The 72,089-nt window shown below is 35.7% G+C and overlaps 1 protein-coding gene across 1 annotated transcript; it reads right to left on the minus strand.

Annotated features, from left to right (window-relative positions):
• Positions 1-15,963: 15,963 nt before the first annotated feature.
• Positions 15,964-17,799, minus strand: LOC136048314 (uncharacterized). Its single transcript, XM_065735930.1, has one exon. It carries the CDS (start codon positions 17,797-17,799, stop codon positions 15,964-15,966), a length of 1,836 nt encoding a protein of 611 aa, XP_065592002.1.
• Positions 17,800-72,089: the final 54,290 nt, after the last annotated feature.

Consider the following 72,089-nt stretch of genomic DNA (forward strand, 5'->3'; position numbering starts at 1 on the left):
TCAGTTCCACATGGTTTGTGGTGTTGTTAAATCCTTTGTTTCAAAAATGCTCCAGGGCTTAGCAGGGCAGCAAAGGTGAGAACAAAGAAAAGTGAGGCAAAGCAAGAGGTGAGGAGAGACAAAGAGAAAAGGCAAGAGGAGGAAAGAGGAAGGGAGGGGAAGGGAGTGGAAGTGGGGAGAAGAGGGGAAGGGAGGAGATATTTATAACCATAAACAGGAAATAAATGTATATAGTTGAAAACCGGTAGATTATCTGTTCACCTATACATAAAATTATTGACAGTACTATACTGGCAATTCATATCTAGTATAATTCTTTTTTCTCTATCAAATCTAACTAGTCATTTGTCAGTATAGTGCATTCCAGAAAAGGAAACTGAATAGTCATAAAGTCATTATCTAAAAGAATACAGTGTATTAGAAGATACATAACTTCTTCAATAAAATAATTGAAATAGTGTCCACCAACAGTAAGGACAGTGTCACATATAGAAAGTGAACAAAGAAAAATAAAAAATCTTGAACTTGTAAGAGAAAATATAATAATTTAAAAAATTCCCTGTGCCATGTGTTACAATTTCAGTAATTCCTGGAAGTTCTGAGTCCTGATCTTGAAGAAATATAAATGCGTCCTTAGAGAAGTCTCAGTAGTTTAGCCCAGTAGGACTGATGTAGCTGAATGAAAGCTTTTCTTTCATCATATAAAAGTAAACATGGATGCCTTAAGAAAAGACCATTGGTGCATTTTGATATTAATCAGTATATATCAGGTTTTCTAAAGGAAGAAGACATCTAGATTCAAGTTTAACTCAAGACTAGAAAGTACCTATGCTCCCCTTACAAGAAGAATTACGTGTCTTGAAATAGGTATGTAGAGCTAAGGCTGCTGAGCAAAAGGCAAAATATGGCTCTCCTAAGAGGAAAAGCCATAACAACAACAACAACAACAACAACAACAACAAAAAAAAAAAAAAACCTAATACTTTCATCTTTTCATGTCCTGGACCTACCTCAGCCTCAGAACGAAAACCCAAATCAGGACTGATTCCACTACAGAAATGATAAATTAAAAAAAAGCTGGATAAGAAGTGATTCTCATTCAGTTCTGTTGGTGATGGGAAATAACAGTTCAAAGGAGAGAGACCAGCGTTCCTCAGGCCCTCCATCCCATTGCAACTGTCACTGTCCTACACTTAGGTCCTGGTGAAAGACAAACCAAGTACAACAGTTGCGATCCTTTTATGACCATAGTAGTTGGTAGTAGGACAACATCTTATTACCTCTAGGACCCATTCAGACAGTATCCTCCAGGCATTCACTCAAAAGAGAGGGCCTGTTATATGTTAAAACTTAATTGAAACAAAAAATGTGTTGGTATTTCTGTCTACGATGGAAAATTAAATCTGTATCAGTTTACTGAAACCGTCATGGGCTTTCAGAATTCTCATTCAATGGCAAAAAGTTTAGCTATTTTTTTCATTACAAACTTGATACAGTTAACATTTCGTATGACTTTCGGGCTTGAATTTTATAGTAGTGCTGAATCAGTTTCAAGACATCTTTTTTTAGTAATTTTTTATTAGTTCTTAAATAGCAAGGACATTTTTCTTGTAACTCGCAAGGACAATAATAATGTAAATCTGTTGTTTTCTGTCCTATATTTCTTTCCATCTTCTATTGTTTTGGTTTTGTTTACTTGTTTATTGGAAGGGATTTTCTCTAGTATGTACAGGTACAGAGACATAAAATTCATTAAATTTACATTTAATCTTAATTTGACAAGTTGTTTCTTTTCTTCAAAGCAACAAGATTGTTATTGAGTGATTATAAATACATCAGATTATGCCACTGCTACTGCTTACTTTAGTTTTCAGGTGTTGTTTTTTTTTTTTGTTGTTGTTGTTGTTTTTTAAGGATGGGGGAACATGACTGAAATACAAACTAAAAACTGGAAGACCAAACACTTTCTTTCTCATTGTAGGTCTTTGACACTGTTCGTATGAAAGTGCGAGGGATTTTCTTAGATTTTCATTAAATGATCATTAAATCCTACTGTAGTAGAAATACTTTCTGACTCAGAAAGATTGAGACTCTAAACATATGCTTATTGAAATTTCCAGCAGCAACAATTTGTTCCAACAATTCTGTTGAAGATATGAAAAGTCAATTATTGTTTCATGGGTCTCTTCTATTCAAAATGTGATGAGGTAAGAGAAATACCTCTTAATTTTAAAAGATAAAACTTTCTTTACTAAAATGAACAGATAAGAATCCAAATATTCATGGTTACCTATTATGTTGATGATAAAGGAAACACTTCTAATATCTTTTTCAATTCATTCAGTTTTTTTAATTCATAAACAAACTAACAAAAAATACACCCAGGAAAATCCTTCCCACAAAGGAAATGTTGAGTTACATTTTTTAGGTAACTAATTTTAAAGATACATCATGGTTCAGGTTAATTGTGGTGTTTTCAAACATATATGTGTTTTTTTTTTAATTAAATTTATAATAGTTTATAAAAAATGTTGCAGTAAAATTGTAAAATTTTATTCACAGTTTTATGTCAGTCCTGCAGAACACATCTTAGATAGGAACTGGAAAACTGGACTGCATGTATTTTCTTGGTTTTTTATTTATTTTTAAACCTACATTAACCTTCAACAATAAAATCAGTCAAAATGCTCTGCAGTAGATAGAACTACTGTACTGCAAAACATGATGTTTTCACTGGTATGAAATCCCTTGCTTTGGATTTCACACAGACTTTTCTAATGCCCATTATCTCTTCATCTGAAGTGTGATTTTTTAGTATCAGAAAAAAAAGGATGGTTAAGAGAAACAAATGTGCCAGAATGAATAGATTGTGTTTCAAAGTACCAAGAGAAAGGAAGGGATTATAATTATTGTGGTTTTGAAAGATTATTAGATCATTGAGATTGACAAAGAAAATAATCATTTGCATAGGTTTCTGGCATATGTTTATGAATCACATGATTGTACAGCCTGTACAGCCTTGATGGGCTACAGTGATGAGCATGCTAGAAATACGACAGATGAATGTAGGGTACTGAGTGAGTTGAATGTGAATTGGGAAGTCAATATCAATTTGAAAATCAATCAGCAAGAATAAGACTGCTCAGTTTGTGTGCACAAAATACTGGGTTAGGTGCTGCCTGTAAAGGCTGGGTAGAAATTTCTGAGCCTTACAGAAAATATTTTCTCTTGCAATGTTCATAAGTCTGCTACAAAACATATGTGATTCAATTGTTTGTAGCTCAGGAAATGATAATTTTCTCTATGATAGAATACTCTTCCATTTCCAGTAGCCTGCTCTGCCTATCTCAGGTTTAGAGGAAACTTTCTTCCCTTTCAGAAACATGAGAAGTGCAGAGTGGCTGCAACTCCCTGACCTCTAGCTGAGAACCTTATGGTAAACTAATTCTTTAAATATCTGTTTTGGTGGAGACACTTGGCTGCTCTCATCTCTGTCTAAATTTGAAAGGGTTAGGATGAAAAAAACCCCTATTGTTCCTATTCGGAATGTCAAACAAACAAAGCTCTCTAAAAACTCTGCACCTATTTATACAAAAAACTACTTAAGGGCAGTCATTTTCTCTTACTGTTTTTATAATCTAGTACAACAGGACCTCATTCTTGATTGGGAGCTTTTAAGATTACATTTACAAGAATGCTCTAAAAATACATTGAAGATCATTAAGGCTAAATGCCAAACTTAGGAAATACCAGAATTAATACTGACCAACTTTAATTTAGGTTATACAACCTCCCTTTGGAAATGTCTTTTCAACCAACTATTTCTTACAGAATCCCAGCTTTAATCATTGCCCAGGAAGATTTATGCTCAGCAAATGAGCAGCAGTTCAGTACTTCATTCCATTCTCTTTTCAGGGTTTGGCACCATGTTTTGAATATTGCACACCATTCAATTTATCATCTCAATACAGAGTTAATATTCACATGAGTTTTTCTATAACACTTACTGCTATAGTATTTGAATGTGGCAGTGGAATAATTTAATGGTTGTCTTGGTATAGGATTCATATATATGTATTTCAGAAGGTTATAGTTGCTTTGGATGCCTAACCAAAGATGGCCTGATGTGCTAGAAAATTTCTTGCATCAGAACGCTGTCTATTCAGAGCACAGCTCACATGCAATTCAGGAGCAAATGAAGAAATACAGTATTTTTGAGATTTGTGGACTCCAGAAACAATATTCATTTAAAAATCAAGTTCTATGGGATTTATCTACCACAAGATTTGAACATTCACATGGAGATGAGGATATGTATATATGAATAGTATTCTTTCCTTTCCATTCACACTGTAAGTAGGGTCAGAGTTCCTAAAGCAAAGACCCCAATAATTTTAGCATATTTTAGTGAATACTGGGGGTACTTTGCCTCCAGAAAAACAGGAAGGAAAGAAAGAAGATGAAGGAATAAGGAAGGAAAAAAGAAAAATTGCAAATACTGTACTTCCCAGAGGATCTTCTAACTTTTGTATCCAACAAAAAGTATAATAAAAATGGAAATCATATGTTTATAAGATCCATTATAATCACTGTCATAAGATACAAATAAACATAACAGGAATGAGAAGCATGCAGAAAGAAGTTGCTTTCACAGACGCTGACAAACGTACAAGAATTCTGTCTACTATTACAAAAAACAAAAGGAAAACTTTTTTCATATTTTTAATGTGGAATATGTGCAACTTACCACTCTACTTGATTTGTACTGCTGGACCCTAACTTTTGGGATCTGATTTATGTGGTACAATTCAGAATGAACACGTATTATTTCACCAAATTTGTGCTGAGTAATTCTATCAAATATGATTTGAATCACCAAGCTTGGAAAAGACCTACAAGATCATCCAGTCCAACCATCCACCTGTCACCAACCTCTCTAAACCACGCACCTCAACACAACATCTAAATGTTGCTTGAACATCTCCAGGGTCAGTAACTCCACCACCTTCCTGGACAGCCCATTCTAGTGCCTGATCACTCTTTCATAAAAGAGTTATTTTCTAACATCCAGTCTGAATCTCCCTTGGTGCAATTTGAAGCCATTCCATCTAGTCCTATCACTAGTTTAAAAGAAAGAGTGGTCAGGCACTGGAATGGCCTGCCTAGGGAGGTGGTTGAGGCACCATCCCTAGCGCTGTTCAAGAAGCGTTTAGATGAGGTGCTAAAGGATTTAATTTAGTAGTTGGGTAGAGATAGTGATAGGAGGATGGTTGGACTAGATGATCTTATAGGTCCTTTCCAACCTTATGAACTTATGAACTTATGAACTAGTTACATGAGAAAAGTGGACAATCCCCCTGCTCACTACAACCTACTTTCTGGCAGTTATAGAGAAATAAGGTCTGCACTGAGCCTCCTCTTCTCCAGGCTGAAAAATACCATTGGAAATAACTTAATGAGATCATTGCATTTATATGGATGTTTTTCTACAATTTTAAATCAGATTGCCAACTTCTACAGTTTCTCATACTTGATTTTTTTAAAGTAAATACTAAAGCTTGAGCTAAGCAAAAACTTTCTTGAAGACTACAAAACAATATAGTTAATACTGTAAATCATTAAAGTGAGCTATGCTAAAACTGATAACATAGGTATTCAATCCATATTCCATTCTGGAGGGTCTTGATTGTCTGAGTATCTATGCCCCCAGTGAGCTTTTTCTAAATATTTTTTCCTAAAAATTCAGTGTATTCTGAAAACACAGCACTACATACTATGCCTGATATTCTTCAACACTGCCTAGAGGCATAAGTATGAGAGTTAGTTTGGATGTTCTTACACATTTCTTGTCAAAACAAAAAAAAAAAGTTTTGTTTTTTTTTTCTTTTTTTTTAATATTTTTACAGTGTATAGGGAACTTTGTAACAGTGAAATATTATGAAGCTTCTGCTCTCCCAAATTTGCAAATTACCTAACTCAAGAATGATGCTCACTAGCTGATATTATTAAAAGTCCCGTGTCAAATGATAAGTAGATACAAATCAAAGTATAAGCCTTTTAGCTTCCTTCCTCTAGGTTGTACTTCCTCAAACCATGTATAAATACTGTCTAGTCCAGTCCTGGAAAAGCATTGTAGCAGCTGTAATGAGGCAGAAGATGCCTTCTTGCTTTAATTAATGCATGTGCATAATTTCAGAGATGACTCAGTTGTTGTTTTTATTAGTCTTTTTTTTTTTTTTCCTCCTCTGGTCATAGTGAACAATCCATATGCAATTACAATTCAGTGTATGTAATTGAAGCTTTATCTACTGATCCACCAATTTGGTACAGAAAATGATCTGAAAGTTACAGCTTGATTACTTTTTCCTAAAGTTTATATACTCTGTTCTATCTTCACAAAACTATGTAGAAGAGCTTTCTTTATTGTTCAAACAAAATGTAAAACAATTACTTAACTGCTCATCTCAAAACAAAGCTTATTTTCTATCTTGAGAATACGTGCCTCAGATCAGCTTCTAAAATATACTTCAGAGGCAAGACCATGTTGTTCTTTTCCCTTCTGTTTCTCATTTGACATGATATTGACAAAAAGGATGAGTTAGTTTTACAAAAAAAAAAAAAAAAAAAAATCATAAATTCAGCTAATCAGTGCTATTCTTTACTGTTTATCAGTCCTAAGCAATAATGGAAATGATGTTATATAATTCACTGATGAGTAATTTAGGGATAGCAACACAATTAGCAACAGCCAAGATGGTTTTACATAAATTAGATCTAGTCAAATAAAGCCGTTTGATAACAAATTTGTCTAGAAAGGTAAATGTACAGATGTCATACACTCAGGCCATGATAGAGATATTACACATTGTGGTCCTGAACTCCAATTAGCATTACATAATACCAAATCATCAAATAAAAGAAATTAAGAACTAACCAGAAGATGAATCTCAAAGGGTTATTTGTCAACTGGGATTGAGCACCAAATCTGTCTTTGCAGCGGAGCTCCATAGAGATTAGTTTATTCAACTTGTGTCATGTTCTTATCAATGGTCCAGAAATAAACGAAACAAACAAACAAAACAAAAAATCACAGATAAATCTGATGAAGGATGTACCTTCTGGAACAATGCTTTCTAGAAGACGAAGACAAGGAAATAGGATTAATCTAGTATTTCTAAGTAAAATGGACCCACGTACTATCAGGTTCAACAGAATCAAATAAGAATTCAGATGTTCTGTATCAAGCAGTGCAGGAGATTTATACATAAGACAGAAACGTACAACAAAAATCAAGATTCTGGGGAGAATTTAAGAGCTTTATTAGACAAGTAACTTGATATTTCTTGTCAGTGAGGTGCCATGGCAAAAAGACTAATAGGAAAAATGGAAGCAAGATGAATGTTTCGCTCTTGTAAGATTTAGAGAGATACAATATTGGAATTGCCATTCACAATACTTATGCCTTCACTATTTAAAGAACAGCGATGGAAGATGTAATCATTTGCACAAAACTCAAGGAAGTTCCACAAACAGTCTTTGAATAATAATAATAATAAAAAAATTAAGCTTGCCTAATGGAGGCTTATGTGCATGTAATACAAGCCAGAGACAAGAATACAGTTACATTTTAAAGGGAAGCAAGCATTATGTATCAACAGTTTCCTTTATATAGTAGGTCAAAACTCTTGACTTTGTAGGAGTCATGGCATAAAAGCTGAAACCAGATGAAGTTAGAAACAAGCCAAAATATTTTGCAACTAGTATGAAAATAATTGTTACAGATGCATTCTACATGGTAATATTCTCACTACAGGCCATTTCTTGAGCCAGTTCTATCTAGTTTTCTTCCCTTTCTCCTTTATGGTTTAAATCACAAACTGAAGTGTTCTGTCTGAATCTTTGTTTTCATTTATATTAAACTAACAAGAAGTAATTATCTAGAAAGCTAAAGAAAACTAATTTTAAAATAAATTACTACAATTCAAGTGTAGACATTGGAGTTGATGACAAAATTTTAAAATGAATGGGCACTTTTCAATGTATTGCGAAATATCTGCATACAAACTCCATATAGAATAAAGCAAGAAGATGAATACTTTAGAGATTCTGAGGATAAGAAAAGGATAAAAACATATATATTTTTATTAATTTATGTTACAACGCAGAACTATTTCTACATCTTTGACTTTTTTAAAGGGCACTGGAGGAATCCCTCGTTCCTGCTCCATTTCAGATGCACTTTCAGGCTCACTCTCACTAACAAATCCTATTCCTAAACCTAACTCCATCCTCAGTATGAAACTTAAGCCTAAATGGAAAATGAGCATGGGGATGGCCTGCGGATCAGTAGTTCCTCACATAAACACCTCTACATCCTACAGTTCCTTTTAGGCGCTAGGTTTCTAGCTTAATCCCTTCTATGGATCTGAAATTCCTCTTTTTAAATGCTCATCCCAATCCAATGCTCAATCAAGTTGCCCAAAAGCAAAGTCGGTACAAAGTGACACATAGTAATTCCCGAATACTCCTCAGAATAAGCTAGATATTTTTGTAGTTCATAACCTTGGTTACAGACTTGGAAGACTTCTCAACATTGTAGTTCTGAGAACAATTCCAGTCACCCTTTGTTAGGGGGGGTGGGGGAGGATAAAAAACACTGTTTTATTTATTGTTGCATTACTTAGAGTATATAATCAAGATTTTAGACGCGCTGTGACAGTGCTCCATTCTTACAAGTGGCAGTTACAGAATTAGTTCATCTTCACATCCTATGATGATTTAAACCCAGATATATAAGATGAGAAGAGGTACATAATTTTCTCTGACCAGTTTTAGACCTATCTGTAAAAGGCATTGTCCATAAGCCAATAATAAAAACAAAAACCATACCCTCTTCCCAAAGGTAAGAGTTTGCTGAAAACTCCCAAAGAGAAGTGATCCCTGAATAGAGATATTTCCTTTTGACCTAATAGCCCTTAAATTAGGTTAGGGAGGAATGGACCCAGGGTCTACCTGTTCTGGTTTCACTAGTGAATTGTTTGCACCTGTGCTCCCAGGGATAGCAACACCTCTTCACAAGGTGTGTCCAGACACTGGCTCAGGTCATGACCAATCTGCTCTCAAACACCAGGCTAGAAATCCATACTGAAATGTTGATTATGATTTCATTCAAAAGAATAATCAGAATAAGCAACTATTCAGAACAATACCATCACATTTGCTAGCATACTAATTGTAATATCAGGGAGGTAATCTGCATTCTGATGTTTACTAGTTAAAATCCAGAAATCTTTTTATCTTTAGGAAGAAAACAGATTCTAGAAAATTCATACTGTGTTTCCTTGTTTAAAGATGTTATTAAAAATTGAATCTTCAGAAATTGATGACAAAAGAGATCAGGTTTTTTTGTTTGTTTGTCTGTTTGTTTGTTTTTGATAGCAAAGTCAGATCAGTGTTGGATAGAAGTTAGATAATCTTCTGATAACATATGTTCAAACTGAACATATGTTATTACCAAAGTATACCAGATTCAGTCTTCAAACTGAAAAGTTCCAACACATTTCATATGTAATTTCTGCTCAGAGTGAGTTCATTTATCTCAAAAACTGGGTGATGAGGGGAATAAGATGTTAGAGAAACTGAAGCTGCAGATCCTTGTCTGACCGATGAAGAGAAGGTACTTGCATTTGTTTGAATACTGGTAGTTATTCTGTAGTCCACTGTGCGTTCCCTGGCAATTGAATGAAGCATAAATATAAAGCATTCGATGTCCAGTCTTTAAAATAGAATTATCTTCTTTACAACATTTCCTGGAGAAGTAGGAACAAGAATGAGGGTAAATCTGAGCTTTTCTATTTTTTTCTATTTTTTATCTGCCTCAGGAAGAATTGTATAACTCTTCATGCCCTGACACACATAAAGACCAGAGGAACAATTCAACTGCCCGCTGAAATGACCTATAGTATTTGATATGGAGATGACAGAAATGACATAGGGTTTAGAAGAGTTTCAAGTCTCTATGGTGTAGGAGTAGGGTGCTTGCTTAGATACCCTACAAGTTCTCTGTTGATGTTAGCTTACTATGTTCTCTGTTCTCTGTTGATGTTAGCTAACAAGTTCTCTGTTGATGTTAGCTTACTATGTTTAAGAAACAGATCTGAGCCCTGTGTTTCCATTAATTCAATTAATTTAAGGCCAATCACTTATTGTATATGTGGATACTTACCAAAACCCACCTATGTTTAGAAGTCTTAATTTGGAAACAAATTCCAATTGAAATTGATATTGACAAGAAATATATAGATCGTTTGGTTCACTAATGTAAAAGTTGAAACATGCTTGAAAAATAAAATTTCACCAAGTCTGTAAATATTTTATGCAAGTGGTCGGAAGTTTGGCTAAAATATAAATATATACATAAATTCTTATCCAGATCTTTCAGTCCTGAGACTGATCTCTTGATGATAATGAAAATATCTTATAGTAAGTCTATTTCTTTCAAGACACTCAAGAGCACTAACAAATAGATATGTCAGAGGGAAAAGCCCTCCCTTGTATGAGAAGAACCTCAAAGGTATGCCTCGGTGTAAATACTCCCACAAACAAATGGCAAACCTTTGCTTCTAGAACTGTAGTAGAATGTTTAAGTGTTTTTTTTTTTCCTCAATCAACTATATTTCGCTTACTCCACTTTATTCTGAGTAATCATGGTTCTATTTATTTTTTTTTTTTCAGGAACAAACCAGTGTTAGACAGCCTACTTGGAAAATTTCAATCCTAGTCCAAATGAATGCTTAGAGTTTGTGGAAAACATTCTTTCTCTGACTTTGTTTTCATTCCAGAAAAGATCCAAGACTGAGTGCAGTGAAAAATATATTTCGAATTGATATTATATATATGGATAAGACAAATAAACTTTAATAACAACAAGAACAGCATAATATTAGAAGACTTCACTTTGGATTCAAATTTTATTTCCAAATTCATTGGAAAAAATTTGAACTTTGCTTTAATTGATGCTATAATTCAAGTTCACGATGAACTAAAATAAACATATCTCCTAACATTAAAAAATAGAAAGGGCAGAAGCTCTGAGATTTATGCCAGAGAAAAGGGAAAAAAAGCACCCAATGTAGTTCTTGAGAAAAATGTTGATATCAGAACTACTAGGCACAGTATTTACACAAAAGCAAGATGATTTGGGATGACACATTTGTGGAAGTAGCATTTATGAGATATCATTACTCATGTCAGCTGTGTTATTATTAAAATCCTAGCTTGAATGCTTTTGTGAAACTTTATTGAATAAAGTTAATATTCTGGCAGCTTTGGAAAAGAAAGAAAACACCTAATGTCTATTTTCTAGTAATTTAAGAATACCAGCGGAAGAAACAGATGGCAAAATAGCTCAATATCCTTCAGAAAATCTTCTTTTAGCATTAAAATATACACCTGCTGAAATGTGTGATCTTACTTTAAGCGTAGAAAAGCATTAATAGGAACTTACAGCAGTGTGGTTATATCTTAATTGGTATGCCCTAGGGGAAACAAACATGCTAATTAAGCATTCATCCTGATTATAAAAGTCTGATAGAAATATACACTGCTGGGAGACATTATTTCATATTATAGCAATTGCTTTAGAAATAATCATAGTAAGATTCTTGAAATATTTAAATTATATAAGAGTAAGTGACTCATTAGAAAGCATAGAGTGAGTGTAAGAGTATCACAGTAGAGAAATTTGTGAAACATAACAAAGTTTGCAACATTACTCCATATAGAATTGTGGACAACAAAAAATAGTCACTTTTCTTGAGAAGTTCTGCCATTTTTCTACTCAAACAGAAACTGACAACATTCAGTCTGTTTTGCTAACTTATTTTGTTTAAGGCTTCTCTTTAACGGAGGCACCAATTTACCTGCTGATTTCCAAATTCTTGTTCAATGCTCCTCCTTCAGCATTATTATTCTGGATTTTTTACTCCAAATTTTGACTTTTGCTCTTTGCAATATGACGTTCAGATAAATTTGCCTTGATGTTCAAGCATACTCCAGTCACACTGAAAAAATTTCTTCCATGTAAAAAGATCAGTGCTACCACAATCAAGGTAACTGGTGGGTAGCAGAATGAGAGCATCATTACAGACCCTTGCTTTTCCACACAGCAGATTCCAGCAAGAAGAGTGTTTGCATCTTTGACATCTGACCTACTTGTGACTCCAGAGAAAGAGAGAGAGAGAAAGAAGAAATTCCTTTGGACTGAGAGATTGGTGATAGAAGCCAAAATGCTAAGTATTTTTTCAAGGAAAGGGCTTTTTATGGAACTAAGGACACTTTTCTGCAGCCAAATCCATTGATAGAAGTCAAATACAAACAAATATATCTTAAGTAAAGTGTGTAGTTTGATCTGAACCACACAATGAACACATGACCAACATTTGTCTGTTTCTTTCAATAACATTTCTAGATATACTGAATAGATGGAAGAAGTCTGTCAGAAATTATGAATGCTGTCACATGAGCATATATCTTATACCAGAGGATAGAACTGAGGATTACTTCATATGATGTATTGGTGACTGTGTTTGGAGGTATGTTTATACTTAGAAGAAAAGTAAAAAGTAGCCAGAATGTATAATTATGGCTAATTTTTCAGTAAAAACCCATTAAACTCAATATCTTACTTAACGTTGATCATACTACCACAAATTCAATCAAACTCACATAGAACGTAGACTAGCAATATTAATCATCTGCTATAAAAAGAAAAGTCCAGGAGCTAGTGCAACATAACATTTCTGATAACTGTTTTATTCCTTTCTTGAAGTACAGTAATATAGGTACAGTTCTGCTTAGCTTCTTCTCTGTTAGGTGTTAACAAATAAAAAAGAATGTATTTATATTCAATTCCTTACAAAAACTTGGGGTTTGCATTTACGGTCACGAGTCATAGAATTTCTCATTAAATGCCATAAAATACACTCTTTATTATTTTTTTTCCAGGTTAAATGAACAGTAAAGCTCTAAGAATACAAACACTTTTATTTATCGGCTCAACTCAAGCCCCTCTCTAGCTTCATTCTGAGATTTATAACTGTGTGCCTTGGCCCACACCCTAATGTTTTGTTGAACTGTAGAGAATCCCCCAGTACAGTCTGAGCTTTAGTAGATCTGCTGGAAACTTCATTTTTGAAACTTCAGTTGTTATTTACCATAAAATAAGATCCAAGTATTTATGTTTCTATTAAATGCTGCTGGTATTTCTATTCAGTTTAAGAGAAATGGAAATAGATGAAAAGACAAACTAAAAAAAAGGGAAATTGAGTAGAGAATGTAAGGTACAGTAAGTATGAGACTGCAGGGATGTGGTATTACTTTCAACTTGAGTGAAAGAGTAAAAGACTTCTGAGAACCAAATATTTGTTGAATTCCCCAGAATTGAAGGGAGTTAGGTAATTAAAAGGCAAAACAGAAAACAAGTCTCCCCTCTACCCTTGTTTTGAAACTTTGTACAAGAGCTGAAAAGGTCCAGAATAACTTTGAAGTTCCTTTTGTGAACTTCAGCTCTACAGATCATCAAATTTTTGTATGTTTTTCCAGAACACTGGGTGATTGGATTCCATCAGTGATTGAAGTTATTGGAGTGGGTCCAGGGGATTATGAGGGCTAGAGCACCTCACCTGAAGGGCCAAGCTGAGACAGTTGGGGTTGTTCAGCCTAGAGAAGAGAAGGCTTCAAGGAGACCTTATAGCGGCCTTCTAGTTCCTGAAGGGGCCCTACAGGAAAGCTGGGGAAGGATTTTTTATAAGGGTCTGTAGCAATAGGATGAGCAGAAATGGTTTTAAACTGGAAGAGAGTAGATTTAGACTGAATATTAGGAAGAAATTCTTCACTGTGAAGGTGGTGAGAGACTGAAAGAAGTTGCCCAGAGAGGCTGTGGATGAGCACACCTGTCACGCTCCAATATAAAGGAGGGAGACGAGGTTCTTTATATGTATATGTATACCCGAGGGCGAGATTAAGACACAACGGGTCAAATGGTAGCCCAACCAGTTTATTACAAATACTAGTTGCTTAGGGATATGGGGAAGGGAAGGTGTGCAATAGAAAAGAGATGAAAAGCAAGGAAACTTGGCAGAAAGCAAGAGAGATATAATCACCACCGTGGATCCAGCGAGGTTCGTAGTGGGTCCGTTGATCTCAGGAACCTGTCAGGTCACCGCGGGGGATGGGAGATGGCAGCAAGCAGGCCTCGGGGTCCGTCCTAAGTCTCTTCGGGAGTTCTCCTCAAAGATCTTTTCTTTGGGAGTTCTTCTCCCAAGTTCTTTTCTGAAAGTTCTTCTCCCAAAATCCGTAGTTCAGTGAAGGCCTTTTATCCCCCATTTCACAGGAGTTTTTTTTGTAACATGTCAGGCCCAACAGATAAGCCAGCAGCAGATGTGGCCTTCATTGCCATGCAGGAGCATTGATTTGTGGTGGTCAGCTTCTCCAAGCCATACCCCCACGAAGAAAACTATTTGCACCCATTCCTGCTTATCTTTACAACCGTAAGCAGAGACAATGAGACACCATGACACCCCTCCAGATAACCGGCAGTTAATCAGTCAGAGTCTTATCACCAGAAGAGGCCTAACAAAGCAAGCTTTGAGACAAACGAAAGGAAAAACAGTTTCTGTCTTTTACACCACCCGGTGGCTCAAAGATTGCTTGAAACTGATGCGCAAACATCTGTCCACGGTGGTGAAGGAGAGGAAAAAGAAAACAAAAAACAAGCATAAGGGAAAAGAGGGAAGGAAGTAATGGGGAGTTAAATGTTACAAAATTGCTATAATAGATTTCTTGGGCTTAGTTACAAATGTTGCTCTGATCTGTTGGACTTGACCATCATCAGTTGAGGCAGTTACAATGTGCACTGAAGATACAACATGTTGAATAAGTTGAATAAAACAGGGGATCATTCAAGGAATAGACAGAAGGTTTGCAACAACACACAATAGTTAGAATACATTTCACCCATGGCCACCCGGAGGCCAGGAAAAATAAGATCAGTATCTAGGCCTTTCCAGGTTTGGGAGGGAACATGGACAATCTGTTTAACAACTTTACCATTATCATCGATTTTAGACAACAACTAGAGTTATTCACTTTGTCACAAACAACCTATTCCTTAACAACATACCAAGCACTAACTGGTTTTGCAATGCCATTATTAGTACTTGTTGCATTGGTGATTTTAATTCTCAGAAAGCATATCTCATCTAATTCAACAATACGTGGATTTGCCATGTAATGTTTTCAAAGATCATAGATGGAACAAACTTGTTTTCTAATAGGCTGAGTGAAGGTATAACTTCACCACGCTGCAATATTGCATGTTGCTTCAATTTTAAATATGAACAGAATTGTCATTTAAGCATCTCAAAAGCGATTGAAATGCTGAGAGAGATATAAACTAGTTTGGCAAGTTCAAGTATTGTTATAATCTATAGAACTTTCGCGGGATAGTGTGTTTAGGATATCCCATAATATAAAACATTAGAGAAACATACACAGAAACATCACAGAAACATACACCTTACTTAACAAAACATAAACACTTTCCAACAACCATGTTTTGGATGGAACTCCTGGACTGGTGTTACAATAAACATCATAACGGGTTTCTTTTTGTGGCCACATCTGACAGATATTAGATGGTTCCTTTGGTTCATTTCCAAATTTATTAGGAAGTTGAAAACACCATAGCAGAGTTACATGCAAATCATAGTCAGTTTGATAAAAAAAGAGGTAGAAGAAGGGATCAAAAGGAATGGCATTACTGTGCAGGGAGTAGCCAGTAAGCCAGCAAAACCTGTGAAAACTCAAACCCAAGTGTGACGCGCCTAAAGACAACACCCACACCCACAACAACCTGAAACACGATACTATGCAACCCAAATACAATGTAATCAAGAGGTATATTCAGCGTTCTAGTATGATCAAATCTTCAGCATTTGTCCCAAAACACAAAAGATTAAAGTCAGCTGTCTGCCTTTCTGTGTTCAGTCGAGGTCCAACGGGGGTCTTCTGTAAAACAAAAGAGGACATCGGCTTGCCCTTTTGGGGCTTGTTAATACGGTTAAAATGAGGGAATAATCCTGTGAGTGGTACTTTGGTATTCCTTTTCCCAGGCATCCCTAGACTTCTAAGAGTATTTAACAGGTCGTTTCCTTTTGTTGTAAGTTTTCTAATGTACATCCACCCTCCTCCCCCCCACTCACTTGAGAGGGGCGAGAGCCTTAGTTTTCCTGCGGTCCTAGTGCCCGTACTGATTCCGAAGTTGGGGGCACTCGGAGGTGGAGTGTCACTTCTTTCGGGCTTTTGTTTTGGCCAGCCATTAACTAACTTCTCTAATCTGTCTGTAGGCAATCCATCCATTAGTTCTCGCGGAATGCCCTTCTGCCGGCCCAGCATCCAAAAACTATTACGTTTATGATTTATATTTCGCCCACTTGGTTTCACTGAAAATGAGAACCTTTTAGATCTGTGGGGGTCCCGGTTAGATAGGGGAGGGGTCGAATTGGCAACTGCTTTTATCTCAAATTTACTGTTGGAGGAAGTCACTGGTCCATATTTTCTCCCATAGTTAATTAATTCTTGGGCAACCTCCCCCCACGTCCATACTTTGCATCCTGACTGCAGACGATTAGGGGTTGCAGCACCTTCTGACGCTGCCTGAATTCTTTCTCCCTGAGGCACAGCCTGTATTTTTCCCTGTAGTTGTATACCTATAGGTTTTAATGATTCAGGAAGCCCCCTAATTAAAGGAGTCATTCTCTCAGGATCAACAGGCATCATCATAGGGGATTCATGGTGTGGCTGCAGCTTTCTATCATACATCATTTGCAGACAAGCAGCCTTTTGAACACTTTCTACTAACTGATCAACTGTCCCAGTAATGGCAAGGGGGTCTCCCCTTTCTAGAGGGCTAAGACCACCTGCCCAATAGGCAGCTCTCTGTGTGAGGGACCAGGGAGCACGATTGTTACCAGTCGTTAAAAATACTCCTGGTCCCCAATAACCTTCAGCCTCCTTTTCAGTTAGAAGTATCTGGTCTCCACCACTGAGGCTGACCCTCCATACGTACTCTGTTTCTGATTCTTTAGGGGAGCGGCCAAAATCTCTTTTCAATTTTGCTAGCTCAGTAGCAGAAAAAGAGGTTTCTTTAATGTTCATTTGAGGATCTAAATCCTCACCGTTATCGTATGAATACTCAGTTTTTATTAAAGGACGCAACTGAGCTGGGGGAACTTCTAATTTGTCAATATTTGCCTTTATACCTTGCAATTCTTCCCTTGGATAAGTTTTCTCTTGAGGGGTACTAGTATCACTAGCATCCTTACCCGTTAACACTTCCCTTAAGACCATTTGCAACAGATCAGAATTATGTTTTTCCCTTTCTAACTGCTTCTCTAGGTTTGCAATTTGATTTTTCAGAGATTTTATCAGCTCCTGACTTACTTTAACCGATTCCTGCAGTGCTTGTAAAGCTTGGCTCTCTGCTTTAAGCTGCTGGTCGCGGAATTCTATGGCTGCAACCAGAGCCGAACCCAATACCGCACAAATAAATGCCTTTCCTTTTCCAGCTCGGGTACGAGCATTCTTTTGCAAAACACTAATACGGTCAGAGACGCTCTGCACGTTATACCAGTTCTGCCGTGCCCACTCTACCCCTGTTAACGAGGGTCTGGCACCGTGCTTTTCTAAAAGGTCAAATAATACATCTTCACCTTTCATTGTGACTACACTGTCACTCATTTTTCAATGTGCAGAAAAATCTACACTGAGAAAGAGAGAGGGAACAGAATCCAAAACTTCGAGTCAAACAAATGCAATCGCTCAAATCACTCCTCTGTTTACTGAGAGGAGCATGCAAAAGTCAAAGAAGATCAAAGAAAATGCAAATACGTAAATCGCTTCTCACTTCCCTGTGAAACCACACAGAGAAAAAAAAAAAACTTCAAACCCCACACCTAAGTTAGGAGGAACCCTTACATTTCGAGAATGCACAATAATCTTCACGGGACTCAAAATTACTTAATAGGTTCCCGAGAGGCATACACACAAACAGTTCCAAAGACACAGTTAAGTTTCAATATGCGGAGTGATTCTTCCTGTAGAGGTACACACGTCTAAATTATCACAATTATCACTCCTTACAACTCCAGGAGGCACACACGGGAAAAAAGCTCAAATTTCACACTTAAAACTCAATATGCGGAGTGATTCTTTCTGGAGAGGCACTCACATCTAGATTATCAAAAATATCACTCCGGGCAACTCCAGAAGGTACACACATCAGCTATACCTGGAAGGACAACACTCTCACTGTCGGTTATCCTGCCGACTACGCCATTAAAAATGTCACGCTCCAATATAAAGGAGGGAGACGAGGTTCTTTATATGTATATGTATACCCGAGGGCGAGATTAAGACACAACGGGTCAAATGGTAGCCCAACCAGTTTATTACAAATACTAGTTGCTTAGGGATATGGGGAAGGGAAGGTGTGCAATAGAAAAGAGATGAAAAGCAAGGAAACTTGGCAGAAAGCAAGAGAGATATAATCACCACCGTGGATCCAGCGAGGTTCGTAGTGGGTCCGTTGATCTCAGGAACCTGTCAGGTCACCGCGGGGGATGGGAGATGGCAGCAAGCAGGCCTCGGGGTCCGTCCTAAGTCTCTTCGGGAGTTCTCCTCAAAGATCTTTTCTTTGGGAGTTCTTCTCCCAAGTTCTTTTCTGAAAGTTCTTCTCCCAAAATCCGTAGTTCAGTGAAGGCCTTTTATCCCCCATTTCACAGGAGTTTTTTTTGTAACATGTCAGGCCCAACAGATAAGCCAGCAGCAGATGTGGCCTTCATTGCCATGCAGGAGCATTGATTTGTGGTGGTCAGCTTCTCCAAGCCATACCCCCACGAAGAAAACTATTTGCACCCATTCCTGCTTATCTTTACAACCGTAAGCAGAGACAATGAGACACCATGACACCCCTCCAGATAACCGGCAGTTAATCAGTCAGAGTCTTATCACCAGAAGAGGCCTAACAAAGCAAGCTTTGAGACAAACGAAAGGAAAAACAGTTTCTGTCTTTTACAACACCCTGGAGGTTTTTAAGGCCAAGCTGGATGGGACTTTGAAAAACCTGGTCAAGAGGGAGGTGTCCTGAGCAGGGGAGTTGGAACTAGATGATCTTAAAGGTCACTTCCAGTTCAAACCATTCTGATTCTTAACCTGATTTGTGATCCCTTAACATTTCAGCATATGCAAATATACATAAATATAAAAATGTGTGTGTATGTCTGCATATATGTAAGCATACGTTTAAACATATACATACATAGAATTTTATAGTTGTGGGAAGTTAGTGAATATACAACAGCTACAATTTAGGAGTTCCGAGGCAAACAGCCCAGCAAAAAAAACAAAGAGGTCCTAAAAAGGCATCTGTCCTGACAGCTTCCCTATATATATATTTCAAGCCAGTCTGTTATAATGTATGCTGTCTGACTCTTCCAACATACCTGAAAACCAAGGTTTACAAGTACCAGAGATCTTTGGTGCACATTTCCATAGCAGAATAACAGGGCACCTGCTGTAATTAGAAAATTAATTGACAGGACTATTTGTACAGCTGAGTGAACTAGAATTTTCAGTGCTCAGATGCAATTAGAAAACATCTGTGAAGGAAAATCAATTGCTCCTGGTAGCCAATGGCTAATTTTCCACAATCAGAATAAGGAGTGCAGTATGATATCTTTGAAATGAGCAATAACCGTATCTCCTTTCTTTACTTTTTAAACATATCTCCTTTCATTTCTGCTAGATATCATTTATTTTCTTCACAACTAATTTTCACTGTCCTAAGATCCTTCTGATGATATTTAAATCCTGTTTTGCTGTAAAATCCAGACTGCAACAGTTCTTTATAGTGACAATATTGCTTCATGAATGAAGAGTTGAACAAATGCTTACGAATTGCTCTGTGATGGTTTCATACCAGAATACTTGCCAAAAGAAAAAGAAAGTTGAACCCCATCAATGAAATTGCATATGTATTAATAAGTATTTGACCCGTCAGAAAAATAAAGTCTTCAGATTCTATGTCTTGATCTTCGAAGTGTCTTTGAGTTACACCTGCATTTCAATATACTCATTTTCTTTTTGCTAACATTGTCAAGAAAGGGGGAGGATGTGAAGTGAACTGTGTCCCTCATAGAGCTTGAGTAACATATTGCAGGGTGAACCCCTGCAGTTGTGATCCTGAGATCAAATTGCAATGAATTTGAAGTCTGGATGGAAAATATGATTTAAAGTTATTAGTATTTGTATTAACATAGTGCTGTTAATATTAATTTAATCTTACGCTGTGACAGAAATTGAAATGCCAAGAGTGATAGCTGTGCTGAGCAGCTTTGAGAACATAAAATGGTATGGTGTTCAATTAAACCACCACTGCTTCTTTTGTTTATCTTAATCCACACCGTAAATATAATCTCTCATTACATGATTTGGATCCCAATTTACATTCGGTCAGAAATATGCAAGCAAGGCACATGTATTTGCAGGAATATTTCCATTGACCCCATATTAGTCTGTACGTCTGTTTCCTCAAAGAGAGAAATGCTGCAATGAGACTACCTTACAGGAGCCTGCACAGCTCTCCAGGGCCAAAACTGACCCTGCTTGTTGTCTGCTTGTACAGTGCTTAGCCCAGTGATGCCGTGATTGATAATCTGAACCCTGATGAATTACTCCTGTACATCTAAGTACTGAGACAACTATGTTAACAGCTCTTTGGGAGTAGTCCATATCTGTACCCTGCCCATTGAGCAACTCTGCTGGTACAGACATTTCCTGTTCTGGCAGGGGCAGGGCCTGCTTGTCCCTGAGCACCAGCTTGCTGGCCTTAACACTCAGCTGCACGTTGTAAAACTTCCTGCACCTTTGGCAGTGAAGGCAAAACTGATGTTCATGCTGTGTTATAATTACATTTTTAAACTTTCTTCCTAAGTCATCGGACCGTGTGGCTGGGACTGAAGGCTTGGATTCTGCCTGCAGCCCCTAACTCATTTGCAAGGGCCCTCGACCTGTTTTGTATCACTGCTTTTAAATAAAATTGTCCACTTAATGCCCGGACTCTGCTAAACGTAACCATTCTGAAAAAATATATTTAACGATAGATTTCCTAAGAACACCCTGTAGAATAATAATAAGGAGCTATATTCCATATTTATTTGGGAAAAATAGCAAAATATTTTCACAGCTTCTAAATGAGTCTGCCAGAAATTTTCCTATTTGTGGTTTTGGGCATAGAAATAAGCTAACTGAAATAAAGAAATATTACAAAATGAAAATATAACAGCAGTTATTGATACAAAGCACATTTCTCGCAAATTTTTGGGTGGCAAAATTCAGAGAGATTCCTAGAATCTAGAAAAAGACAAAATATTTTCAGTATGTTATCAAGGACAGATGCACTGACATATGTATATTTCTACCTTGGAGTTTTAGAAGGTTACCTTTTCTTGGCAGGTTTCATAGTAACCAGTGACATAAATCTAAGACAGTATTCATTTACTCAGAATTATAAGGTGGCTTTAACAAGAATATTAAACACTGGCAGTGGAGTTACATTTTGGATAAAAGCTCAAAAATATTGACTCCTTTCCTTATGGCAATTTTACATTCTCTAACTGGTGAATTTTCTCCTAACTTATGCCAGCCTAGATGAAATGAAAATAAGGGTCAAATGGTTTCACAGTCTAAGTAATTTGTTTCCCTGTACCAGCTTCAGGCTCAGACCAGGCAGATAGAGACCAAAAGCTGCATCATCTGGCAGTTCAGTAACCTCCCTTAAATGAATTTTGTGATCTCTTCCTTTTCCCAGAGGACGAGTATCTTCTGACAATAGGCAAGCAAGCAAACAAACAAGCAAATAAACAAAGAAGTGCCATCACAACTGCTACACTTGCTGAGAAGTCTCTATAACAGGGTCATACACTAAGGCCAATTGCTGAAAGGACACAGAGAACAAGCTATTACTTATATCTTCTAGGAAATTTCTCAAGTTTAGGGTAGTTAATGAGACAGAAACAACCTGACATCTCTTTATGAAGATAGAAATTGCATGGAAATTCTCTTCAAGCTGAGAACTGATCAGACAGATTTTTTTAAATGAGTGAAAAGACCTCTTTGAAATGCTTGGTATCAGGTTAGTGAATTTGTACACCTGACTGGCAAGCTATGAATTAGTGTGAAGGTTGAAAACCAGAAGAGGAAAAGGAAAGGCTATTGAGCCAAGGAAAGATTTTAAATGCAGTGCAGGATCACTTAACTTTCTGTTTTCCTTTACTCTTGTATTCCACAGCGCTGCTTTATTTCCATCATTAGCACAGCTAATTTATCTAATGAAAAAGATGTGTTACTACTACTTCTAGGGGAGGGATGCTGACAACTGAACAACAAAATTCAAAAAATATTAAAATTTTGTAACAGAAACCCAAAATCAGATTTCTCCAGATTCATTAATTGTAACTTTTTTCTTCTTTTTGTTGTGGGTTTTCAACCTCTCTGAGCTTTTTGCAGGTAACAGCATTCTGATTCTAGAAGGCACAGTGGGCACTGAAATTCCCTGCAAGCTCTGAATCTCCCTCCACTTATTGGTATGTTGGTACATGAAACAGTCATGCACAGATGTTACAACAGCAGCAGAGGGTTATAGAGTCCTAAAAAGATTTCAATTTAATAAAAAAACCCAAAACAAAACAACAACAACAAAAAACAATAGCAACAACAACAATGTTATGGTTTTGTGATTTTTGTTGTATTGTTGATATTCCACATCATAACATCATGTGGTATATTGGGAGTTAAAAATATGTTAATGCTATAAGAACTCTATTTAATCCCATAGGTTCCTCTTTTGCATCCGGTAGTGACTGTTGTAACTAGAGGTTGGACCTTAAACTAGGTTATTCTGTTTATTCACACAGAATTTGAAAGGAGCAAAAATGAAATAATAAAAAAAGGAACAGAAAACATGGCATCTGAAAAATAGTGTAGACAGAAGACGAAGGGGGAAAGCAGACACTTGAGAAATTTTTCAAGCATGATTCTTTGTCTTCTTGAACTCTGATTTAAAGGTTGCTTAGCAACAGTGGCAGTAACAGCTGGGACACCCTTGATCTTGTTGTGTAAACTATTAAAAATAGGTGATAGAAAGTGGCACCATGGAAACAATGACAATTCTGAAGCAGGTGTCTGCAGTGCTGCATTTCAGCTTAATGTCAGAGGTGTAAATTACAGAATTACTTTTTCCCTTTTAACCGGAATTCTCAGGAAGGAAGGCAGGAATGTTTGTATCTCCAAAATTAAATAAGACTGAAGATAGTATTATCTTATTCTGTGGCATGGCATTTCTTCTGATTACTGCTATATGCAGTTTCTTGCCAAAGCCTGTAGAGGATCTTCATTTCCAGAGACTGAGATCACCAATGAATTACTGAAGCAGTACTTCAGCAAGGGGCATAACTAGTATTTACAACATTAACCTCACCTATGAAAGGAATCATAACCTTGATTTCATCTGGACAGATTGGCTAAAGACTCACCCCAAATTATTACTATTAAAATAATATTGTGAAAATTCTTACCTTTTTACAGGGCTAAGAATCATAGGTGTAAATTATAAAAATAGACACCAGAATCTGCAATGTTCATTCTGAAAACATTCAGAGACCTAGGGTCAAGATTCTTTTAATATGACTTGTAAATCTAGGGCACGCAAAAGAATACCAATTCTAAGAAGCAGTCATTTTTTGCTCTGTGAAGAAGGCTTCTTTTTAGGATCGTAATTTCAATGCCTGTGCTAAAGAAGAAAAATTTCTTTAAAAATGGGAGGGCTATCTCTTATTAGGTAAAGATTATTAAATTCCATGTTACTAGGGATATCTTTATATAAACGATATTAAAAAAGAGAAATAATATCTCTGGTCCATTTCCAGATATCTTCTTTAGAAAATACATTCATAATAAGAGAAATGAGGTCAAATATTCATAAATGGCTTAGAGATTCATGACGTTTAGGAATTTTGAGAACTCTTCCCTTATTTTATTTTGGGGTATTTGCATTCGAATGAACTAGTAATCACCAATAGTACAACTGAAACAAAGCAGGATCTGGGAAAAAAAGAAAGATATAAAAAAAAAAACCAAACATATCTGGTCAATAAATCTTACTTAAATACAAATTTAAATAACAATTACTTAGGATATTATGACTGACTGAAAAACTCCATCACTTTACTGCAATAATTGGAGAAATCCACTTAAATTTTTTTAACATAGTTTATGCATCTGAAAACTATATTATCCTTCAGACTCCTTATTGATGCTGAGATTAGCTCGTTGCTAAAATAATACATTGTATTTCTTCAAATAGAGGAATTAAGAACTGGATTGCATAATTTTTGTAAGATACTGTAGTGTGCTTTACCACTATTGGAAGGCATTTTTAATTTCATGCTGAGACAGAATATAGTTGCCATATAATGGCATTGCTTCCCAAGGAATTAACTTCTGTTGCAACTTGGCTGGAGAGTAAATCGTGGGTATAAGACTTATTCTTTCAGTTTACAGAAACATGATAGAAACCTTTACTGTATTCTCATCTGGGTGGGCAAAGCAACAGTATAGGGTAGCATGAAAGTTACAGTCTTTTTCATCCAACCTAATGTGAACGTACATACTTTCATACAGTGTTTGACAGAACAATTACTCAGAGACATTCAAATAGTCCAACTGACATTAGGCTCTATTTGAAAGGATGTTAATAGAGCCCAGCACATGTTTCTTCAAAGACTTCTCTGTAGTGTGCAAGAGAGATGTACTAGCCAATCTGATAGACTTGTCTTCTTGACCTTCATGAATTATGCTAAGTGCTGAAGCTGACTTAACTGAAGCCTGTTCTTGCCATGAGCTTCGTAGGAACCATTCTGCAATAACCTGGTAACACCGAATTATTTATTCTTCCTCAAATTATTTTGTGAAGTAATACATTTGATTTCTATTATACTATCTGGTATGAAAACCAGCATGTCCTCTGTAATTTGGATGAATGAGGAGTTGTCAAAAAATGTAGAATTTATTTTCAGTCTTCCATACATGACATATAAATCACTCAGTTCATATTAGTAGCAAGTACATCACAAAGACACTTCAAGAAGCTGTATTAGGAAATATAGGTAATGAGCATTTTTCTTTTTAAATTTGTGAAATCTCTAAATGCTGGTATGTTGGGTACCAGCTGGGGACTAGGATAGAGACTTCTCATGTTTATCCTCATCTGAGTATAACTCTACTTTTAAAAATCATCTGAAATCAATTGAATTGCCTAATAAAATAGCAGAAATGATTGTAATATCTTTTACAGATTAAGAAAACACAACCTACTTCTGGGGCTGAGAATTTCTCATTCTTTAAGAATTTCAGGGAAAATAAAACTTACCACAATTATGGCTAATCTACTTCTTTGCTTATGTGTTATACCAATACATTCTTTGATTTATGTCAAGAAGATCTATGTCAATATAAAGACTTTACAATACCAAGGGGTTACATGCTGCCTTCACTGTTTTCAAATGTCCTACATTTTTTATGTTCCTGATGCATTTTACTGTGACAATAACCACACTCATTAGTAAAGTATATCACAGGTGATGAACTCCATCTAACAGGAACTACCAAAGCACTAGAAAACACCAAGTAATATAACAGTAGCTGACAAAGCTATGCTTTTTAGGTAAAGGGAACTTTTTTATTGATATCAGAAGCATGTGTCTTCTCAGGTGAAGGATTCTGAGGAACAAATTCAAGGGAGTGATAATCTAGCTCTTTCTATTATTAGACTATTTTTATTTCTTTAGATTCTTTCTCACCATTTGCTAATATAATTTTCTGTGAATTGCTGTTTTGTACAGATGTATATTAAAGGATGTTTAAGTTCTTAAAACTACCCAGAGGAGGGCAACAAAAATCTGAGACAGTGTTCCGTATGAGGAAAGAATGAGAACACTTCATTTGTCTACTCTGGTGACCACATTGCTGTCTTTAGTTTTATGAGGGAAAGAAACAGAGAAAAATGTGCCAGCTTCTTCTCCCTGGGAACTGATGACAGAATGCGTGGAAATCCCATAAAACTGTGCCATGAGATAGAGCTAGATATGAGGAAACATTTATTTGCCATGAGGGTATTCAAGTGCTAGAACAAGCTTCCTAGAGAGATGATTTAGGATCCATGACTGTCGGTGTTTGAACAATGCCCTCAGTAATATGTTTTAACCTTTGGTTCACACTGAAATGGTCTGAGTGTTGGACTAGGTGATGGCCCTGCCCAACTGAATCCTCATTCCATTCCATCCCATTCCATTCCATTCCATTCCATTCCATTCCATTCCATTCCATTCCATTCCATTCCATTCCATTCCATTCCATTCCATTCTATTCTATTCTATTCTATTCTATTCTATTCTATTCCATTCCATTCCATTCCATTCCATTCCATTCCATTCCATTCCATTCCATTCTTCTTATTCTTATTTTTTTCTTTTACAGATTTCTATAAACCTGCTCTCTTTCTGTGCCTATCCACTGGGCAGAAACATCCTTTAATTTATCACTTTGCTGGCAAAAGAGTTATCTGAAAGTTTTCTGCCAGCTACTGAAATTACAAACCCTTTGGCTTAGCTACTGTCTTCTGTGTTTGTGTAAAGTTAAGTATGCTCCTAATTTGATATTGTGAACCCCCTGCAGCTGATCTCCCCAAATGCAATAAAAATAAAATAGTCATAGTATAGATAAGATTACAAATCTTCTTATACCCCTCTTCCATTGGTGATATTGTCACCAAAAATGAAGCAAAAGTGAGTAAAAAAATGAGTAGCCATAGGAAAGCCACTAGTCATCTTTTACTTCGAGTTCTCATAAAACTTTAAAATTGAGCAAATGGAAATGTGAGGACAAAACTTAGCTGTTGTCTTTTTCCATTTTTCTTCTGACAAGGTTATGAATCACAGGATCTTTGTACTCCTTGCAGGGGTCACCCATCCCAAGAGATAGGAAGGCACCAGAGCTGAGCAACAAGAAACTTTAGGGTATAAAATGAAGACAAGCTGCCTGTAACTTCGTCTCATCCTACTGAGCAGTTTGGGACAGAGAAGAGAAGGGGCTGCTCTGAGTGCTGGGGATGGTAAGTAAGGCCTCAGGATTAAGACCTTCCTTTGTACACTGCCTCAGTTATCTGCATGGTTTGGAGGTCAGCCTGGAGCTGTGGAGAAGACCTGGGGCCAAAATCTAGGAAGGGCTTGAATGAAGCCTGTGTGCAAAGGCAGAAAGAACTTGGGGGCCTCAGATTTGGCTGGTCATCTGTGGTATATGACATCTGTGGTTATACTCAGTGTCCTGACATCCTTTACCTGTGACAAGAAAGAAATTTCCCATCTGCATTTGAATCTTCTCTCCCCCTCCTCCATTCCCTCTTCTGGCCACTCTTTCCACATTTGCTTAATTCAGCGTTTTCAGGATCCATGTGTGAGGCTGTTTTCTGTACATGCTAGCAAATAAACATATGGAGCAGTCCAACAAACCCTTACTCTTGCTGATTTCACTGCCTGCTGGGCAGTATAATGAACCACCACTTAACTGTTTGCCAGCAGTATTTTGAGATTAATGTTTGAAAAAATAAGCCCAAGAATGGTAATACAAGAACTGAAAAATGGAATCAGAGATTTCTCAGGAGAGATGCATTTTACTCTTGCTATACCCTGGCAGGTATCTTCTCATCAGGGCTAAAGTTTGCAATGTGGAATTTAATTGGATGTTCAAGATAATTAAAAATACATTCCCACACAAGTGCTTTTGGGAAAGAGATATGTGGAATGAAAGGAAAGTTCTTAAATGGACTTAGAATCATTTTAAAGTTCAGTTCTGCTCAACACTCCTATTAAAATGATTCTTCTTGTTACTTTCTGTCTGATTGTGGATTTACAGTATCAAGAAAAGAATTATGGACACTTTATTCTCAAATGAAATGCACACTAGAAGGATTTATATTTGCTTTTTGTTTTTAATCTCAGCGGCAGCATTTCATGTAGAGTTTAGAAGAAGCAAAATTTATTTAATTCATAAGGAAAAGACAAGCACAGAGGAAAATTAGAAGATTTTAAGTGGAGGTATTGGACATCAAGATACATACCTGTGCAATGGAGATTCCATTTTCAGAGGTTTACTGGGACAACTTACAGTCTCAAATAACATGACTCATCAAGTCTACTGCCCTGTGATCTGAATGGAGCCCATGAGCCAGCAAAATAGAACAGGCTTCCTCTTGTTAGCATGAGCTATGGAAAAAATAAATGTTTCCTGATGTTTACTTAACAATCTCATGCCCCAAAAGATGTGAGGTATTTCCTTTATTTTGCCCTTATCCTCTATGATTTTCCAGTGGAAGGAAAATAAAATAGAACCGCTGGAGGAATTTGCTTCCAAAACCTTTATTTCAAAGATCCATGTGACTCTTTTAGAAAAACATATCCCTTAGCAGTTTTAAACTGTGATTATGCCTTTTTAATGTCCTCATATCTGAAATCAATATATTTGCCCTCCTGAGTAGCCTAAGGGGAACAAAAGTGAGTCTTTTCAAACTCAGTGGAGAAAATTATGCTTTCACTAACATACAGTTGTGTCCACATATTACATATGTATGGAAAAAGTTTTCATATTATTTCACTTGGATACTTATTTATTTTCTTTGGAATATCTTGTTCTTTTCAAGGCTCACTGTCCCTTCTGGCACTCTAGCTGTGTAATACTGAATATGTGTGACACCACATTAATAGCAGGGGATTATAATATTACAAACATGGGATTAGGTCCACTTGAAGGATCAGAGCAAGAAGAGAAGTGAAATGTGAAGAACATAACTTTCATTTATTTATTTACCAAGCAAACAAATAATACAGTTAAGAAGAAAGCAACTGGCCAAGTGAGTGTTTGCAACTTAACCTGAACTCCAGATCTATGGGAATATGGATTTTACCTAAAACATTTTTTACCCATAGAAAAATTCTGTTTTTCTATTGCTTTCCACTGCAGCAGAGTTATTCAATACAAATCTGAAACAATATCCTGGGGCTATTTTCATACAATTTAGCATCTTGTATTCATGTGCATCAGGGAACAGCTATGCTTCCTGTTCACGTTGCTAAGTTATTGCAGTACATTTGTGGCTGATTTTTCATTGATGCTAGAGAAGTGTGTAATTAGCTGTGAATAACTTGTTCCATGAATTCAACCTCATTTTCCTTTTTGTGGAATGTTCACAAATAGATAAAAACATATCTCTTATTCCATTTTAATGTAAATGAAGAGAAGCTTTCTTAGTTCTGAAGGTTTCTGAGTATTTTGCTGCAATTATTCAGTAACTGAATTTGGATATTAAATATGTATTTGAGAGTTAACATTTTTCACTTAATTTCCATAGTTTTTTGTAATATTTCAAGAAGTGTTACTATTTCAGGATGAGATATATATTTGACATAAACTAGAATAAATTTTTTCAGTGTAACAGTTATTTATGTGACTGAAGAGAGAAAACTGAAGTGACATATTACATATAAATATCATGGACAAAGGAGAAAAATAAAGTAAAAAAAAATTAAATAGCCCAGTCTGAAATAAAAATAAACATAAATTAAAAAAATCCATCTTGTTTCTCTGCAAAAAAATGTTTAAATACCTCTCCCACCTTCCTTAAAACATATCTTTCTCTATTGAATAACTAGTTCATTATTCAGGAACCTTGATGAAACCAAGAAGCCCTATTTTGTTTCAAAAATAGTAGGAAGAGATGCTTGAGATGTTTGAGATGAGGAGATGCTTTTTGATGAGATTGAGATGAAGAGATGCTTTTTAAGTTTCTTTTTCACATTGTTTTCTTCTGTTATGTCACATCAAATCCTACCTTCCTTGTTGTCCAAAGAAATAGTTTTATCTTCATACTTGCATTTAGGTTAAACTACGTAGAGCAATGACCCCTTTCATGGGAAATTTTAATAGCAGGTGAAAACATATGTATTAAAATGCATTCTTTATGATTTATTTTCCTTCATAAATACTGCTTTTCTTGAAGACTCAGAGAAAGTATACAATGATTAATCCATTTTAACTACCACTTAATCTAAAGGTATTACCAAGAATACTTGAATATTCTAAGTTTAGCTGTTGGGTAATATGATGACACATTCATTTCTCAGGGAGAGCAAGGTGAACAAATGAAGTCTTTGAACCATCTTTGGTAGTTTTACATCAGTTTCTTATGCATGTGTGGAAAAATTTTTGGAAATTAGTAAAGATTTGTCATGAAGTATCCAAGCAACCAGTTTAGGCAAAAATGAATAGAATAACCAGCAGACATAATTCCCCATCTGTCAAGGCTGAAACCCTATCCTTAAAACAACCTGAACAGTCCTCCATTATCACCTTCACAAACTGCTAAATAAAATTCATTTTTGAATGAACTTTGCAAATCAGTCTTATCTACGTGGTGTATATTAAGTACAGGTATACAGTGCCAATGCCTGACTGACAAAAACACCAGAAAATTTAATTGTGTACTGAATTTGAAGATCCCACTGGGGATCATAGTAACTAGAGAGTTCTCCACTGAAAACAATTATGTGCACTCTGGGCTGTGCACTCCAGGCTGGAGAGTCTGGAGAATTTATAGGAAAAAAAAAAAAGGAATAAAAAAACAGTGAGTGAAAGCATTTTCTTGCCAAGTGTATTTATCCAAGCTCAAGATTAATCCACAAGACCATAGAGGCAGAAGATTAAGGAACTAAAGACAGTCTTAATTTCTTGCTGTATTTTATTTTTACTTTGAAGCTGTTTGAAGGGATACGTTTATAACATTGCATTCTGTCAAGCACAAGGCATTGTTCATGAAACAGATGTACAGTATATTAGCAGAATTTGAGTAGTGGCACATGCATACAATTGCACTACAGAAGCTAGACTCTCACAAAAGCTGCAGAGGAATTTATTTTAAAAAAAATCTTATTTTGAACCCTGCCTTGTTTTCAAGCAGCACTAGAATTAAGACTGTATTTACACTGAGGATAGGAGAATTTTGATAAAACGTTGTTCCCAAAAAAACATAAACTTCTTACCTAAATTTGAATAAAAATCAGGAATCATACACAGTATGATCATTCTATGCTTGCACTAAAGAATAAGAACAGAAAAATTAAAATTTAGTGAGTTATATTATGGACTGAAAATAAATATGAGAGACATTAATTCAATCAGATAGTAAAGCTGTGCTTAAAAATATCCTTACAGTCTAACATTTCACAACAAATATTTGGCTCAATTAAATAAAGTATTGATATATATGCGTAGAAAACTCAAGGATTCAAAGCAAGACATAATGTGTTATTTTTTTGCTACAAGCAAATTTGCTTTGTTCTAATATTGCATAGGTGAATTTTCATCTACCTAACATCATGTCTTGTCATAATACTGCAAGACTAGATGCACTAATTACATTTTTGAAGTAAAAATAAAACTGTATCATACAGAAATACCTTGCATATATTGACAGAATAGATATAAAATAGGCTCAGTAGGGAACTATGACTTAAGAAAAGCAATAGGTATGTCATAAATAATATAAGAACATGTCAGAAAATGAATAACTTTCTGTGCATTCTTTAAATCAAAAATACCAAAAAGAAGGCAGTAATTCTGGTAACATATCCTGGTTTCAGCTGGGGCAGAGTGATTTTCTTCATAGACTCATATATGATGTTTTGATCTGTCTTTAAAAAAAAATAATAATTGTTGATAACTCAGCTGAGCAGTGCTGTACAGAGCCAAGGACAATTCAGTTTTTCAGCTTCTCATACTATCCTAACAGTGAGGGAACCTAAAGGGGCACAAGTACATGGCAGGGGACAGAACCAGGACTTCTGACCTAAACTGGTCAAATGGATATTCCCTGTCATCTTGTGAAAAACCTATAAAATTGAAAGAAGATGGCCAGGATGGCAGCTACTGCTTGGAAACTGGCTGGGCATCAGTCAGTGGGTGGTGTGCAATTGCCTGTGCATCACTATATATAAACAGATAATAATCAGCAGTTCTTTCCCTCTTCCTCCAACTATGAGTTCTACATTTTTTTGTCAACTCTCTCCTCAGTCCCACTGGGGGGTTGGAAGTGAGTGAACAGCTTTGTGGTGGTCAGCTGCTTATTGGGTTAAAACATTACATAAAATATAGGAAAGAGAAGACTCAGATGATTTAAGGAATTCTATAGACTAAGGTAACTTGCAAAAATTTGATCACAGAAATTGCAAAGAAAAGCATTTATAAAAAACAAAAACACACAGAGCCATCAGAATATGTCTTAAGTCTAGGCAAGTCTAGAACGCTACCCTAAACTTCTCTTCAAAATTCATCGTAGCATGACTATGTCTGCACACAGGATATTATTCTAGTACTTACCCAGTTATTTTGGTGTAGTTTTTACTTAGTTCTACAGTGTGTAGAAAGCCAAGAGGTTTTGGAAATGACATAACTTATCAAGATGACATTAAAGTGAACCTTATTTTCAGTATTTTCTCATTTAACGCCATACAGAAGAAAGGAAAAAATTGTGCTTTTAGTCCAAAAAGAAGATTCGGGGAGAAGGAAGTACATATATATTGTTTTCTTTGACCAAAATGCAGGACTTATATAAGATCTATGCAAGAACCTGATGCAAGAAACATGGGTAAAGTTACGACCCAGTTTAAGGGCTAAGGAAAGCTTCTACTAACAGAGGAAACAGAATTTCACCTTGTTTCTTACAGAACAGCAATAAAACGTTGGTCAAAAAGACCAAATATCCAAGTGCTAACTATTGTGAAAATAAACTGCACACACACCACTTGAATACAGACCCCAAGAATAAAGAGCTGACCATTGCTTGTGTTGTAACATACTTATGGAAAATCTTTCAAGATACAATGCTGAGATCAAGACACTTTACAAATACTTTCTGAGGTAGAAACATGAACTACCTATGCTAATTTTCTGTCCTAGATGTTACAGTTCAAGAAGGAAAGGAAAACCTTCAGAGAAAATAATATATTTCTATTGTTTGGAATCAAACATAGCAAACCTCTGAGATTATTTGCATTCCAAGCACTGCAAGCCTTTCTAATTCAGTGGAAACAGAAGCTAAATTATGGTGATGTTTTTGGATTGCTTTGTTTTGATATCAGCATCAAATTTCTGTGACATGCTCTTTCCAGTCCTTGGAGCTACATTGTTGGAGATTGCTCTCTATCTCTCATCCCTAAATCTGAAGCAGGAAGCCAAAGAGTGTTTCTTTAGACCCTGATGAGAATTTTATTATCTGATGTAAAAGTAAGTGCATAAAATGATTTCCTTGGCTCCCATGAATTGAGTACATGCAACTGAATTACCAACATTTGTTCATGCTGCCAATACCTCTTATTTGAACCATGCATACATACAAATGGCCTCTGCAATTCAAAAGAATGATATTTAGGACTTGTGGTGTACATCTGGCTTGTACAGCAATATCTCATTTTATCCTCTTTACAACTTTAAGATCTCATGCAATGTTTCTTAATAACTGTAATAAAGTGGCTCTGAAATAAGTGGAAATAAAAGAGCATTCTGCCAGAAAATAGAAGGTAACTTCTTCCTGTCTTACCTTGGATGTGCTCTGGAAAACAAGGAACTGAATATTTTCTTGGCTGTGTGCTTTACAGTCTTCTGACAACACTGGATTTTCAAGTCAGACCACAGCAGAAAGTCCATTATTAAATCTTACTAACAGGATGGGAAGCACTATAATAAAGCAATGTATGAAAGGAACAAAGAAAGTGTGATAAAGTGTAGGTAAAAGTTGGCCCAGTGAATTTAACAAGACAGATGAATTTATTTTGATGGATGAACCAAACACTGGATAAGGAATTGGCTGGCTGGTGGCACTCTGAGTATTGTAATCAATGGTTCAATGTCCAAGTAGAGACTGGTTGTAAGAGGTGTTCCTCAGGGACCGGTGCTGGGACCAGTGCTATTTAACATCTTTGTAGGCACCATGGACAGTGAGACTGAGTGCACCCTCAGCAAGTTGCAAGTAACACCAACCGGAGTGTGCAGTTGATATGCTAGAGGGAAGGGATGTCATCCAGAGAGACCTGGAAAGGCTACTCTACTCTCTCATGTGAGACTCCATCTGGAATGCTACAGCCAGTTCTGGGGACCCTAACACAAAGAGGATATTGAGATGCTGGGACAAGTCAAGAGGAGGGCCACAAAGAGGCCAGGAGAATCTCTATTACTGAGGAGGGCTGGGAGAGCTGGGGCTCTTCAGACTGCAGACTAGAAGGTTTTTTAGAGAGACCTTTTAGCTGCCATCCAGTACCTAAAGAAGGCCTACAGAAAAGCTGGACACGAACTTAATAAAAGGACATGTAACAACAGAACAAGGGAAAATGGCTTAAAACTGGAAGAGGGTAGGTTTTGACTAAATATTAGGAAGAAATTCTTTAAGTATGATATGACACCGGAACAGATTGCCCAGGAAGGTTGTGGATGAGACAACCTTGAAGACATGCAAGGCCAGATTAGCTGGGGCTTTGAGCAACCTGGTTTAGAGGAAGGTGTCCCTGCACATAGCAGGGGGGTTGGAACTACAAGATCTTCAAGGTCCCTTCCAACACAAACTATTCTATGATTTTATTATTCATTCTATGACCTATTAGTCAAAACGGTCTTTACCAAAATATGTAGTATATATGATATGCATTAAACTAGATATTTTGCATCTTATTTCAGACTTCTGGTTTGTCAAAGAACAATTTTCAGGCAGGTATATGAATGAAACAGAATGAGTGAAAGAGCTTTTCTCTGGTTGCCCATTAGTCCATCACTGATAAATTCTGATCTATATTAAAATTCAACATAAAATAAATACATAGAAAATATAAAGAGAGGGAATCTTTAGGCTCTCTAACTTCCTGCTGTGGAAATAAAAATTACTTTTGGTTTAATGACTATATTAGAGAAGCATTATCTCTTTCTAAAAAGGGAAATGTACAAGAGACAGAGACCTTAACATTTAGATAAGAGTAGTATTTTGCTTAGACTGTTGTTTGTAAATGGACAGTGTAGTTCTTCCTAAAACTGTAGTGAAATGAAAAACCTGTTAAAAAATTCTTCACCTATAATAGTTAATGCTAGTTAAAAATCTGTTAAAGGAGACAGACACAAATCTGTCAGAAAGTGTTTGAATTCCTAATTCTGCATTACATGCAAAATTATTTTAGAAGGAGAAAAATTCCAAACCAAGATATTAATAAATGTATTAAAAAAAATGTATATTGCAGAATTTAGCAATAGTTTTTCATGGCAGATGTTTGCACACATGACAACATTGTGCAAGCTGCAAAATACTGACTCCAGAGTATTACACACATCCTCTCATAAAGTATTATGTTTACTCTAAGGCTAAAATTCAGAATTGTAAGCCACTTACAATGACAATATGAGGAAATTGCATTGTCATTTAGAAAAAAATTTGTAAGCCAACAATGACTTAAAGTTGTTTTTGAACTGAGAATATCAAATACCTTTAAAATAAAATTTAAGTGTGAGTGAGGGTTTCAGAGAAGTGTATGTGTTTAATACAACTGAAAAAATATGTTTTTCAAAGAATTAGTAAAACAAAAATGATGCATTATAATTAGAGAAAAAGTCATGTTTAAAAAAATATTTAAAGAACATATTTGAAAATTATCATTTAAGCCTGTCCTTGCAGACTTAGTAAAATTGCTTTTGAATGAACTACTCCAGTAAGACCAGTTTCAAAATAGATACATGTTATTTAGCAGGTGTTGAAAGGCTTGATACACCAAACTCAAAGCAAATTTTTCTATAACAATTAAATAACTCTCACTCTAATATGCAATATATCATACTATATCATACTCTTGTATATGTCAGTGTTCCACTCTGAATAATTGACTGACACTTTTAAAAGTTGAAGTATACATATGTTACTCTATGAAACAGAAGATCAAATCTAAAAAGTTAGTCAGATGAAGCAGCTACAATAGTATGGAATCTGCCCACTGTGTAGACTTGTGGAAATCACTGAGGAATAAATGATGAATTTTGAAATTATTGACACACACACACACACAAAAACCAACCAACCAAAAAAAAAAAACCAACCAGGAGGTATGTCTCTGTTTCGAAGTCCCACTGGCCTCATGCCTAAGCTCCATATTCAAAAGTGTTTTAAATTAAGCATTTCACCTTAGAAATCAGTGCTACTAAGAATCTTGAGTTTCTTTTGAAGGTGAATTTCAAATTCTAAAATAAAAATTTATGCTAAACATTTAGAACTTTGCATACATCATTCATAATAATTATTATTTTTTTTATTTGTATATATAGTTCATACATTTCTAGTAAGTTCACTCAACTTAGGGGAGAACATAGATCAGTGGCTTGATTTCCTTTATTTAACAGCATCCACTAAAAGCAATGAGAACATGGCATGCTTCACTATCAACTTGTGCTTACCTGAATAAGCACAGAATTTTCATACATTGTACTGTACCAGGCAACACTTAAGTCTTCAGTGTATATTCCTGTTCAAGTAATGCAATAAGATTGGACCATTATATTAAATATGAAAAGGCATTTTTTCAAGGAAAAAATATTTGCAGAAAAAGGTTATGTTAAAAAAATTATGAATAAGTCGTTTGCAATCTTCATCTGCATAAACAGTAAGAAAAACTTCCAGATAACCAATAATTAGTTAACAGTTAAAGCAAAAAATCTTTTTATACACTGGGTAGTTTAGCTCTAATAGCACTGTATAGAATAGAACTGATTGCACTTGCCACCTACACAAACTGCCAGAACAATATGCAACAGTTATTTCTTAAATTATTTTTAACTACTTTTGTATTGGACACTTGTTTCATGAATTTTGTATCTTATCCAAGAACTATGGTGAAAGCAAACATGCAAAAGGATCTGGGTACTAGGATGTATTTATGAATGTAAATATAGTACAGAAAGTACCTGTTTGAATATATAGATGTGAAAAATCTCTGACCTGGAACTGATTGTGCAAGATTATTCCAATTGCTTTTAAAACTACTATGATAAAGCACTTTCCATAAGGCAAAAATATTTCATGGACTCATCTGTTAGTTATATAGTTGTTGTTTTTGTTTGTTCGTTTGTTTGTTTGTTTCCCCAAAGTTTGAGTAACCCTTATCATTAAATGACTTTGCTTTTTAAAAAAAATACAATTAGTATTGACTAAGAGCTTTTCGGGCAACTAAGGGAAGTTGAGTAAAAGGAAATTAATATGGAAATTTATTTCCCTAGAAGAAAGTAGAAATCACTGGTAATTCATTGTAGGCACAGGAAAAATGCTTAGCATTTTAGGAATTAATCATCTGTGTTTTACAAAAGTCCACTAGAAAGAAAAATTAAAACAGAAAAAATAGTTGTAGAATTTAAATAGACAATAAAATACAGATTAACTAATGGCTGGAAGAATTACTGTGAATGAATGACAATTTTGTCTAACATTAAAGCCATGAACTAATTCCTGGAATTAGGATACTCTGGATTATAGTTTAGCATAAGGAGATTCACAAACAATTTGAAATTAAATAACACAAGGAGAATAGTTGAAGTTTCTAATATCAGCAATTTAGATGTTTCCAATAATTTTTTGATTCGGGCACAAAATTTTATACAGCAACTTACCTATCTAAGCCTAAGAGATTGAGCATAAGTCCCATAACAGACTAAATATGTGGACTAAACTTGAAATGGATAAAAACATGCAAGATATACACACTGCAAGAATAAATTATCCTAGGTCTATGATGAATATACTACAGACACAAAATAAATCTTATTGCTAGCAGAGATTATTTCTGTAATTTCTTCTCTCATTTTATTATAAAAACATTTACCTAGAATACATGTGATAGCTCTAAAGATATTAAAGGTCATGGAGAGCTTAACTTCAAGAACAGTGGGACCATGTTATGAACATTTTTTAGTATTTCTACTGCAATCACATTTCTTGAAAACTTATATAGAAATAGATGAAGGAAACTGGACTGAGTAAACGCTTAAGAATTATCTGCTTTTGGATATATGAACTCTTTTACAGAACTGCCTTAGAGACTGGCCATCCAGTTTGAGAAAGGCTTGGACTAAGTTTAATTTAAATGAAAAACAAACAAACAAAATCAAAACAAAAAAAATGATGAAAATTCAAGGGGAAGGCACATTTATGCTGCTCTCAGGAATAATTAAACATCTGCTTGCAGACTTTCTGCAATAGATAGATTTTTCCAACTTTAGTCTGGGGCTTTCAACACTCTCCCATCTCCTGTATTCAATTGCTTTCTATGAGATGAGGGAGGGTGTTTCTGACAGCACTTCTTGATTTAATTTTGTACTGCTGGGCAACAGCATATCAGCCACAGTGCACCCCTGGTGGATTTGTACAGTCTGGGGGATATAGCAATATTCTATTGGATTTTTTTTTTTTTGCTATCATAGGCAGGATGCCAGACACAACAGACAGAATTAATTATTAACAGCATTGCTATCTTTTTAACTTAGCTTCAAGCCACAATTGTGTTTGCTCTCACTGATGGTGATTATTTCTCAACTGTTCTGTGTATAATGGACTGCATATGCTTCTCAGATTTCAACCCTTAATCTAACAAGTTATCTGTTGTAATCAGAAATCCTGTACTTCCCTGAATATGCAGGTATTGCACTTTGTGATTTAAATGGCATGTGGCAGTAGCATATAGGAGACAACACTGAAGAGCATGTTCTGGAAGACATGCAACACTGCAAGTTTATGGATGCTATCTGTTGTGAAAATATATATACAAATTAACTAGTTTAATTTTGTGCTATAACTAATATAGAGAAATACAAATTATTTAGAATAATAGAATCATGAAATCATATGATCATATAACAGCCCAGATTAGAAGGAACATCAGAATGTCATTAGCTCCAATTTCTTGTGAGAAAAAGAAATCCTATTCAATCTTATATTGAAAACCTCTGATGATGTGGATGGTATCAAGTCCCTAGGGAAATTGTTCCAGTGATTAAATTATCTCACTCAAAAAAAAAAAAAAAATCACATCAAGACAAAGCTTCTCCTGTTGCAACTTGTACCTGTTGCCCCCTGACTTCTCCATATGGCACCTTGTGAGGGCAGACCCATACTCATTAGCATATGACATCTGTCATTGCTTCAGGGAGGTGAGGATTTCCTTTCAAGCCTGTAAGTGACTTAAAAGTTAATTTATTATGAATGTCAAGGGTATACTTGAATAGCTTTCATGTTGGTTTTTTTTTACCCAAAAATTTTCATCTCCATTATCTTTATAACTCAGCACTGCAGTGTTATTTCTCAGTCAACAGCATCACTTACGTGTTCCATATAAAAATAAAAAATACTAACAAGCACTTGTCTCTATATACATTTTTTTAGTTTAAGAATATATGTGATATTAATTTTTCACTCCTAAATCAGAATATAAATAGACAGGGGCAGCAGACTAAGAAACCAGAAACAGGCTGTATTAGAGGAAGAAGGAGACTTTCAAAGAGGCCATAAAATCAGCACACATTAATATTTTCACTAAAAGAAATGTTTACTGAATATTTATTGAACCAAAGGAACAGAAACTACTGCTTATATTAAAAAAAGTGTATTCTGGGGTTCAAATTGGCAAGTCTGAGGAAAGGAATTGCTTTTTAATTGACCAAAGTAATTACAAAATAATGTTTTTAGCTTTCCTATTCTAAGGGTTTTCTAGTTTAAAACTATGCACTAATTCAAAACCTTGTCATTTTTTATAACGTTTTTTAGGATAATAATGATAAAAAATATGTTCAAGAAAGTTTCCCCAGTTACACATGCAGAAGAAGTTGCAGTTTTCAAAATGCAAATAAACAGGTCTCCTTCTAGAAAAAAAATATTGTTTAGCACAGTTTGAGAACTTAAGTAGGATTTAATATTACTTTTTTCATTTTACAATTTTTTAACTTTTATATATATATATATATATATATATATGAATCCTTAAAACATTAATACTCAAATGTGAGGTTGAATTCTTTTAAATTATTTCAACATTCATGACTCCTTCAGACAATATTTCCTTAAAACTTACTATAGGTAATGAGACAATGAGACATCTATGAATTGGTCATAGTGCCATCATTTGTCAAGAATCACAATACTTCTCCTTGTCTCTTCAGAATCTTCCAAGATCAGCTATCTCTAAGACAAACCTGTTTTATTAAACTGGTGGTATTATCAAGTACATGAAAAAAAAAAAGGAAAAAGAATCACAAAAGGAAAAACATAAAGTTTGTATTTGTTACTTCTCATTTATTTCTTCTTGTGCATAAAGTTCTTGGGACTTGATGATCTCTAGAAGTCCCTTCCAATCCCTACAGTTCTGTGATTCTGTGATTTTGCTTTCTAGATTCAAGATCTGCATTTCAAAACTGTTATAATGAATTTTCTTCTTTAAAATTAGTAGCAGAGAAGTTAATAGGTGACAATTCTTAGTAACATTTATATTAAAATATTACCACTGTTACCTTTTCCTTCATTGTGAAATAATTGTCACTACTTCTACTACCGATTTGGATTGCAACTAAAAACGATTCTAGCCTATTAATAATAAATGATTTTTAAAAACTATGGCTACATATCTTACGATTTTTAAATACTTAGGTATACACTGTGAGTGAAGTATATACAAGGGCTGCTCTGAAAGTAGTGTCTCCTATTACCCCATGCAATCCTATAGGCTTGGGGCAGAATGGCTTGAAGAATGTAGAGGAAAAGGACCTGGGGGTGTTGGTTGATGCTCAGCTTAACATGAGCCAGCAGTGTGCCCAGGTGGCCAAGAAGGCCAACAGCATCCTGGCCTGTATTAGAAATAGTGTAGCCAGCAGGAGCAGGGAGGTGATCATCCCCCTGTACTCAGCTCTGGTGCGGCCGCACCTCGAGTACTGTGTTCAGTTTTGGGCCCCTCACTACAAGAAGGACATTGAGGCCCTGGAGCGTGTTCAGAGAAGGGCAACAAAACTGGTGAGGGGTCTGGAGCACAAGTCTTATGAGGAGCGGCTGAGGGAGCTGGGATTGTTTAGTCTGGAGAAGAGGAGGCTCAGAGGAGACCTTATCGCACTCTACCACTCCTGAAGGGGGGTTGTGGTGAGGAGGGGGTGGGCCTCTTCTCCCTGATAAATAATGACAGGATGAGAGGGAATGGCCACAAGTTGCTCGAGGTAAGTTTTAGGTTAGATTTGAGGAAACATTTTTACTCTGAAAGAGTGGTCAGGCACTGGAATGTCCTGCCTAGGGAGGTGGTTGAGGCACCATCCCTAGCGCTGTTCAAGAAGCATTTAGATGAGGTGCAAAGGGATTTGATTTAGTAGTTTAGTGGGTAGGGATGGTGTTAGGAGGATGGTAGGACTAGATGATCTTGTAGGTCCTTTCCAACCTAATTTACCTATGAACCTATGAACCTATTTTATTATGTTGGACCACAGCATCAAATTTGGATGGTGGTGGTATGACAGTAGAGGTTGAATCTTCCCACCAATATCCTGCTTTTTGTACTGTGTGACAGTTGGCAGCAGAGGGGCAGTCTGACAAAACAGTGTCTAACATGGAAGTGCCTATGAGGCAAAGGTGTGTAAACCCCCATGTGGAAAAAATCACACCCAGTGACAGTCATTGACCATGCACAGCTGTCACACCACAAAGTGAAGAACATCTCAATCAGTTTGTTGATGTGAATCAGCTAATGGTGGTGACTGTTGAAAAATGGTGTTTTGTAGCTGAGAATTTGCTCTATCAAATTGTTTTATCTGTTGTAGTTTCCAGGTAAATAAATAGGAGGCACTACTTTCAAAGAGATCAATGTAACGAAGTAAGATTTTCAAAGTGACTTTGTAAGTTTTAATACATTTGATATTCTGCAATGGACTATATGGCCTATGCAATCAGAAGATGACGTGGTATAAGGTTTTTATTATTTTCAGAAGCTGATAAAATCTGAAGGATCAAAAGAAAGACCAGGAGAAAAGTAACAATAAAGACATTTGTCAAATCATTGCATTCCCTTCACACAAAGTGTTATTTGGCAGCTCGATATAATGCCCTTTGTATAGTTTCTGTTCCATAAAACAGAATGCTATGAGAAAGGAAAATGTAACTTCAGCTCTTGAAAACACTAACACTTTCTCAGGGTGAATGCATCACAAATATGCTTTAGGTAATCAAGGATACAACTTGCAGTTGATCAGATAAGGTAAACAAATGTAATTTAAAAATTCTTATAGCTAAAGACTTACCACGAATACACAGCTGCTCTGTTGGAGATTATACTGAAGGTTATTATTTAAGCAGCATCTGCACTCCTTGTTATATACAATAGAATGTAGATTATTTTAGATATTTTCCTGTTTTTTTTTGTTTTTTTTTTTCTGATGTACTAATTCTGGAAGGCTAGTATTGCTACAAGCCATGTAGTTCTTGGTTGAGCTTACAAAGAAATGAAGGAGTGTATATTTAACATCTAGTTGATGAAAAATAATAAATAGTTCTCTCTCCACAAATAGCATAACATAAAAAATTTTTCCAGAATACTGAAGATTAACTTCTGGAGAAGATTCTGAAGAACTAGATATGGTTCATTTACTCTCCTCTTCCTACACTCCTACTATATTGAGACCACATCTGTCACACATGAGCAGAAGTAAGGAAATTCAGATCAGAAAGGAAGAAATTCTTCATTATCAGAGTGGTGAGATGCTGAAGAAAGTTGTCCCATTATAGGAAGTGATCAAGGTCAGGTTGGGTGGGTCTTTGATCAAGTTCATCTTGTGGAAGATGCTGCTGCCCACACCAGGGACGATCAGAATTAAATGTTCTTTAAACATTTCATCCAACTCAAATTCTTCTATAATTATTTTCTGTGAACTTTGCAATTTTGAGATCACAGTTTAGAGGAACACTAATAAACATGAGTTTGAGATATGATAGATGATTTGTGTCAATAGGATGAGGAAGGGGAACAGACTCAAGGATGATACTGTACTAGAGAATGGCATTAACATGGGCATTAATCACGAATGCCCAAATACTTCCTTAAAGGTTAGAAAAGAGACAAACAGAGAATGGGATGTATGTGTGGGCCCCTGATAAGCCAGAGAAAATGTTTTATCAGCATACTTTAGCTAAGCCTAACCCTTGAGCAATTAACCTTTTACAACTAACCCAATGTGCGCATGCCTTGAACCAAGGATGAATAGAGGGACACTGAGGAAGACAACTTATCTTCCTCCTCAAGACCCCTAGAGGGAAGAATATGACCCCTAGCAACAGCCCACACAAGCACAGAAAGTCAAAGTGACAAGGAATGAAGGAAGAAGGAGACTTTGGAGGAATTGGGTGTAACTATGTATAAAAGAAGGGGGGGTCAATCTTCTCGGTGTATGCCATTGGTGGAGCGGACACTCCCTAGCACACCCAGTGCTGTTTGCTTATTACTTTCGACCTTTTGATTATAATAAAATATCAAAAAATTCTGATTGGGCTCTGGGCTTTTATGACAATGAGGAAGATTAAGCTTTTTCAAATGTAATCTGTACTTCTGCAAATAAATAAATAAAATAACATAATGAAAAAACCATTTTGTGCTTTGCCAGAAAGGAACAATACATTCTGAAGACATTTTACAACAGTACTGCAAAGGCTGACAATATTTTTATAGCAAGATATAGATTTTGAAGGAAATTAGAATCTAAAGTCCTGATATTTACTGAGTGAAAGTAACTGTTATCCTTGTTTTCACTTCCATGTTTGTTGAACAAACTTAGAGCATTAGTGTGTGGCTTTACAATTCATTCACTTGCTTGTTTATTTGTTTCATGCAACAACCCTCACAGAGCAATGCAAAAAAATAACCTAAAATGTATGAGAAATACTATCTCTTCTCTAATGTCCATACAGAAAGAAATGAAGATTATAATTATTCACTGTCTTAAATAATGTCCCTTTAATGTCTAACATTTATTTTTAATGCTAGAATCCAGTTACCATATAATAATAAAGATCCTTGCAGTACTATATCTTTCAGCATAGGGCCTTATGTAGCTAGTTTTCATACATTATTTGAACATTTCCAATTTGTTGAGTACAGAAGTATAATTAGAGAGAAATATAGGAGAATAGAAAACAGCTCAGTTTTGTTAGAAATGTACTCAAAATCAGTATGATATAAGAAAACAGAGAAGATAGAGTATTACAGAAAGAAAGGGGTGAAGCATTTATCCAGAGAACTTAAGCTGCAAGAGAATCCAATTGAAAAACGAGAGAGGTGGTTAAGTAACTCAGTTATATGTGACCCTGTTAAAGATGATCAGAATGAGCTTCAGAAATAAATGTCAATATGATCCAAAATACTCCCAAGGGATACCAGAACTAAGATAAGTGACAAGCTATTGTGTCTTTGTCCTACAGAACTGATGTTGCTGTCAATATAGCTAGAGATAATATCACCCAGCACACAGAATTTCTTCTGAAATATAGAATAAATATATGTTCGGGCAGACAAAAAAGTATAATCTTTTAACTTTTAAATTAATCATATACATAAGGTCACACACAAAAAGAATAAACTCGTATCTCTAGAAGAAGGGCAAATAGACAAAGAAGCTTGTAAATGAGTGGCTAAGACATTACACGCTGTCCTATAACTGAGGTTATAAGACAATGTAAATTACATATGGTACGGATCCAAGTGGATAGAATCTTCCAAAAGCTGCAGGCAAACAGTTTCCTTATTACAAGAAAGAAAAAAGTTAATGAACTACAGATGAAACAAAAAAGAATTACAAACTTGTCTCCTTTTTAAAATTTGTACCAAATTATAAACCACTTGTGCTATTAAAATAAATACTGTCAGCTTTCTGACTTTTTTTTTCAATAATATCCCCAAAATAGTATCTTTGGTATCTTGCTGTGCAAAAATATTGTATTCAATTAGGAATTTAGTAGTTTATGACCAACTATGAAATGAAGGATTTCAGCTGCTATGCATCTGTACAACTACAATTCAGAATAACTACTAAACTGTAGTGTACAAAATCCTAAAAAAGACAAGTTTATATTTTCACATTTTCAAACTTTGAAATCTTTGGAAAATTGGGTCTTTTGCAGATGAAACAGTATAAAATTAGTATAATCCCAGTTAGCATTAGAAGTGTGTCATGGAGTTATCTTTAGATCTAATGTGTGTCGACAGAGAGTCAGCAGGTCCACTTCCCCCCCCCCCCCCAAAAAAAAAAAAAAAAAGGGGGAGGGAGGGGTGCCAGCGATTTACAGGCCCATTCAGCCCTGTTCTGTGACTAATGGGGGCAGGGAGATCCACAGACCCATGTTCTGGGAAAGGGGAAAAGGGAAAATGGAGGAAGGTAGGGAGATGTGAGATGGGCCTAAAAACAAAACAGAGGCAATGATCTGAGGAGGAAAGTTAATTTTTTAAATATTATATCAGAATGCAAGATAACACAATATAATACAATGTGATTGGTGCTGAGGTTAATAAATCATATAAAATGAGAGAGAGTGCTTCCAAAACCAATGGCCTCACTCTAAAGCTGAAGGTGAGATGGCTAGGGGGCATGCACTGCCAAGATGAGCAGCAAAAAAAAGAGGCAGTCCTGGGACTTGAGAGAAGTTCTACATTTCCCATCAGAATGGAAAAAAGGAATGCAAAGTCCTCTGGGGTATGTAGGCCTTCTCTTTTGAGAACCAGGTACCCAGAAATTCAGCAGTCCACAGAACTGCAGCATTAACTCTAAATTCAAGTGCTTTGCATGATGTTATGTTATAAGATGCTATCAGTGGAATACTGATAACACAAATCAAAATACCATGACAAAGACTTATTACTAAGGAAATTTGCTTTTCATAGGTTTATAAAATTTGAAAACATTTTAAAGTAAAATGGAAATATGCTATTACTTTTAACTCTTTACTAATCTGTTGCTTATTGATTAGCTTTACGGGCAAATACTGATCCCTGGAAATACCTGAAGCAAAAATCCCACATTTCAGTGTTTCTCCATTAAAAATATTGTTCTCACATTATCTCACATGTTGTGACAGAATATGAAGTAAACCAGACACACTGTGTTTTCAGTTTTATCAACACAACATGCACAAAAATTCTGTGATATGTAAATGGAAAGGATTTTTCTGTAATTCTTAAATTATTAATAATCTACTAGCAGTTCTGACTAATCAGAGAGGACACAGTTGACTGGAAGCTGGTAAATGTGACCCTGGTCGATAAGAAGGTTATGAAGGAGAATTAAGGGAATTTCAAGTCTGTAAGCATGATCTTTGTACTAGGAAAAATTATCACCTCAATATGAGCAGTTTGCTAGACTGGTGGAGAGCTAGGCTTAAGGAGTCCTAGTGAATGGAGCTAAATTCAGCTGGCAACTAGTCATCTGTGACAATCTCCTGGGCTCAGTTTTAGGACCAGTATCTAAACATTTTTATTGATGATCAGCAGGAGCAGACAGTATGCTCCTTCAAGTAATTTTGTAGATGAAGTCCAGACTTATTATCTGCTTGAGTGTAGGAAGGCTTTGCAGAGGGATCTGTATAGGCTAGAACAGTAGGCTTCTTTTGGGTTCAACCACATGACATTAAACAAGGCTAAGAGTCCTGCACTAGGGTTATAGCAATGCAATGGGGTGGTACATGCTTGGGGAAGTGGGACTAGAAAGTCACCTGACAGAAAAGTACCACATGGAACTGCTCAACAGCTGGATGAATATAAGCCAGCAGTATGTCCAAGTGGTAATGAAGGTTAATGGCAGGCTGGCCTGCATCTGAAATGGTATGATCAGCAGGTCAAGGAAGGAGATTGTCCCCTTGTATGTGGCACTGGTGAACTTCAAGTACTGTTATCAGTTTTGGGACTCTCATTATAAAACAGATGTTGAATTGTGTGAGAGTGTGCAGAGAAAACCACCAAAGCTGGTTAAGAGACTAGAAGCCAAGACTTATGAGGAGCAATGGAGGGAGTTGAGATCATTCAGTTCGGAGAAAAGGAGGCTTAGGGGAGACCTCTACAAATACCAGAAAGCAGGTGGCAGCCAGGAGGGTACTGGTCTCATTTCCCATGTGACAAGTAACAGAACATGAAGAAAATGTCACAAGTTAAACCAGGTGAGCTTTGAATTGGATATTCAGAGGAGTTTATTCATGGAGATGATGATCAGGCATTGAAATAAGCTTCCAGGAAAGTGAGAGAGCCTAGAAATATGTAGAAATATCTATTTTGCCTTGTATTCACAAATGATAAGAGTAAAGTTGATACCTGCTGCAGTAAGTAGCAGATACTATTATATTTCTTTTAAATAATAATAATTATTATTATTATTACAGGAGTAAGGAGAAAGAAACCCAGACTAGTTCTAATGTGGTACAATTTAAAATGAATAGGATAACTTCAATAATTTCTTTAGATAGTTAAACAAGTTTGAAATGGCTAATGTGAAATACATACGTGATCCTATTTATGTTAAATATAAGAGCATTGGGATGCTCTTTCACCCATGACTGTGTGTTCAGTGTTCAATTTCTGCAATGAATGTTTAATACGTACAATTACAAAACTTAACATTTGCATTCATTGTGTGTTTTGCTTTATTGCAGTACTCAGAAGGGAAGAAAAATAATATATAGATAGATGGCATACATATTGATAGAAAGTGTTTTTACTGATTCTTAACAATTATTTTGCTATTTTAGCTAGCATCAAGTTTGAGCAAAATGGCTTTGAATAAAGTGAAACATTTTCCTTTGATATTTATTTGAATAAAAACATTGAAGGAATTTGTTTGTTTTTGTTTATTTTATTTTACACAGTTTCAGGATCAAAAGAAGATGAAAATTTAATGGAAGTAGATAACAAGTTTTTAAGAGGAAACATCCATTGCTGTATTTATTTTTATCCTTTATGACTTCGACATCTTTCTCACTTTCTCTTTTGGACTTAGAATTAAGCCTACTTATATCCCTGAAGACTTGCTTGAGTTATGACATCTATTAATCTTCAGAAAAATTCACAATTGTGATACTACCTGAGGTCTGAAAAGTATTCTCCTTTAATTTACAACATACAAAATATGTTGTAATGAAATAAATGAAGTATTCCTACAGAACCTTGTCAAGGTCTTGCAAATTTTGTAAACCATGTTACGGTTGCTGATGTTTTAGACAATTCAGCTCAGTAATATTATTCCAAAGACATTTCCCAGCTATGCAGAAGGTAAAAGCATCTCCAGCAGACTTTCCTAGAAGAGCATATATCCCAAACTAGGGAAACTGATTAGCAATTTTATTCCAGTATCACATTATCTCTGTGACTATATCCTGGGCTGCCTTAAAAAAGAGGTGGCCAGCAGGGAGAATGAGGTGATTGTGCCCCTCTACTCAGCCCCATCTGGAGTAGTGCATCCAGGCCTGGGGCCCCCAGCACAAGAAAGACAAAGAACTCATGGAACGGGTCCAGAGGAGCTTGGAGAAGAGAAAGCTCCAGGGAGACCTTATCGTTGCTTTCCAGTACTTGAAGGGAGTGTATAAACAGGAGGGAGAATGAATGTTTACACAGGTTAATAGTGATTGAACAAGGGGAAATGGTTTTAAACTAAGACAGGAGATTTAGGTTAGATGTTAGGAGGAAGTTTTTCACTCAAAGGGTGGTGATGCACTGGAACAGGTTGCCCAGAGAGGTTGTGGATGCTCTGTCCCTGGAAGTATTCAAAGCAAGGCTGGATGTGACTCTTGGCAGCCTGCTCTAGTGGTTGACAACCCTCCCCACAGCAGGAAGTGTTGAAACTAGATGACCTTTGAGGTTCCTTTCAATCCAGGTCATTCTACTATGATTCTATGAAACTGTTTCTTCACAGCATTTCTAATTTGTTTATGCATTTTCAGAGACAAATCTTGACATAGTTAAGATATCTGAAGATCTATTGGGATTAGAATGGGAACATGAATTCAAGACAGGAATACCTGGAAATACATGCTTTGTGCTCTCTTTTGCATTCTTGTCACAATCTTTTTTTTTTTTGCTTTGAATAAAAAAGAAGACCCTTTGTGTTTACAATGCATGAACATACATTTCACCTCTACAAATATTTGAGTCAAATAGCATTCAGGTTGCAAGAGCATGAGTCAACTACTGTAAAGTATTGTTTCTACGAGAATTATTTGGGAAAATAAGATCAAGAGTGTAAAGCCAGCAGTTAGCAAATTACTTTGAAGAACATACTGTTATACTGATAGCTTGTCACAGGTACTAAATAATTAAATGTCGATCTATACTAAACACTGAGAAATGGTAGATACCTTTAAGTTAACAGGCTTGTGCTGCCCTACAGAGACTGAAGTTTTGTTTAAAGAAAAACATTTCACGTGAAACATTCTTCAAGCCATTGTACTGAAAAGCATCACAGCAAATGTACATTAGACAAAGGTTTTATAAACATGCACATCATGAGATTTATAAAGAGATTATATTTTCTTTTTATGCATTGATAAGTATTTGACAGAAGACAACAGAATTTTAACACCGCCTACTTCATGAGTAAATTCTTTCAGATTACAGGCATTTCCTAGACTACAAAGGATAAAAGTAACAGGTGGTTTGAGTCTAGAAAATCACTGTGGCTCAATTTACTACATCATTTTGACAAAGATGGGATTTTATTCAGCTCACTAAATATTATTTACCATAGGAGGATCTACAGCTGGAAAGACTTTAAAGTTAAAATCTAAATCTTACTTTAGTTAAAATATGATAGTAATCTTATAGAAATATGGGGGGTAAATATGCACAAGGAAGTCACTTTGTAGAAATATTAACATTTTTGCAAAATATCTGCTCCAGAAATTTCTCAGAAAACTGTGTGAGAAATCCTCTGTGCTGTTAAATCCAGTGGTAAGAGGAAATAGCTCAGAGATTTTTCTTGTTCTTTCCCTTCCCTTCCCTTCCCTTCCCTTCCCTTCCCTTCCCTTCCCTTCCCTTCCCTTCCCTTCCCTTCCCTTCCCTTCCCTTCCCTTCCCTTCCCTTCCCTTCCCTTCCCTTCCCTTCCCTTCCCTTCCCTTCCCTTCCCTTCCCTTCCCTTCCCTTCCCTTCCCTTCCCTTCCCTTCCCTTCCCTTATTTCTTTTCCCATTTCCTTTCCTCTTTCCCCTCCTCTAAAGAGCTAGATAGTTTGTAATTTCTCTCCCACACATCACAGCAAATTACTTGTATGCCTCATTTTATAGTCTTCCTTTGAAGCAGCAGGAGAACTTCATATTTCAAACACCAGGCAAGTTAAGAAATGGATCATTAAAGATCATAGCACAAATCTAAAGTCATTTAAGTGAAAATGGAGGTTTACTTTATCAAGAAATGCTAGAAGAAGGAACTACCTTGAGACACATTCAGACTCAAATTCATCTCAAAACTGTTGGCACAGGTGAAATGGAGTCCAAATACAATTTTATAACTTTCAGGTTTTTAAGGAAGTTTAGAATAGTACTATGTCATCTAATGAAAGATTCTTCTGCTTATTAAATGTAGTGGTCAATACAGGAAGAAGCAGTAATATTCTGCATCTTGTACTTACTATGACCTAACCTTTAATAGAGGGTACAAATGAGTCTGATGAACTATGTAGACAGAAGTTATTTCCATCAACTAAATGTAAAGGTACATTGAATGCAATTCAGTAGAGATATAGCCTATGTTCTGCCATACACTTATTCCATAAGTAATCTGTATGCTAGAAGAAATAATATAATTCTTACTATTAAGTCAGCACAAAGGGATTAAATAAGATACAGATTATCTTACTGAAGAAGAGTAATGACTTCAAAGTAACATAAAAAGCAGATAAAAAAATAAAACCAGAAACCAAAATACTTTTGCAAAATAACCCAAACAAATGAAAACAAACTAAACCAAGCAGAATCACATAATGAAATATTTTAACCACCAGGACCCCCAGGATCCTGTCCACATTTTTTCTCCATCCTGTATTTATTTTGAACATTGCATTTGGACTTGCTGAACACCATTAAGTTCACATGGACTCACTTCTCAAAAATATCTAGGTTACTGAGTATTTTGTATTTCCCAAAATGTGCTCTCAATCTGAAGTTGATTGAAGATGAAAGCAGCAAGCACAAATTCTGATATAATGTAATACTTGTAGACACTTCAAAGTCCAGAATGCTGATAATCAAACATCGCTCATTGATAAACACAAATGGATTACCCTATTGATTCTGTGCGTTAGTTTTAAAATGTTTGAATAATTTAAATCGTTAATCATGCTTATTGTATCTTTAAAATCATTTACTCCTATTCAACAAACTATTGTAGAGAAATTTGTTTCAAGTTTCTTTTGACCTAAGAAGTGCAATAAGTGGGCTTTTGTTTATAGAATCATAGAATATATAGATAGTATCTATGAAAATCTAAGATTCTATTAAATAATAATTTGTATACTGTGGAGTCATTGCAGAAGAGAAAAATACTCAATGTAGAAGAAACTGCTTAGGGAACAGCCTCGCAGTTTCAGATTTTCATCCTTGTGTGTTGAGAGATTCCTTCTTTTGCTGCAAGAATTAAGCTTCCCTTTTTATCATCTTGTTTGTACTATGCAATTCTGGTTATTAATGTAAATGAAGTTGTAATTATGAGACAGAGGTGAGAGAGGAGTGGTGTATGATGATTCAGATATACCAAGCATCCCTGAGAAGTACACACAGCCATATGTTACTATAGAAGACAGTTGGTGAGAGAAAAGTCATCAATTATGACACTCGCCTGCAGGTAAAAGCATGAAGTATGATGAAGGATTGTACTTCAAAATCAAGTTAGGGATCATACTGTAAAGCATATTTAGAAATTATGTATACAATTTATTATTTTTCCTTACTTGCAATAAGAAAAAAAAGCAATATATTTCCAGAAGTGAAACTTGGAAACTGTGTGAAACACTTTGGTCCAAGCAGCACTCATAGTTAGAATTCTTTCCTTGAGGTAAACTGACAGAATTTAATTTACCCAACTGAATATTTACATGCTCAAAGTTGAACATCTTCAAGAGAACACAAAAGAAAAATCCTGAAATATTCTATCCCCTGCAGTTTGAGATCTTCCTACACTTAGAAAAAGGTGTATTTTCTACTTTTCAAATAAATCTCAGAGGTGATAATTGAGTTAAATTCTTTAAACACTGACATAGTACAGAAGAAAAAAATGTACCAAGACTTTCCTTTTTATTTTATCCTTAATGTTATGTATAAGTATGCTCCATAAAAAGTTTTATTTAACTTCATAAGTGAGTTAGTAAGAGAATAAGGAATTTATGAGCCTCCACTGGATTTTGAATAAGTGTGTCAGTCTGGCAGGTGACATCAAAACTATACTGCAATGTAGCAAAGAAGTTAGGATTTTCTTATCCATTTCTGAGTCCTACTAAATTGTTTAATTGAAATTTCTGTGAATGCTCTGACAATCAACACCAGAGATCTATAAACAGTGCAGTGAAAGTCTCTAACCAGTGACTGCAATGTAGCTGCTGTGATAAGTATATGAGTCTTTCATGACTGAACATGGAACAGAAACCTGAATTCCCCAGCTCAACTACAATATATTGTTGGGGTTTTTTTGTTGTTTGTTTTTGTTTTTCCTGTAAAGTTTTAAAACAAATTATCCATTATAGGGAACTGAGTTAAATGGAAAACTTTACAATTTTCTCTTTCCTTGTATCTTACCACCTCAAGGTGGTAAAGATATTTTGGCTGACATTCACAGAATGGTTTTATTTCAATGCCAGAGGCCTTATTTCTTCTCAGTTAGCAATAAATCTCTGACTTTAGAATTCAAAGCATGTTGTCTGCTTTTGGGGAAGTACTGAGGGAGTCTATTTTCAGTATATTTTCATTTTGCTAATTTGGATAAATTTTCAGTCAGTATATGGCACAAAAATCTGAGGATGACTGTAGTGAAATTTTAGAAAACCATGTTTTTTGAGTGGATAATCTAATACACATAATTTTTATTTTTCATAGCAGTTAATCATCTGTCCACAAGCACAACTCATACAAATTACACTTACTCCTTCTAAATCAATGTGTAAATTGACAGCTTGGCTAAATATATGTAGGTCACTCTGAAAGTAATGCTTCCTATTTATTTCCATGGAAACTACACCAGGTACATAAAGCACAATAACACTATTTGATACAGAATATTCTAAGTCACATAGCAGGTTTTTTTTTCAGTATAGTCACCACCATTAGCCAAGCATTTTCACCAGCTTTGAACAAGAGCCTGCATGCTGTACTCATAAAAATCTGTACCAGTGGAGGTGACTCACTGTCACTGCCGTTAAATGCATCACCCACCACCTCACTGTGCTATATCCACTGTTTGGTCTTCATCAACATTTAACAAGCATCAACCAATGTCAAAGGTGAAAATCTCTCCACATGGAGGAATTCATAAGCACTTTGCTTCATAAGCACTTCCATGTCAGACACTAACTAGTCAGAATGCCCCTCTGCTGCCATCTGCCACATGGCAACAAAATGTAACAGAATATTGGTGAGAAGTTTCAACTTCTACTATCATACCACCAACATCCATTCCTGAAATAACTGGCCAACATAATGAAATAGGAGGCATTACTTTCAGAGCAGCCCTTGTAGATACTTGAATTCATTTTTCACTTGCTCTTGTCCTTCCTGTGGTTTAAGTTGTAGGTTTAATAATGGCAATTCAAAATCTATTTGCCCTATCATTTAAAAGTTTTATTTTAAAGCAGTTAATTATTCAACAGAATACTTACAATTCAAACTACTCATCTAGGAATGGTTCTTAGGTTTTTTAATTATTGTATATTGATGTAATTAAGTCAACTTAATCACTGGATGCTCAGATAAGCAAAGTGTCTTAAAATAAAAAGGATCTCATTTAAAGAAAAGAGAAAGTTTAAGACGGTGAGAGACAAGATAATCTAGCTATATTGTTAGTATTATATGAAATTGTGGATCTTAATAAAGAATTCTGCAACTCTCTTTCCTTTGAATGAAATGTTTATTTAATGCTTCTTGCATTTTTCTCTGAATACTTCAACATAGACAAAAGAATGGATAGAAATAAAAAAAAAGCACACTTATACCAATATAAAGTAAGGCAAACCAGCCCTTCCCCAGGAATCCAGGCAGTCACAGTGGTGCATCCTGACAGAGTAAAGCAGCAGGAGACAACTAATGAGGCAAGTCATCCGTTATCATTGCAGTGCTTAGCCTGATTTAGTTATCTGAATCAAAATGACAGATTCAGGAGGAAGGCTCCTGGGAACTTGACTGAAAATGTTATGTTGATAATACCATACATTGATCAGTCTAGTAGAGTACCTCTTTGTCTCCATGACAACAATGAATAGAAATAAAAAAGCAGGGGTTAAGAGGTGTGCTTTTGGAAAACTGATATCAGTGAAGATATTTTCTTTATAAACAGGTTTCATTAAACACTGAAATAAGCTCCATGCCTAGGACAACTCATGGCTTTTCAAAATATGGAAGGTTTTATAATGTAATTTCAGCTTGTCAGGAACAATTTTCTTCTTTCCATTTAAGATTACTTAGAAGTTTAGTAGCTACAGTCCATGTCACTGGTTGCTTATTAAGTTTATTACAACATAAAGAGGAAGAAATAAACTTTAACTATTTCAATACCAACCACATGCCACTCAGTATTTCAAAATGAAAAGTGGTTATATATTTATAAAATATTAAACTAATTATATGGGCAAAGTAAAATAAAAACGAATAAGTTAAAGCAGGAAAGATGCAACCTAGAAGGGAACATATGTGCACTGTCTGAAAAATGTAGAAGAAAATTTTGTCCAGAAATTGAAGGCAGAGTTAATTTTTTAACGAATGATCCAGACACGGCTGACTTGCTAAATGAGTAAGGATAATTAAAAAGAAAAAAAAAAAAAAAAAAAAAGAAGAAACAAAACAAACAAGAAAACAACAACACAGACCTTAAGATGATTTAATTGTTCAGAAAAAACACTTCATTATAGAGGCTTTTATTACCTTGAATCTCTACAATTATTTAACATAGTATTCTTATTCTAGAAGAATTGGTGATGAAGGACTGAAATAGAAGCCATATACTGGTTCTGTTGTCTTTTGTCCTGTAAATATTCATACATCTTTGGATAAATTACATAATCTTTTCGAGACTCAGTTCTTAGTGTTCCTATTCCTCATTCACTGTCTATTTTTAAAATTTAGACTATAAGATTTCTTTCTTCATAATAATATAATCTGATCAGATTGTTTAAAATTTTTATATGCCTCATAATATGGACATGCAATACTTTGTGTTGGAATTCATAATTCTCAAGTGACAGCAAACTACTATAGAGTAATCTTGTACTTGGGAAAAAAAAAAAAAAAGATTGAAAGAAAAAAGATTCATTGCTACATAATTCAAGGTCTTTTCAGTGCACTTGCTTAATGTTCAAAGTTCCTAGAATTGAAATGAAGTGACCTTTCCAGCAATCTGAGATTTTCTCCTTTCCTAGAAGCAAGAAAGCAAATAAGTTTTCAAATACACTTTTACTGAATGAAATGAAAAACCTAATTTTACAAGTAATTTTATGACTAATTGCCCGATGACTTTACAGACAATCTTTGTGTCATGCTTGTGCATCATATTCACAGAAACCCAAGGAAAATGGTCATGTGAAAGAAGCTCGAAGTGGTGATTATAGTTTGGAAGAGACTTTGCACCATAACGGAAGGAACCTATCTTCACTTGCTTAATACCTCTCCTACTGGAGCAGACACTGTAGCAAAATTTGCAACAAAGAAACTCCTGGCTCCACAGTTAACTACTCTGTGTGGTTAAATCAATTTAGATGACTGAACCTCAATAAGTTGGCTGTATCAAATCATGTGATTATTAGATTTTCATTCTGTGATGTGAAACAGGTTTATGGAAATACTATAACATGCCCTGAGTTACAAAGGTACTGCAGAACAAAAATTAAATCTGAATGTATGAGTGCTGATCCAGTATTATCCTACTTGGTCATGCTTTTGTATTTCAAAAGACTCTGTTTAATATACAAATTTCTATAACATGTTATTCAAGAAAAAAATAGCATACAATTTGAAGTTATTTCATCCATTTACAAGTGTTTGTACAAAAAAAAAAAAAAAAAAAAAGAAAAAAGAAAAATAAGAGAAATATCCTATCTAGCTCTAGAAAAAATGTACTTTCTAGAATATAAAATAATCATGGAGGACTGTAGAAATATGCATTGTTTTCCTAAAACAGATTAAAAAAAATTGCCTGTCACCATTAGTTACAGCTGAATTAAACAGAGTGCTGATGATAACCTTACTTTCTATCCTGGTGAGCTATTTCATTATATTTTATGCCAATGCTAATGCCAGTCTATCAAATGGGACAGCTCTATAACTATGACTTAAGAATTATAGAAATGCCATTAAGTAAATTTGGTAATGATGTGAGCATTCCATTAAGTAGGTTGAGTGCCTGAAAACCAGAGTGAGAAATTTCATGCATACAGAAATCAAAACTAGTATAACAGGAATTCTGATGAAATGCAAGATTGAAAATCTTGCATGCTAATAATACCAGTGGCCTAGTTTTATAATTCTTAATTTCTTCTTGTTAGTTTTCTCAAGGCATATTTTTTTTTTCTTCCAGAAGACCTCAGGGCAAGTTACACAAAGAGTGACCTGAAGTCTTAGAAAATATCTAATTTACATTAAGATTGCTAAGGAAAATGGTCTCTACAATAGTGAACTTGAAATCAGAACGTACTCCTTAAAACCAGTTACTTTTTTTCTGCTTCCATACAAAAGATTACTTTTAAGTTTTTAATTACAAGTCACATAGTTAAGCTCCTGTTGCATTCAAAAATAGAAGACAAAGCAGTCTGAGTGCAAAGAAGATGACATCTACTGCAAACTGAGTCCAGAGAAAAGCTGAAGGTAAAATGAATCATATGACAGACAATGCTATATTTTATAAATCCTGCAAGTGCATAGCCATTTAGTTCTTACTCTCTCATTAGGAAAAACAAAAACAAACAAACAAAAAAAACCCACAAAACAACAACAAAAAACAATACTATCCTCTCCTAGTTTAAACATATTTCCAGGCTGTTTGATTGCTGTAGCCTTCCGCTTATCTCTGTTTCTGTGTCAACAGTTTATGCGCTATTTCAGCCACTTATAATGTAAAAATAATTTTACATTATAAGTGAGGAGCTAACAGGTTTCTGCAGTCCAAGAGAGGCCCAAGGAGGAGCAAGCTGTCCCCATAGTCCACAGGCACTGCATGATTGCATGGGGCAGATGAAGTGCAGTCATAGAGGAACTCATGGGACAGTAATGGATTGGGCCTGGAGGAGGCACAGCTCATAGAGAGCCCCCTCAGAAGCAGCCCTGGCTGAAGCTGCAGCCCATGGAGAAGGAGGGTCCTATGGTAGGGAAGGACTGGGGAAGCTGCTGCCCATGGGGATTCATGCTGAAACAGTGTCTGAAAGGTGAGCCCGGTGGTACAGAGCCATGTTGGAGCAGTGCTTGGAGAGCTGCAGCCTGTGGAAAGCCCATGTGGGATCAGTTCAGGAAGGACTGAATCTCATGGGAGGGAGCTCATGTAGAACAGAGGTAGAGAGCAGCCATGAAGGAGCTGCAGATGATACAGTGTTGTAGATCTATAACACTCCCATTCTTCCTTTTCCTGCGCTGCTCAGAGGGTGTGGTGGGAGAGAGATGATTCCCCTCCCATCCCAGGGATAATTATTTTTAGATTCATTCATTTTATATTGTTACCAAGATCTTTCTGGTTCAGTCAACAAAATGAGACATTTCACACTGTTTGCACAGTTTTTCCTTTGTCTTCATTTGTTATCTTTAGAACTTGATTGTCTTTTATGTATGTTAGAACAATGATAACAACTCAGGAATGCAAAAATAATGTCTGATAACAATTTTTGTGACCTCATTGTTTTCAAATTAAGTTGCCACTTTTGCACATCAATAACTGAAGGTAGTATTTGTCTTCCAGCAATCTATTACAATAATGTGAGAAAAGGCAAGAACATAGTTTATTTCAGAATGCAGTCAGCAAAAGCACAAATAGCAATTACAGAAATAAATCTTTTTGCTTGCAAGTTAAATAAGTAAAGGTTGAAATAATGAGAATGTAAACTATTTTAAAGACATTTTGCACACTGTCTTTTCTGCATATCTTCATTTTTTCCTTTTTGCCAAAGGCAAAGAAGAAAAAGGGAATGAGTAAACAGCCTGAATCTATTTTATAAGAGATCATGTCAGTTGTCATTAGCTGTAATATTATCTTTCATTGGGCTGGTTGAAGGCAAACAGAAGGTCAAAATACTTGTACTTGTTATTTTGCTTTATTATTTTTGAAGGAAGATTCAGATATTAATTTTTTCCACTGACTTCAATAATTTCAAATGCAGCTTTTTATTAAAATCATCCACCATTTCATGCAACATTTTTAGAAAATGTGTAATTTTTGAAATGAGCACATAGGTGCAGAGCCTTGGTGTGAGGAGGTGGGGGAGATGGAAGTAAATTTACTGCATCATAACAAATTCCATACCTATAAGAACTAATATGAAGGACATTATTTCATTCTATCCTTATCCTATCGGCATAAGAAAATAATTATGGATTGCTTCAATAAACTTTAGGAAGATATCTCATTTTCCATAAGTAGACCTCAGTGAACTTCACATTCTCCTTTTGTGGCAAATGGAGTACAAGTTATCAAAGGTAAATGGGATGAAACACCAGAGTCAGTAAAAGGACCTGACTTGTCTGAGATATAGCTGAAGGCACTTTCCATCATACAATGTACTGTTTAAGTTATTTTGCAATGTTTCTTTTAACTGTACTGACAAATGCAGCTCATCTCCACCAACATTTTTTTTTTTTTTTTACAGTCATAGGCATACTCATATTTTTTAACTCAAGCAGAAAGCCAGTATGAGATTTATGTACATTATCACAAAGAGTATCGCTAAATCTGTTCTCAGTGGTTTCAGTTTAGTCTATTCAAGATTACACTAGAATGTTCCTCACATATATGGACTTTACGCTCTACACCTTTTGTTCATCTTTTCCTTTTACCTATGTTTAACATTCTTGTTTGAAAACACTGGTTCCAAGAATAATGGTATAGTTAAGGTGAGAAGGGACCTATGTAGGTCATCTGGTCAAAACTCCCAGCTCAAGCTAAAGTATGTTGCCCAGGACCACATCCAGGTGTCTTTTGAAGATCTCCAACCTGTACTGGATCATCCACACAATAAAGAGGTGCTTCCCAATATTTGAGTGGAACGTCAAGTATTCTGGTTCTTGATCACTGCCTATTGTCTTATCACTGGGAACTTCTGAAGAGGCTGGCTCCATCTTCTTTGTACCAAACTTTAGGTATTTATAGACATTTATAAGAGACATTGAATCTACTGCATGTTAAACAGCCCAAATCTCTTGGTATATTTAATCTTAAAAATCTACTCAATACTGGAGAACTTGCAACATTTAAACATTTTTCAGACTTCTCCCTAGTTTCAAGGGGATTTCAAATTCCTTTCTAGAATTTTGAAAACAGGTCTTTAAGGTGTAAGTTAATGTCCAAGACCTGTTAACACAGGAAAAGAAAAATTCTAATTTTTTTAAGTCTACATTTTGTGAGCACTACCAGTCATAGTTACTATGTGCAAGATACTTTAATCTAGCACAAATAGTTGATGGAAGGGAGGATACATGAGCTAATAAATTACTTCTAATTATGTCAGTTTTTTCTCAGAATTGTTCATCTCTACAATGACTGGATGGGTGGCCTGTCAAGTAGTGTGGAGGAAAACAGGTGTTCCAATACACTGATCTGAATGCAGAGGCAAAACACACTTGTAATTAAAAAAACAGTAAAAACACTAGAAAGCAACTCTTGAGTTATAAGATGTTACACCAATAACTAGACAAAGATAGACATATATCAAATGAGATTGATTAAGGTGAAAAAGTATGAAATATGATAACTGATAATGAGGACTGTCAGTCTGACAAAACAGTACCTGCCCAACAAGAGTGATTTGGGTTGGGAGGAAACAGGAGTCTATGTTCCAAACTGGACCAAAAGATAAATACTTTTTACTGAAGATAATCTCCAGAAATTATGATTTAGAACCATGGAAAAAATTGCATGATTAATTGTTAAAGCAGTTTTATTGAAATCATGGAAGAGCTGCTAAAATATCTGATTTATATTAGTAGCATTATTACTGAAATGAACCATCAAAAACATATTAAGCACTAGTAGATGCACTATACTATTTGTTCTATAATTCATTGATTTATAATTTAATATCTTATCAAAGTAATATAAACACTTAAATATTTGACACTGAATTAATCAATTTACATAGTTCGCACTTAAAACTTTCTCAGTCAGACCTATCTCATGTTCATGACTTTCTTGAATAAGAGAGGATTCATGGTGGGTAGGTTTTGAGTAGTGGAGGAAGTTTATGTATGTTTCAGATACTGATTATGATTTGCAACAGGAAGTGAAGTTTCTGTCAGCATGGAGGACAGATGAAATTGCAAAAGTTAAATTTTTTGTTTTTGTTTTTTTCATGTTTAGTTTGTTTTATTTGCTGAAGAATATGAGACTGAGATGGAGGATTCAGCATAGGGAAGAAAAGGGATGGCCTCTTAATAAAAGGGACTGAATGCTATGCTGCAAAATTCTTATGTTTATTTAAGGAATTCCTGCATGAAATTAAGTGACCTTTCACAAGCAGTCATTAGTGGTGCATTCTTTATATTCTGAGCTTGACCTGACACCCTATTTTTAGGATCAGGAGTTTGGCTCATTTACCTTATTACACAGAATTCTTATTTTTAAGAAGACTGTTTTATTTTCTTAGATCTTCAGTGGATTCTACTTCTTGCAAGTTCTCCTCTACCCTGTTTATTCAACTATACCTGAGATAACTGTTTCCCTTTTGGGATCTATGGCTGTTACTCAAATATTTAAGCTTAGCTGTTACAAAATTTTACTAGTGATGCTACAAAGTTATGAAATTCTTAGAAATTTTGCCAGTCATACTATTATATTTTGCTTTGTTTTGATTCAAAGCAAGAAATATTATGTCATCTGAGCATGTGAAAGCCATTATGGGTTTCTTGGAATTGGCTTAGTCTATGCTCTAGATACAGTGAATCACAGAATCCTAAAATCATAGGGTGTCTTGGGTTGGATACCTTAAAGGTAGTCTGTTTGGGTAAAGAAAATCTAGTTCAAACTCCCTTGCCATAGACAGGATTGCCAACCATTAAAATCAGAAACTAGGTTAGGTTTCCCAGGGCCCCATCCAACATGGTCTTGAACATCTTTGTGAATGGTGCTATCACAATTGGTCCCAGCACTCTGTACCATTGCCTCACCACTCTCCAAATAAAAAAGCTCCTCCTAGCATCTAAATCTCTCTCTCTTTTTTTTCTTTTTTAGTTTAAATCTATTCCTGTTTGTCCTATCACTATTTGTCTGTGTAAAAAGTTCTTCACCCTCCTTTTTGTAAATGCTCTTCAAGTACTGGAAGGCCACTGGTCATCCAGGAGCCTTCTCTCCTCCAGATTGAATAAGCCCAGCTCTCTCAACCTTTCTTTGTAGGAGTGGTAAATCTGTCTTTTGTTACACTGGTCTGTCATTTTTTATGCCTTTTCATCTTATTTTATTCTTCCTGAACATCTTCATCACGATGGGTAGTGTATTCAGACAAAGTGCATCACTTCATCATCAGGAATATACATATTTTGTTATAACAAATATATATAAAACTCCAAATATAATGTAACTCATAGTTAAATTCCTACACATTTTGTTTTTTAACCTAACATTTTAACTAAAACAATGCACCTAAGAGCGGATAGGAAAAATCCTAGACAATGCCCATTACCTTTTATGGTAAAGAAGTTATGTTTAGGTACTGACCTAGGTTATAAAATAAGTTAATTTTTTTTTTCAAAGATCCTGTAGAAATATCGATCAACAACCTAGTCCTCTGAAAGCCTCTATTATTTAGACTAGATATATCCATTAACAATCAGCATTCATATGTTCCTGTGACATAGTAACTTTGGAAGTTGTAACAAATGAAAATGACACAAAGCTAGAGAAGCTGTACAATCTCATTTAGAAGTATCCCATTTTCTGATTGCACCTGTCTCAGTATTTTGCCTGGAAAATATACTTTATAGAGGTTCTCAAGAGAGTCATACATTTTTCTCATTGTACAGGATGCAACGCTAAAAGCTCTGCTGGCAAGGCTGTATTAGACAGTGCAGTGGAGGAACCTCCAAACCTCCTAGTATCACTGTTCAGAAATTACTCTGAATTAGAAGTCTTGAGTCCTTATGAGAAAGTTATCAATTACTATAATCTAGAGTTGGAACTGTGTCAGGAAATTGTCAACAGAACAGCTTTCTGATTGAAAATGCTTTTTCCTCAAAATCAGATTTTTCTACAACCAGAAATAAAACTAAGGTTACAAAAAAATCTACAACTCTTCGCTTCTCTGTCTGTCTCGCACAGTAATCAGGGGGCAGTCTGATTGTATAAGGATACCAAGAGAATTGTTATGCCAATCTCTCTATTGCATTTGTACGTATGCATTTTTCTTTTCCAGTAGATGACTACAGAAATCTTTTAATCCTGATACCCAAAAGAACTCTTTAACAACCTGAGTCCAAAAGAACTCTTTAACAGAAAGTGACATTTCCTGTCTATACGTATCCACTGAAGTCAAATTCACATTGTCTCTTAAGTGAAGAATGTATTTGCTACATCTTTTCCCCCACTAATATGCAGTGCAAATGCTTAAAATTAGATCAGTACTAGCAACTTAAATAAGATGTGATATATTTCTCTGATTTTTCTCTTTGGCCAAAAAGAATACTGAAGATCCATAACATGACAAATGATTGAGTCTGTCATCCAAGTCAAAATTTTAGGAAAAAATCTCTTTGGGGATAATTCTTCCTGCTTCCATGTGCACTAACAATACTTCGAGGAAGGAACCTGTCATCATATTTCAGTTCCTCCCTTTTGATGTCTGCCAGAACTTAACCTATGCAGCATTTCTATTAATGAAAACATTTCTTATTTTTACTAAAGTAAAAGCAGAGCTTATTTAAAATTAAATAGAAAATGCGTTGTTAAATACTATAATTTTTAGTCAGACAAATAGATTGTATCATTAATTTATTTAACCAGTAACAGTGCCAGATTTGAGATTTTTTTTAATGTCTAGTTTACACTGGAAGATATATCTATCTGTGTTTGTTCCTATTCAAAAGGAACCTAAAAATTTGCAGTCTTAAAAACATGAAGCTGATCTTCATTAACTTTCTGACTGAAATGTAGCTTTGTTCCAAAATGTAGGAAATATTTTGTATCTGTACTTCATTCATTAAAATACTTTGTTATAAATTAATTCCATTCTAAAACGATCATTCAAACAATACAACCACAAATGAGATCTTTTTGTAAAATGACACATAGGCTGCTATAATTGTAAAAAAAAAAAAACAAAAAAACTGTGAAAATTACATTTGTTGGAAATGACGTTTTCTCATTTACAGACTCAATTTCAACAAATCACACTTTCCTAAGAGATTATGTACTGCTATATATCCATGGGGTTTCTCAATGCGCTTGTAATATTTGGAAGGTAACTATCACTCCTTATTTTTGTGATCCTGGATAAATCTTAATAATGAACAATCCTTGGAGAATCATGTAATATGTATCCTTTCAATGCCTGCATTCAGTCATATCATTTCTATTCATTCCACTGGTACCTCAATCAGAAAAGGAAAGTCCGGGATGGCATACCCCCTCTCCTACTGGGAGTGAGGCAGGTGATTTGGTAACAACAGACAAGAAGGCAGAAGTACTTTTTTTTTTATTATTTTTTTGCCTCAGTCTTCTCTGCTAACTGCTCATCACAGCAGTCAGATACTTAGTTTGGAAGGATAGGTAACAGTGCCCATCCTACCATAAGCAAAAATCAGGTTCACAACCACCTGAGGAACCTGAACATTCAGAAGCCTAAGGGTTCAGATGAGAGGCATTTGAGAGTCCTGAGAGAATTAGCAGATGGAGTTGCCAAGACATCCTTGTTGATATTTGAAAAGTCATGGCGACCAGGAGAAATTCCCAGTGACTGGAAAAAGACAACATAACACCAACTTTTAAGGATGATAAAAAGGATGAATGGATGGAGATCTATTACAAGTGGCGTCCCATGGGATTCAGTGCTGGAACTGACGCTCTTCGATATCTTCATCAATTACATTAACAGTGGGAATGAGTCCACCCTCAGCCAATCAACTGATGACACCAAGCTGTGGGGTGCAGTCAACACACCTGAGGGACAGGATGTCACCCAGGGAGACCTAGACACACTTAAGCAGTGGGCCCAGGAGAATCTCAGGAGGCTCAATAAATCCAAGTAAAATGTATAACACCTGGGTTGAGGCAACCTCCACTGTCAGCACAAGCTGCAGGATGACAGGATTGAGTGCAGCCCTTCTGAAAAAGACCTAGGGGAACTAATAGATGATAAGCTAAACACAAACCTGAAATATGCCCTCACAACCCTGAAAGCTGTATTCTGGGATGCATCAATATGAATTTGGCACACAGGTTGAGGGTGGTGATCCTGACCCTCAAGTATGTACTGCTGATGCCTCACCTGGAGTACTGTGTCCAAATCTGGCATCTTGAGTACATAGATCTGTTGGAGCACATCCAGAGAAGGAACAAAAAAGTGATCCAAGGGATGAAACACCTCTCCTATGAGGGCAGGCTGAAAGAGCTAGGGCTGTTGAGTCTGGAAGACTCTCTGTGTGACCTGATAGTGGCCTTTCCATATCTAAAGGGGAGCTACAAGGGTAAATTATTTCAAACTTCAAGAGGGAAGATTTAGGTTGCATATAAGAAAAAAGTCTTTTACAGTGAGGATGGCAAGGCACTGGAACAGGTTGCCCTGAGATGTAATGAATGCCTGTAAAGGCAAAGGAACTAGCACTAACAAGGAGATGTTACAAAAGGAAGGAAAAATAAATACTCACCCATCTCCAAGGATCTAGGCTAGCTTTGTTTGGATCAAGGAGGGATCTCCAAAAATAGATCCCTCTTCATTGGCAGTCAGCCCTTAAATGAGGTCTAAGAGGGGTGGAGCCAAGCTCTACCAGTCTGTGGTCCTTCTGGTTACACAGGTGAATTTGCCTTCACCAGTGATCCCAGGGCTGACCATGTCTTTCCTTCAGGTGATCAATCATTGGTTTAGGCTATGACTCAGCAGTCCCCATACAACGTCCCATTCCTGGAGACTTTCAAAATGAGGCTGGATAAGGCACTGGGCAATCTGACCTAGCTGTAGATATCCTTACTCATTACAGGGGAGCTGGACTAGATGACTGTTAAATATCCCATCCAACTCTAAAGATTCTATGATTCATATCATCATCTTGACTATTCTATTCAAATTAATGAATGTTAATATTCATAACTCAGTTCTTTCTGGTTAAACTAGACAGATTACAGTTTCTTAATTTCATTTTTCCTTACATAAGTAAGCAGATGGTTCATATGGGTCATTATTACCACCTACTGCATGTTTGTACTTCATAGCAAAAGAGAAGGCTGGTTCTAGTTGCTACTAAGTAATTATGAATTATGACTCTTTTTTCAAGGAAAAAAATCAGGAAAAACTGTTAGAATAAAGCTATTTTAAAAGCAGCAGAGGAAATAAAAGGTAAAGCTTTAACAAAATAATTTCAGCAATTCAACTCAGTTTTCATCATTCTTTTTCATGAAAAAATAGTTTAGAATAGCGAGATTTTTTCCTTCATACAGATGGCATTAATTTTCCTGGCTGTAACAGGCTTCCACAGCAAACTGTGCATTTGTCTAACATACTAATGGATAATTCTGTCTGTGGGTGAAATGCATCATTTTGCTCATCAGCTGTCAGGTAAGTGATACTTCAATTGATTCAAAATCCTTCATCCTCTCATTCTTTGAAAAATATATCCTAAAAGCGGGTACACAGAAAATCACCTTTCTCCATTTTACAGGATTTTTTTCTATAAAATACTGAATGATGTTATATTTACACTTAGACATGGTTAATTTTCAATGCCCTGAAAAGTAGAATAATAACTAAACAGCAGTAGCCATGCCATTGATTTTTTTTTCTTTCACAATTTCTGAAACATGACTGAAAAACAGACCAATTTTCCAGTAAGTGGCATATTTTAGTTTTCTGTAATGTGTGGAATAGCAAACTGAGACATCAATATGTCTTCAAAATCACTTAAGTGCTTGTCATCAAAGCAAGGATTAATTGCTTCACAGTAAACTTGCACACAATATATAGGTTCCAATTCTTTGTAAAACATAATGATCCTAGAGCTTTGACAAGTGCCAAGCCTGATGTCTCTGGAGACTGAAAAACTGTACTTAACCATAAAACACAGAGACTATAGAGAGAAAAACTCAAGCATTACTCATATCCATCAAGTCATCTCTCCTTCAAAAGGCAAGTACCACTTCTAAAGTCGAGGGGTACTTTTGCCCGCATTAGACATTCACTTATTGTCCCTGATCACAGGAAACTCTAATACCAGTGGTGCTGAGAGCAGTCTGGAAAAGAAAAAAATCAAGAAGTCCAATGAATAGGCTGGCAATTGTTTACTTAAAAAAAACATAGGTTTCCAGAATCAGCATACTGACATCATCTTTTTCACAGCTGCTTCCTTTTCACAGTCCTCTTATGGCATTTCATGGATTCAAAGTGTCTATTGTAATTTCACTGTGGTCTTCATTTGAACTTACATGAAGAAAATAATCAACAACCCTGAAAATAGATGTTTGTGTAAATAACAAAAGAAGGAGTAAGATGACTATTCTTATTCACATCAGAAAAGAGGTAGTTGTTGCTTTTGCCTTTTACTTCCTTTTTCAGACCAACCTCAGCTGTCATAAGCCACTTGCTGAAGTGATATGTAAAACTTAATTTCTTTAAAATTTTGCGAAGACTTAGCTGGCCATCTAGCTTTTATTGCTTTTTTTTTTTCCTTTTTCTTTCAGCTTCCTCATTTTTCTGCTATTTGAATTCACTTAAATGAACAGTTCATTAAAGATGGGGAATTTGTTTATCTTGTAAATGGTTGTCAGGACTCCACCAGAACCACTCACTGGAAATTTAATGGAATCCAGCCTTTAAGACTTCTTAGGTGTAACAAAACCAAGCTGATGAGAAACTGTTTTTCTTGTTGTTTTGTTTTTTGTTTTTTTACAGCTTATTTTTATTTATTTTCTGCTCATAAATAAGTTAAACCTTCCATATATTGGTAAAAAATACTTGAAAAAGCTTCCACATCAGGACTAAAATGACAAGCAATATTCTGGATTCCCCAGTAATATCTCATCCTGTATGAGTGAAAATGATACTTTTTGCAAGCTTGCTTAGACTTACCAGTATGATACTTGAAATATGATATGCATACATGATCACATGATCTTTCAGGTAAAAAAAAAAAATCCACAAAAAAAAAAAAAAAAAAAAGACAACCACCAAACCCAAGAAAAACACCAAAACAAAAACCAACCAAATTTATACACACACACAATTTTAGCAAGTACTTCTAGTCTTTAAATATTGGATTTCTTTTAGGAGAGCTTACTCTCTTCTGTTCTGCAGGAATAGTGCCTGACATCACTACAGCAGGTCACTGAGCCCTTTATGGTAGCCAACAAAGTATTTCAACCTGCTTTAGGACTAACTGTTCTTAAGGCACAAAACCTACAACACACTGAGCGTAAAAGATGATTAACTAATTTTTAGTTTGTTTGTGGACAGACCACCATTTATAGTACAAACAGACAAATCACTTCAAACAGGGAGAACACTCAAAGTTAAGTGGTGTATTTCTTTGGCCGCTACTCAATGACCTTTCAAGATGAAAGTATAATAGTCAACACAGAAAAAGAAAAAAAGCCCTGTGTTCTGTTTGCGAGGTTTAGAGGTCATTTGGCTACAGAGAGAGCAGGATACAATGGAAGCTGCAGAAAACACTGAAGAGGCAAACATGGTTGCTCGTTTAGAAATTTTTCTTCTGAGCCTCACTATTCACCACTAGCCTTCTTCATTTAACAAGTGCCTCTGTTCCCCAAACTGAGAATACGTTCTGTTTATTGTTTGGCTGAGACTCCACTTATGTATCAGCTGCCTATCTGCACTCTTTTTTAGAAAGAAAGTAATTGGTCAAACCCAAAAGCAAAATGGCATGCTTATCCCATCCAGCTGTCTGGTGATCATATGACAGCGCTGAGAGAATATGATAGAAATCTCACAAGACAAAGTAAGATATTATTCCCAGTGAAAAACTCTGGCTAGATGCACCTCTTTCTATCAGTACAATCAGGGTCTTTGTTCTGTCTTAGATCCTGAGAGTCAGCTCACTTCTTCCATTGAGAAAACTCAAAACAATTTCCCACATTTGTAGCAAGGCATCCCTAGGTCATAAAAATAGTACTGTCCTCTAAGCACACAACATTTAGACAGAAAGAGAATATTAACAACATATTCCTTTCTTTTTTTACTGATGCTCAAAAGCTATATTCTTAAAAGTGGACACTTGTTAGCAAATTGCATTTCCAGCAAGAGAAACTTGTCTTCACTGTACAGAACATGCTCTCAAAAACACTCATCACCTTGGTTTAAATCATTCTGTATTGCTTCATACGCACACACACAAAAAAGTAGTGTTTGTCAGCACAAGTCCTGGAAATACCAGTAATCTTCTATGCATTTTACTTTTCCATGTTTTCACTACTACCCATAAACACCTCCACAGTCATATAACCATCAAATTAACTATGAGAGAGCCCTTTTAACTGCTGAGAAGCATTAATCCTTTTTAGCTGTAGTGACCAAACTGACCAGCAGTTTAAGTGGCAGAAGTTGGTGTTCCAAATACACCTTAAGCACTGTCATTAGAAGTTATCTTTTGTCCCTACTCTATTCTCTCTGCATTTAAAAAAAAAAAAAAGTTGATGAAACATGGTTCAGTTTTGATATTTGACCCTGCATTGTACTACCACCGCTTTCTCTATTTTAACCTGCACTTAAAATAAGACTGTTCATTTGAAACTACTTTTTTACCTCTTTGCATACTACTTCTGAAAAACAGTAGAGATGAATTATATCTCTGCTCTGGAAAAATTGCCTCTGGATTGAGTATATATATTTTTTTTAATCAAGAAGCTAAAGACTCAGGTGAGGAAGCATTAGTGAGATGATGTGGAAATTTGGGTGCCTACCTAATAGGAGATTATAAATACTGTTTGTTTAGTCTAGTGAAACAAAGGCTGGGGAGGAACAGATTCATAGATACATTAGGTTAGAAAGGACCTACAAGATCATCTAGTCCAGCCATCCTCATATCACCATCCCTACCCACTAAACTACTAAATCAAATCTCTTAGCACCTCATCTAAACACTTCTTGAACAGCGCTAGGGATGGTGCCTCAACCACCTCCCTAGGCAGGCCATTCCAGTGCCTGACCACTCTTTCAGAGAAAAAATATTTCCTCAGGTCTAATCTAAATCTTCCCCGGCGCAACTTGTGGCCATTCCCTCTCGTCCTGTCATTATTTATCAGGGAGAAGACGCCCACCCCCTCCTCACCACAACCCCCCTTCAGGAAGTGGTAGAGTGCAATAAGGTCTCCTCTGAGCCTCCTTTTCTCCACACTTATAGATGTTAGTCTATTCAGTAGGGTAAACATCAGGAAAGAAAAAAAGTCACGTAAGTGGCAAACCAGTGTTGTCACAAGAACACATGGATTTGAACATTTGGAAATAAATTTAGCAGGAAATTAGAAGAAATGCTCCAGCTCGTAGAAACGTCAGGTTCTGGATCAGAGCCTTCCAATAAGAAATGAGAGCAACCCCCAGAAAATCTTAACAGGTTTGGAGACAGAATTAATGAATATGTCATCTGAGAAGTGAAAACCTGTATAAAAAATTAAAAACCTTTCTGCAGGGATATTTTAGTGCTTTTATTTATTTATTTTGATTTACCATAGCTAAAAAAAAAAAAAAAAAAAAACCAGTGGAATTTCAAAAGCAGGCTGAAGGAGCGGGAAAGCTAACGACATCTAATTTCACCTCTATCTCCATTGAAAATTGCAATGTCAGAATGGATCTCTTTAGACAGAAGAGAGATTACAAGAGAAAAGTTATGTTCTTTACTCTTGAAAAATGCTGTTCTCCTATGGAAAGTTGAAGTTCTGAAAAGATTCAAGCAAGTTATTGGCATAGAAAATAAAAATGGATCTCTCCACAATCAGTTCCAAGACACCTATGGTTAGAAACATCAGCCAGCTGTATCCCACAGCTCAGGAGTTCAGCTAACTGCAGCCCAAGACTCAGCTCTGTAAAACACAAATACACAACCTCGGCTTGGTTTTACTGTAAAACTGCTGCTGTGATGTGTGGGAGCGTTCCTAACCTGAAAGATGAGCGTGATATGAAAAAATAAAGACATGAAGGAAATGGTTGAGAGAAAACTAATGACTAGATCAAAGAGTAAAGAGAAAATACACTGTGTGAAATGATATATAATGCTGAGAAAAAAACCCTAGAAAACAAAAACATTAGTTTTGTTGGGGACTGACTCTCTACCTTCACTTGAAAGATTCATCAAGTACCTGCCTTCTAATGATTATTCTATTAATATATTAGCGTCAGCTGTTACCTAATTTACCCATTGTAATAAGCATATCAACAAATGAATAATTGATGTATGCTCATGCACATCACAAGAGCTGGTAAAAATCCCAATCCAAAAGGCTTATGTTATTCAAAAAGGAATCAAAAATAATATGTGTTAAATATATGTGTTAATTAGTGTTCAGAAGGTCAAGACAGCCACTAAAAAACTTAGTTTGATCTTTCTGGATACATTAAGATTTTGAAATGCTATGCTTTTGAACTGATCCAAATTCTTGCTACCACCAAGTTCACAATGCATATGGGTAAGTTTTGAAATTTTGTAACTACTGATTGCTTATCTATTGGGACTGATGAGGGAAAGACGACAGAATTTCTGCTTCCACCATATGACACACTGTCCTTCCTCCTTATACATACGTGTTCCTTTCTTCCCCCTCCCCCCCCCCCCTCTTTAAATAACTTCAAATTGGCTCCTTACATTTAATATAATTTGTATTGTTGAGACAGATAAACATGTTTATACCCAGCTGGTGATAGTTAATCTTCTCCAGGGTTGTCTTTATTGTCACTAAGGTCTATATCTGTTCTTACTGCTAATCAGATAAATGTTATTGTGTGGCAGGAAACAGTGAACAAATATAGCAGTGTAAGGTTGTGTTCAGCTGGACACCATCTACCTGAATGATTAATTGAATGTATACCCTAAAAGCCACTGAAACTCAGCAGTTCTGTCATACATAAAAAAAAAAAAATCAATAGGAACACTGTGGTCTTAGTCTGTCATAATTTGAGAAACAAAAGACTATTCAATTATATATTTTCAAACCCGCCAGGAAGTTACTGTCAGGTGCAAGCTTTTTATTTTTTCCTCATTGAATTATAGTTTCTATTA

This window comes from Cyrtonyx montezumae, unplaced genomic scaffold (assembly GCF_038088225.1).
Source record: "Cyrtonyx montezumae isolate F1298 unplaced genomic scaffold, pur_monq_1.0 scaffold_0, whole genome shotgun sequence".
In the NCBI taxonomy this organism is placed as follows: domain Eukaryota; kingdom Metazoa; phylum Chordata; class Aves; order Galliformes; family Odontophoridae; genus Cyrtonyx; species Cyrtonyx montezumae.

Coding starts and splice junctions, on each gene's coding strand:
- LOC136048314 (XM_065735930.1), bottom strand. CDS start 17,799: ATGAGTGACAGTGTAGTCACAATGAAAGGTGAAGATGTATTATTTGAC.